At 42.3% G+C, this 72,089-nt stretch overlaps 2 protein-coding genes and 1 pseudogene across 2 annotated transcripts; all 3 read left to right on the top strand.

Annotated features, from left to right (window-relative positions):
• Window positions 1-23,763: 23,763 nt before the first annotated feature.
• Window positions 23,764-25,975, top strand: LOC134376435 (tubulin alpha chain-like; annotated as a pseudogene).
• Window positions 25,976-30,793: 4,818 nt separating this feature from the next.
• On the top strand, window positions 30,794-35,821 carry LOC134377330 (uncharacterized; the record flags this gene model as incomplete). The annotated part of the gene is given in 1 exon segment (XM_063095985.1): window positions 30,794-35,821. A coding segment is annotated over 1 exon segment (5,028 nt), but the record flags the coding sequence as incomplete, so codon positions are not given.
• Window positions 35,822-48,310: 12,489 nt separating this feature from the next.
• On the top strand, window positions 48,311-53,338 carry LOC134374604 (uncharacterized; the record flags this gene model as incomplete). Its single annotated transcript, XM_063092444.1, is given in 1 exon segment — window positions 48,311-53,338. A coding segment is annotated over 1 exon segment (5,028 nt), but the record flags the coding sequence as incomplete, so codon positions are not given.
• Window positions 53,339-72,089: the final 18,751 nt, after the last annotated feature.

Below are 72,089 nucleotides of genomic sequence, written 5' to 3'. Positions count from 1 at the left end.
TAGATATTCAAACCAGTGGAGTAGAATTGAGAACCCAGTAATCACCCCTCAGGCTTACAGCCATCTGATATTGGATAAAGGCAACAAAAATTTACATTGAGGAAAAGATTGCCTCTTCAACAAGTGGTGCTGGGAAAACTGGATATCCATATGCAGAAGAATGAAACTAGATAGGCACCTCTCACCATACACTAAAATCAACTCAAAATGGATTAAAGACTTAAGCATAAGGTCTGAAACTGTAAAATTACTAAGGGAAAATATAAGTGAAACACTTCAGCAACTAGGTCTGGGCACAGGTTTTATGAACATGAGCCCAAAAGCACAAACAGTAAAAGAAAAAATAAGCAAATGGGACTATATCAAACTAAAAAGCTTTTGCACAGCAAAGGAAACAACCAACAGAGTGAAACAATAGCCCACAGAGTGGGAGAAAATTTTTGCTAATGATGCATCTGACAAGGGATTAATATCCATAACATACAAGGAAGTCAAGCAATTATACAGTAAAAAAACCCAAATAACCCAATTAAAACATGGGCAAAGGAGCTGAACAGACATTTTTCAAAGGAAGACGTACAAATGGCTAACAGGTATATGAAAAAATGCTAAACATCACTAGTCATCAGGGAAATGCAAATTAAAACTACATTGAGATACCACCTCACCCCAGTTAGACTAGCTATAATCAAAAAGACAGTGAATACCAAATGCTGGCAAGGGTATAGAAAGAAGGGAACCCTCCTACACTGTTGGTGGGACTGTAATTTAGTACAACCACTATGGAAAACAGTATGGAGGTTTCTCAAACAACTACAGATAGATCTTCCATATGATCCAGCAATCCCTCTTCTAGGCATATATCCAGAGGAATGGAAATCATCATGTCGAAGGGATACCTGCCCTCCCATGTTCATCAGAGTTCTGTTTACAATATCCGAGACATGGTAACAACCTAAATGTCCATCAATGGATGATTTGATAAGGAAACTGTGGTATACATACACCGTGGAATACTACTCTGTCATAGAGAAGAATGAAATACTCCCCTTTGCATCAACATGGATGAATCTGGAGAAACTTACGTTGAGTGAAGTAAGCAAAGTCCAGAGGGATAAATACCACATGTACTCACCAACATGTGGGAGCTAAGAGAGAAAGAAAGAAGGAAAGAAAGACCACAGTACTGCATTGGACTTGCAGAGGGAGAAAACATTTCTTGGCTACAAAGTGGAGTGAGGGGGAAAGTGGGAGGGAGAGGGAGATTGGGGATAATTGGGTGAGGGACACTGGGTACAAATGCAATTTGTTGTACTGGGTATGATGCCAGTATGAACCTGGTCCTCACATCATGGGCAGAAGGGGTGACAATCAGCTTTGTATCTCATGAATATTCATAACCAATAAAATAAAAATAAAAAACAAACAAAAACCAAAAAAGATTTCTTGTAATCTACACTTATTCTTTACTGTTATCACCATAGCAACATAGCCCCATGATAAAACAATGACATTACAGTAAAGACCAATACTACATAAAGTAGACTGATAATCTCGCTTGAAAATGTGTGCAGGATTTCCAGCAACAGGGACATGATTTTTAAAGGAATGGGCCAGAAAAGAGAAGACAACTTATGGACAGTGGTTGTCGAGAAAGAGGGACAAGCTACAAATCCTAGTCCTTAAGGGACATGATACTTAGCTATAATGTTATACATTAACAGCACAACTATACTAATAAACAATATTTTTGAAACTCTTTTGCTCCTGTCTTCTTTGACAAGACACATCAGTTTGAGAAAATTAACAGGGACCAGTTCCCTTGCCAGAATCCTGAGTGTTTGAATCAAGATTCTAAGCGTTCCTCATTTAACAATTTCAAGTGTAGGGACAATTCTGCGTGTCTCAGTGGAAAAGTCCAAGGTGTGAGGTCAACAGGAAGCAGAACTTGAAACCGGATCTAAGCATCTCAAATATTAGTTCAGCACTAATGACCAATCTCAAATGTGTCTGGGGCCTGCTCAGGATTTCACCTGAATTACGGGTTACTTCTCTATAGCATATCTTCTTCCTGGCATGACCTACCTGATATACTCATGCGGTCTGGAGAGGCACTATTTTCAAAAGTGGCCCATGGAGTTCAGTGTTTTCCATGTTAAGGAAAACCATTTCACTGTAAGCTACTTTAAGTAGGTGGTGAAAATTGTTGAAATTGTTGGGTTGTCTTGTCAGACTCCAGATCAGTTAAGATATTGAAGAAATCTAATTTGATAACACAATTTTTCTCACTAAAGATTATGGGAAAATTTTCTCCACCCTATTTCTTCATAGCCTCCAAGAATCTCTATTTTGGACCTTTCGTTGTCTTCTGTGGATTGGATTATGTCCCCCAAACCCCATGTATTAGAAACTTAACCCCACTGTGACAGTGTTAAGAGGGTGGGAAATCCTATTATGGTAATTGAAAGGTGGGGCCTTGAAGAGGTAATTAGATTGTGATGCCCTATTAAATAGGTTAATAAATTGATGGTTTAATGGTGGTCATGGGCGTGGTTCTGAGGGCTTTAAAAGGAGAGCACTTGAGGAGGTTAGTCTCTCGCTCTCTCTGCCATTCTTGCCATGTGACATCCTACATTGCTGTAAAGCCACCACCAAAGAAGCCCCTCACCAGATGTGTTCCCTGGGACTTCAGGTTTCCCACCCTCTGAAACTATAAGCAATGAATATTGTTTCTTCACAAATTACCCAGTTTCAGGTATCTTGTTATAAGCAACAGAAGTGGACTATACATTGTCTTTCACCTGGGTCATTGCAATAGCCTCCTAAATGTCCTCCTGATTTTCTGACTCATCTCTATTATTTTTTCAGAACTGCAGCCAGATCAATCTTTCTGAAATGCATATCTAATCATGCTTAAAATACTTCAAGAATCTCCCATGCATATCTTTATATGCAGTTTGGACACTTTGGTGTGACATTCTATAGTAAACACTCTAGCTTCGTTTTTTGATATTTGACTGCTAACAAGTTTTAGGCTTCATCCCTCCCTCTTTCCCTCCTGCCCATATTTGGGAAAGGCCATAAGAAATCCTGGGTTCTCCCTCCTTTGGCATTGTGAGATTTAAACCATGTAAGCCCCTGTTCATGTGCAAGAATCCTCACCCGGCCTGACATACTAACCCCAATAAAAACCTCAAGCCAGTCTCCTCCCTTAGTCTCTCAAGACTTTCCTGTCCTGCCCCAAAAGTCCCATTATGTCATTAATGAATATTTTCATACACTCTTGATGTGTGTGGCATCATCATTTTTAACATTGACCAAATTGTGGTTGGAGGTCCATCATATTTATCAGTATGGCCTCAACATATCCCAGGCTTTTCTATCAAGTGCTTACATACTTCTACATTCTCGTTTAACCAGCAAATATTTGTTGACGACCTACTGTATGCCATGTGCTGTCTAAGCATTTGAGAAATGATGGTGAACAACATGGGGAAAGTACCTGTACTTACAGCTTATATTCTAGCACAGTGAAACAAAAAGGAAGTAAGAAAATTAATAAATAAATTCACATGGTAATAATTGTTTTAAAGAAAGAACAGTATGACATGGCATAATTTGGGCAGGTGGGATCAGAGTAGATTGTTAGAGAAGGGTTCATTAAGAAGGTGACACGTTACTTGAACACTAAGCAAAAAGTTCTCACTCATGCAAATATTTAGGATAAAGTCATTCTGGACAAGGAGAATTATAAGTATCAAGTTCCTATGGTGGGAAAGATGGGACTTACGTTTTAGAAATAGAATAAAGGTCATTAATGCTGAGCACAGGAAATAAGGGAGAGAAAAGTCAGAGGTAAGGATTGGAGGGGTAGACAGGTACTACATCACGGGACCTCGTCATTTTTAGAAATATAAATTTTATTCTAAGTAGTTCAGTGGAAAGCCAATGAAGGGTTTAAGCTTAATCTGATTTGCTTTATAAAAAAAATAATCCTGGCTGCTGGTAGAAAAGTGAACTGCAGTGAGCAGGAATGTAAGGAAGTACTATAATTAGTGGGCTAAGGAAAATAATTTAGGTGAGAAATCGTGGCAGCTTGGATGGCAGTAGTAACACTGGAGAAGAGAAGTGGATGAATTTTGAGTATATATTGGAAGTATGATAAAGATTTACTATTTGATAGACTGAAGGTGACATGCACCCTTTCTCTGTGTACATGGAACATTATACAGATCCTGAGGACTACTCTATGATTTACACTTGATGTGCCATATAAATGTAACTCTCCTCTGCCAAGAATCTTTCCTTGTCTGACCCTATGGTGTTGAGCTCACATAGAAACCTGTGAATACTTTTATCACAGCACTTATCAGAACATATTGTGACTGTTGTTTCTCTCCCTAAGTAGGAAGTTAACCCAGCAATGAACACAGTGCATGACACAGTGCTGGCATTTAATAAATCTCTGTCAAATGAATAAGTGAAAGTGTGCCTTAAGAGACACTGCAATGGAGGAGTATAAATAAAGACTTTGAGCTTTGCAGCAGTACTAGCATTCGACGAGGTGCTGCCAAAAGTCAGGGACCCATCCAGAGGACTCCTTTTAATTACTCCAGGAACTCACAAAGAGAATGATCAGAACACCTTAAATGGTAATGATCTGGAAAATAGAAAGGGACTTACAAATTGGAAAGTGAAAATAGTAACCTCAGATGCTACAAAATTAGCTTAAATGGCAAGCTAACTGGAGGGAGGGAAAACAAGTCATCCCTAGAGGAAAGATTAGATTCACCTGAATACAGGTCAAGTCCTATCACTTAATACATTAATCTCACAGGACATTTTTTCACTTCCAAAAATTACTTTTTAAGACCTGATTGATGTCCTATTTTTTCAAGGTATATTTCATACTATCAAAGCTGCATAGAAGAGAAAACCAAAAGATTTTTTTTTTTTTTGTCTTTTTCATGACTGGTACTCAGCCAGTGAGTGCAATGGCCATTCCTATATAGGATCCGAACCCGCGGTGGGAGCGTCGCTGCGCTCCCAGCGCTGCACTCTCCCTAGTGTGCCACAGGCTCGGCCCAAGATTTTTGAATAGTATAGTAGTGGAAAGTTGCATACACCTGGGATTTCTGATTCAGGTCTTGTCTTTCCCTTGCTCTGTTGAGTAAGTGGGTCTCTGGGTCTCAGTTTCCTCATACATTAAAAAAATAACATTATAAAAATAGTACTTTGCATTCTTTCCAACTCTAATATTCCATAAGTTCTATGACATTTACTGTTACAGAATTTGTCTTACTAGTTTAGTAATGATGTGATAAAGAACAGAGAAACATAATTGCACTTAAAATACACAAAATTTTGGTGTTAATATGTTAAATGTAGAGCTGTGGTAATTGGAATGCTGGTGAGAACATATGTATAGAGGTGCGTGCCATCTGAATAGTCACTGTGACTTGCATGAATAAATTTCCTTGAATTTATGGTTAACACTTTTATAGATTACAAAGTGCTTTCACATCCATCACATAATTACAGCATCAAACCCATTGGCTACTCTACAAGGTTGGTGCAGTCAGTTCCACTTTAAAAAGGAGTACATTGAGGCTAACAAATGTCATAACAGTAAAGCTACATAAATTGCATAAAGCATAACCAACGCCTGAACCTAGATCATCTGGCTCCTAGTCTAGAGCTCTTTTCCTACCTCTATAAAATCTCCATAGTTAAGATTTTACAACATAAAATCTCCAAGCAGTACTATGATGTAGGTGTTAATAGTTCTCATTGTCAATCGAAAAAACAAAAAATCTAAGAAATTAAGTAAAAGTGACTTGCTCAAGGTCTCAGGCATGTGGAGTGACTGATTTGAGATCCCATCTAAGACCTAATCCCAAAGACTGTCTTAAAAAACTATCTTCCCTATTGCTGTGGAAAATATGTGCCTCACTCCGTTAAGGAATTATATACAACACTAAGCAGAGTTGGCCAGGTAGAGACAGTGGAGTAAAACATCATAAGGTAAATTGTAAACTCACAATTATTCTTGAGATGATTTGGATGAGGCCATTTTGGGCATGCATTTGACATGGAATTCCATCTATTGATCTCTGCATGTCTATAGAGAACAGATGTATAAACCTAATTTAGTGATACATAAAGGTAATGGCTGTGACATAAGGATCCATAATATTTTATATTTAGAGAATGCATCATTTCTCCCAGGAAAAATCTGTAGGTATGTGTAATTATGAAATATATTGATGTTCCCCAGTCTAATGTCTTTTGTATCCTACTGTTTCATTGCTAATGGTCTATCATATTCTTATGCAGAGTCCATGAGCTATATCTCTCAACTCTGTAAGTATTGGTGTTATATCCTATTTCCCTCTTTTGCTATGTATCAAGATACCATATTAAAATTAATTGCTACTGATTCATTAAGCTCATTAAGTTCTGTAAAGTTCAGAATCATCTTTAGACCAAATGGCTTCTAAATTCTATACCATTTAGTTTTGATATTCCCAAGCCTACTCTTTATCAGTACTAGCATTTTTGTTTGAAGGTTTATAATTCCAAAATATCTGCACCATTATTCCTTTCCTTTTAAAAAGGCACTTTAAAAAAAAGAAAGACAGTTTAGAAACAGCTTTCATCTGCTGGCAATCCTTCCTTTTTGCTTGTGGCAAGAGACTCCTTTATCTTTTTATGTTTTAGTTCCTTCTTCTGTTCTTCCACTCATATTGCCTCTTTTTGCTGATTTCCTAGGTCTTTTGTCTTCCCTTTAGGCTCTAATGGATTCAGATTATAGAGCCACTTCCTGGTATACTTACTTGCCCTCTCTCATATCTCAAAATATTCTTGAACTAAAAGAAGGTATTGCATAGAGAGAAAAAGGATTTTCTACTTTTGCTTTTGGATTAGATATATACATCTGTTTTATTCCTGAAGCAATCGTTTAAAGAATAAACAACATTAATTAAGCAAATAGTATATACCCTGAACTTTAGATAATCAGAAGGATGCCAATGGGGTAGCTTTTATCCCCTTCCAAGAAAAAATAATAATAATCTAATGGAAAATATAGGTCCCATATATGGAATTCAGAAAAACATACCTCACCTATGGGATTTTAGGAAGATTATAGACTTTGGAGTCAAAGCTATCTGGATTCAAATCATGGGCTGATCAAATGATAGCTGTAATTTTGGACAAATTTCTTTTTTTGCAACTCAGTTTCCTCCTGACCTTGTCGATCACAAAGTGTTGCTATGATGATAACATGAAATATATATGAGAAAATTTCAACTAGCATAATTCTTATGAAGGACTTCTCAGGTTTTCTTCTTGACTGTTTAGCATATAATGCTAGGACTATTAGCTAACTGGTTTTCCTTCTGGAGAACTTTGTCTTAATGTGCTGCCTTGATAGGGAGGGGCACCCTATTGCCTGCTTCCTCCTCATAACTCATCGATGGAAATGAAGGGGAGCTTGATCTGTCCTCTACACATTCTACTGAGGAAATAAGCAGGGGACCTAAACTTGGCCAAAAAGACTTTTGCCTATAGGACATTAAAAACTGAGTTAGTGAAATCAATGGGGAAAATGTTTGGAGTTGAGATTGATAACAGAGGTAATACTGCTCTATAAAACTCTATGGCATAATGACAGTCGAATGTCTTGTTCTAAAAAAAAAAAAATCAATGTTATGAAAATATCTCAATAGATCAAAGTTAAATATCTTCCAATAGCTTGAATGAAAAAGTTTAATTTTTAATTTGCATAAAGGACCTGTAGAGCAAGGAGTGGTTCTAATAACTTGGCAAATCACTTTACTTCTATTTTCTCTTTAAAGGGGAAACTAATAATACACGTCATGTTGATGTGAAATTCAACTGAGAAAATGGGGATAAATGTGTTCTGTATAGGCCCACACAGAATACGACCCATGCTCATTTTGGTGATATGGAAATGAAGGTTTAAGAGTTGAAAGGAGTAATAGTTGTATCCTGTACAGTTGTCGTAGGCTTATTGACATGGCAGACCTAAGGATAGTCCCTGAAATAATAGCAAAGTGTAGTTGTTTTTTGTTTTGGGCTATGGGAAATGCATGAAGAAAGAGTGAAAGTACAATGTAATATTTCTCCAGATAAATATTAATAACGGACAATTAAGAAAAAAGTAGCTTTGGGGTTTTAATGACACAAAATAATATCATGTGGTTGGTATGATTAATTTCAACATTTATCCTTTCTTCCTAGATGAAATAACCACCTGTCTTTTTTCCAGTGCCTTAGCCCATTTCCCCAAGCCTACCTCATGCTTTGTTCCTAGTCGGATTTCCTTACTAGATGTATTTTTGCATACTGATTATGGCTATGATGAGTTTTCTCTCAGTATATTTGTTTACCAGTGAAATGCCACATTTGCACTAAACTAGAAATAAACAACAACAAAAATGGGTTTCCATCTGGTTTTCTTCCCAAGAACTAGGAGAGATGCTAATGAGGTATTTTTCAAGGGTAGCAATGGACTGATTAAAAAATCTGCTCTGTGTCTTTAGCTACCCATCTTGAGAAGAATGAGAAGATGTGTGTAGATATTGGGGTCTGAAATCACAAATGTTCAAAATTTGGGGGAAATTAGAAGCTTCTGAGCAGATTTTATTTTGCAATACCTAAATGTAAGCTGAATGGGAGATGGTGAATGGAACCTGTCAAGGTGGCAAAGGTGTATCATAGACCGTGGTGAGGTTAGCAACCTATACCTGTTTAACAAGTCACTTTCATCTCCACCATTAGATATATGTACAAAAATAAATTTATATTCCTATAGTAATCAGTGATGGCACTCACAAATACAACCTATTCTGGTGAATGTTTCTGCAAGATTAACTGCATGTGTGTTTTGTGTGAGCACACACTTATACACCTTATACATATACATTATGTATAGGAATATGCACTTTTTTCTTTGGTGAGCAGATTTATAGCCCCTGTTATGTTCTCAAAGGTGTGTCACCCATGTAAGTTAAGAGCTATTGCTCTTTCTTATTTTTCTCCCACTTAATAAAATATGCAAGAACTCAAGTAAATGGTAGTTGACATTTGAATGGGAAAATCTTGATAAATTCTAAGTATTTTAAAGATTCAGATGATGCTTTAACTATTCTTAATAAAATATCTCAAAATTGATTGTCAGTTACCAGTATGTAGCTACCAAGGTCTGGTAAACTACACAGAATCAGAGCAGCACAGACTTTCAGAGTTGGCTTTCACAGTTTGCTTGGAACAGTGATTCTCTAGTTTCTTTTTTGTATGAAGCACAATGCAAAACTTTTCTCAAACAAGATAACGTGCAAAAAATTCCAGTATACAAACCACACACAAAAGAAGCTGCTTTGATTAAAGTCGGGTGTGACTGTGACTTGTTCCTTTTCCTCCTCATGTCCCTCACACAACAGATATAGAGCCACCCGGTTTCATTCCACTTATCATCAGTTATTTTTCGCATCTTCTGTTGTGATTATTTCAGTGTTTTGTTAGCAGCTTATCAAAGTATAAATTATATCATGTAACTTATGAGAGAGTTAGAAACTAGAGGTCTTGGCTGACTGTCTCCTAAATTTTGCTCATGTTGATCTAAGAGCTTTCAGTATTGCTTTGGAGTCAGATTTGGGGTGAAATTGTAACTTTGTCATTTATTAGCTGTGTGATCTTAGGCAAGTCCAAGAACTACTTTATGCTTCAGTTTCCTTATTTGGGAATTAGGGTTAAAATTAAAGTAATTATGGTGATGATGGTAATGATACCAATGATGATGATGACCTATACATACCCACAGGGCTGCTGTGATGGTTAAAAGAGCTCTCCTGAAAGGTCATTTTCTTAATGACCTTAATTCATTCCTGATAATTTAACTGAAAAGCTATTAAATATAACTATAGTTCTATTAATTTTAATGAGAAAATCATGATGCTTTTGATCTCAATGTAAGGAAGACAATTTTCAAAGACAGAAAAAAATCAATTTCATAATGAAAACAAGTTTTTATTAGTAATAAACAGCTACTTTAATGTAAATTAATACAGCTTGTTTATAAAATTTAATGTAACAAAGGTTTACTTATTCACTGAAGGAGTAAGGGAAAGATGAATTAACATGAACGAGAGTGTAAAGAGGCATTCTTTAGAAGTGCATTATATTTAAACCATTTTCTTCGACAAGTTTTCAGCTTTATGAGGATTATGGTTATCTGGCTCTCAAACTAAACTAAATAAATTTATAGCACAGTAAAACTTTTACTTCTAAATAAAAGCTACAATAATAGTACTTAGAAACATGTTGAAACAGCACACATGCAAAGCAAACTGAAGAGCCTTGGACAGTGCTACCTTGTCATATCACTTGGCATCTATATGTAAAGCAAAACTACCTAAATCCATTCAAAATGTAACTCAGCTCCGTTTATTCCTTATGATATTCTGTAACTGGAAATTTTGGTGTCAAGTAAATCAGTGAATACATCTTTGCCCAAAACTATTATGTGAAAATGTTACTTTTTATATTATGTTTGTTTAATGTGTTTTGAGAAGAAAAAATCATCGTACTGAAAACAAGATAGTCATTGTCCAAAATGAAGTGTGAATTTTCAAGATGGGGCTTGTTTTTTTATTTAACAGTCATTATATGTGTGAGGTCTGTATGCAGTTTAGGAAATTAAAAAATCTAATTGCCTTTCTTCTTTTTAGCATCCTTTCTCTTTTTCTTCATACTTTCCTTTCATCTCCAGATACTACTTTAAAACTTAACTTCACAGAATACATCAAAAAGGTATTTCTACCAGCTACAATTTCTACCAGTTACAAAACAATGCCTCAAAACCAGGCAAAACAATGTCTCTACAGAAACTCAACTCACTTCAAATTTGCATCTCAGCTATGCAATTTTCTTGAGAAAACTGAAATATTTCATAGTCACGCTATGCTGTTTTTCAACATCCCTGTGAGGAGCAGTGATCAATACGTACTATTTTTCAGATGAAGAAACCCAGTGAGGCAAAACGAGCTGTTTGGATTTACAGAAGCTGGATGCCAACGATGTCATCACCTGTCCTGTGTTACTTTGTTTCCTCATGTATGCTTTTCTCAGAATCAGCACATTAAGTAGCAACAGCAGAAGTTGAAACAAACATATCTTTCTCCATTGGTATTTCCAATCTCAAAAAGTAAGTTAAGCTTACTAGAAGCACCAGTGTGATATTCCCCCATTAGAAACTCACAATTTATTGTTCATTTGACATTTTAGTCATTGCATTCACAGACATGTAAGCAAGTATCCAAAGCTAAGGGCCCCTCACTGGAATTTAAGGGCACACCTATTTCTCAGTGGCTCATTGCTGCTGTTGTGTTGGAGGTAGTGGACAGAGGATTCCTGAAGGGCTAGGGGCTTGCAGTTTGAAACATGTTGTAGCAGCCCTGAGCATATGTTTTACTGATTCTGACTTCAGGGAGCGTAATTGACCAAGGGCCCCCCAGCTGAGCACGCTGATATTCATCAATATGTTTAAGCCAAGAACATGCTTCCCATGCACTGCTCCCAAACAACGGTTTAGCACAGTGTAGATACTAAATCAGCCTTATTCCTGTGAGGCAAGGCCTCCTCTGATGGTAAACTTTGGCTTGACAGCCTCATCAAACCTTCCTTGGACTTTAGGGAAGTCTAGAATGCTTCTACTCATCCTTTTTCCCCTCTCTCTCATTCATTTTGGGGCAGACTTCTGTCCCAGTGAGATGGCTGTCCCAGTCTTAACTTGTGTCAAATAGGAAACAAATCCAGAGTTAGGTAAGGAGAGACTTTATTCAAAAAGACTATTGCAAGAAGAGGAAGGAAATTATTAAAACAGCGAGAATGCTCTGCCTTTGAGAGCTGCAAGGTCAGGCAGAAAAGGGCTTTTCTTTCATAGGGAGGAGTAAATAAGGCTGGGAAGGACCAGGTATGGGGAAGTTTGATACCTGAGTGTTAGGATTAGACAATTAAGAAGGAGTTGCTCTTCATTTCATGCTCAAGAGTGGGCCAAAGTTCAGGGACCTCAGGAAGTAGTGAAGCCTGACTGAAATTGGGTTAAGTGAGAGCATTTGATTTAGATTGACAGTGGTGACACATAGTTCAGCTAATAATTTATTAGACAAAGAATGGGAATTTACAGTCTTCATCTAGCTTTACTATAGATATGTCTTGTCTAAGTCAATGGGAAGGGTAGTTCTTTGCAATAAGTCATTTTTGAGAACACAAAAGGGGGTGGGGCTTGATCATCACTGTTTTATAGGAGCACAGGGGTTTCTATAAATTTTTTTGCGTACTTAATCCTTTTTTGCTGTCTGCTGTTTGGAGGACCTACACTAACACACAATTCTTATATGCTTTTCCTTGCTTTCCTCACTAGTATAGCTCTTTATGTTAACAGTTCTCATTTTATTACGCATAAAAATGATATGTAGAGCTTGCTACAATGCAGACCTCGGAGGACCAGAACAAAAAGATCTCATAGATTTGGGGTGAGCCAGGAATTAAGCATTCCAGGGGAGTTAGTTGTGGGAAATCTTCAAACTACACATTGAGTAACACTGCTGAAGTCAGTCTATGCAATATAAACTGATATAGATAGAAAAGTTCATATAATTGTATGAATATATAAGTTGATAAAGGTTTACATCACTTTATTTTATGGAATGTCCGTTTGATACAAAAATCCTCTGATTTTTCTTGTCTGTGGCTATTCTGGCTTTGCTACTATCAGAAGTATAACATAATGTTTTGAAGCTCAGACTCTGGATTTGAGTGTCTGAATCTGAATCCAGCTTCATCCTTTCTAAGTTTATAACCTTGGGGAAATTGCTTAACTTCTGTGTAAAACACCTACCTCAAGTAATTTCTGTGAAGATTAAATTAGTTACTCTATGTAAAAGTACTTATTATTATGTCTAGCACTGCAGTAAAGTCTCAATAAAAGTTTATCATATCTGCTACAAATTTCACTAGGTAGCAAAAATTTCACTTGGTAGTATTATTAACCACAAATTTCATTAGGTAGCATTTATTGAGTACTGTCTATCAGTCAGGCACTGTACCAAGTAATTTGCATGAATTGACTCCTTTAATTCTTTCTCTGCATCATAGCACAGAGTTATAGTCTTGGAATGAGGAGGATATTCAAGCAAATTTTTTTTCCTATCCCTAATAATACATGTTACCATGTATTATATTTATTTCTATATGTACCTATAGGACGAATTTATTGTCATATCCACAGATCATCCTATTTTAGTCCACCCAAAATTCTTTCATTTCAAACTGAAAAAAAAGAAAATTACAGTTTACTAAGAATGTTGACAGCTTAGAGAAATGTTTGACAGGAATATAACTTTTAGTCATCTCTCACCTGTCTCTCCAGTTCTCCAATACTTTTTGTGTACTCTTTGGAACTCACGGTCTTTCCTCAGCCTTAAAGTTATCCAAAACTTATTTCCAAGAACTAACGTTAATGGATATTTACCTAGTAATAATGGTTGTTTACCTAAAATGCTCACTCATTTCTCATTTCTTGATTGTAGATGTTTTACCCTGGATATCAAAGAGCTAGGAACTTAATTTTTTTTATTTAATAGTATATAGTATTATGTCTCAGTTTGCCTTAACAGATATGACTAGAAAAATAGCAACATAATTTTATTTTGAAAATATAGGCCTTGATTCAACATATACTCGTACATATGAGATTCCATCTTTGACATTTCTTCTCTCACCACTGCCAAAATAGAGTTTCTGTTTTATAGGACACTGCCCTTAACTTTGGATTTATATTATCGCCTTTTCCAAGAGAATATTAGAACTATGTGAAGCTCTATATTCTTTGTGGCACAGTGAGGAAAAAACTTCAGGAGAAAACCAACTACAGTTAGGAGTTTTCGACTTTTCCACTTTTATCAGTTAATGTTACATAAAAAGGAATAAATGGCACTTTAATTATGCTCTCAGATGATACTAAATTGGGAATGTTGCAAACTACAGGAACGAGAGAGGAATGACACTACTGGGACTGAAGAAATTTAGCTATGTGGGTGGGCAAAACCAGAGAACAAAAATCACCCCAGAAAAAGTTTCGAGTGATTTAAAACTGCCCTGTGCTTATAGAAATATGTACAAACGTGGGTTTCCATGTGTACCTGTTCTGTTACACTGTTTGTGTTTAAACACACATAATTTCATGAAAGGAAAGCAATCCCAGGGTTGACAATAATAATCTAGGGTATCTATTGCTTCCTCCATGCAGTGGTTTCGCCTTGAAAATTGCCAGTATCAAATAAGAATTTCTGTTTTCTTATTTATAAAATGAGAAGATTGCATAAAATGTATAAGGACCCTCCTGCCTTTAAAAGTACATGAATAAATATGTGAGTCATGGTTTTCAGAGCAATTAGAATGTGTAACCTGTAGCCATTTGAAAACAAGTAGAAAATTAAGTGAATTGTCTGCTGATATTCTTCAAGGGAGTGCCCCTATGACTTCTAAACATCATCCCATTTTTCACCAGGAATTAGCTTTGTCTAGGCTCAAGCCATACTGATGGCTTCAGTCAACAGGCTCACATGTATTTGGGATCATAAAATCTGTGGAATGAAGGACATTCTTGAGGATTATTTTGAAGAAATGTGTATCAAAGATGAAATCCACAAGTTGACCTAAGGTTGATCTATCCAATTATAGAAAATGTAGCAAAGCCCTGGGAAAATTGGATTATTATAAAAGTGCGAAGTAGGAAGTACCAGGAGGCCCATTAATTGAAAGTGTTGAGAGCCAAGTGCTTAGAAATAAATAGTTTCTAGGACACTAAGTTCACTGATCGACTGATTCACTTGCCCCAGGTGGGTGCCACCCACAACATACTCAATATTTCCCTCTCTCTCTGAGTCACAGTCTGATGAGGCTAGGAAAGATCAGGCAAGGAATCAGGAGACTAGAGTTCTGGCCCAAATCTGTAGTTACAAACTATAACTCCTTCCCATCACTCCCTTTCCCCTAAGTCTCACTCCACTTCTGGAGAAAAATAAATTAAAAAAGTAGTCTAGAGTAATGAGCTCTAGACTCTTGGGGCTCCTGGTTACAGAAAGGGACCCTTGAATTCATACATAGTATAGATTCTTGAGGTTTTGCCATTGGATGAGTAGGACATGGCAGTGCCTTTAACAGATATAGGGTAGTCAGGAGGAAGAATGAGTTTCTGAATTAATAGTGGCCTGTGTGGTAAAGGAAAGGATAATCAATAGGGAAAAAGTACTTTGGTTTTTATGCTTATTCAGTCATTTACTACCACTTATTAGCACTATGATTTACTTGGACCACTATTGTCTCAATTGCTTCATGAATATTTCACTATTAGTTTTGTAATAAAGTTGAGATTGAAAAAGAGCCATCAGATATCCAGGTACTATATTCCAGGCAGTTGGAAAGCAGGTTAGCAGAGTCCAGTAGTATTGGAAGTAAAGAAAGAAAATGAATAGGAAAAAGCCATTAGAGTGGGTGCTTAGAAGACTGCTGGTGACTGTCGAGTGTACAGCTTTTTTTCCATGCCTCGGAATCTCAGTTAGTTTTAGTTTTAAATTTATCTTTATCACTAATATACAGTGTTATGATGAAGGCATTATCTTTTCTTTTTTTTAATAGGTGTTTATTTTGAGCAACATTAGGTTTATAGAAAAAATGAGCCGAAAGTACTGATAGTTCCAATATAATCCCCTCCCAATTTCTGCTATTGCTAACATCTTGAATTGCACAGTTTTAATTATGTAACATAACTCAGATCTCAAGAAAGCGATCAGTGAGTGGGTATGAAGAGATGTAACGGACAAGAATAGACTACAATCAGAACAAAGAGGAAACAGGAGCCAAACAGAATAACAAGCCGAACAGGTTTCCTGCTGTTGTCTTTTTCTTTTTTCCTGTCTCTCTTTTTTTTTATTATACTTTTGTATTATGGGGTTTGTAAATCTGTTTAAAACTGAAGAGAAATAGCCAGGGCATAGGGCCAGAGCAAAGATGAAAGAGAAAATAAGAAAATGAGAATCAGTGTTGGAGAGATGAGAGGAGTGAATACTGGTGTTATGGGAGAAGAATTTTCCTTGGAGATAAACAGAAATACTTGGAACACTTCCTCTGAGATTGGAGGGAAGGAGGAGAAATGGAATAAAAGTGAAAAGCTGTACAGTCGGGGACAGAAAGATAAAGTGTTTACCTCTGTCAGCCTTGGTTTTGAGGTATTGTATGGCTGAGTCGGTGAGTCTGGGGAAGGGTGGATATGGTTAAGGAGGAAGTGTTTGCCTGAGTATAGAGACCACTTGAAGGGAATATGCTGGGTGGACTGTTGTACTCAAAGGAGGGGTGAGAGGTTCTGGGATACCAGAAAATGGGAGCCTCTAGACTAAGCTGTGTGTGCAAATGGGGCCTTGCCTGCCCATGGCTACCACAAGTCTTCTGTAAAGAAATAGTTTGGGCATTGGCCTTTCTCCTACTGAAGGAAGTGCTTTTTACAAGGGTATAGGGAAAATACAGCCAAAAAGTCAAGTTAAGAAACAAGGGGAACAGAGTCAAACAGGATATCTGTGGTTATGCACCTGGGCCCCGGCCCGAGGCAAAGGGCGGATAGTTCCCAGAAATAGACAAGTCAGTTAAAGTTTCAAGAGTGCCCCTCAGCTGTTTCAAGGACTCCCACTTGACCGAAGTTCACCCCTGGCTTGATTTAAACTAACCAATTAAACTTGCTTCTCGCTTCTGTACCCGCGCTTATTTGAACTGACCAATTAAACTCGCTTCTCGCTTCTGTACCCGCGCTTTTTGCTATAAAAAGGACCCAGGAGCTTCACTCGGCGCGCCAGTCTTCCAAAAGACTGTGTCGCCCGGGTACCCGTGTGTTCAAATAAACCTCTTGCTGTTTGCATCCGTCTTCGTGGTCTCGCTGTTCCTTGGGAGGGTCTCCCTGAACTGACTGACTACCCACTGCGGGAGTCTTTCATTTGGGGGCTCGTCCGGGATCGGAGACCCCCACCCAGGGACCACCGACCCACCAACGGGAGGTAAGCTGGCCAGCAGTCGTTCTGTGTCTCGTTTCTGTGTCTCGTCTCTGTGTCTGACTCAGTGATTTCGACTGTCTTTTCTGAGCGCGCGCATTTTGGTTTCAGTTTGTTCCGGGTTAGTCGCTCTGGGAGCGAAGTGCGGGTAGCGAACAGACGTGTTCGGGGGCTCGCCACCCGGCAATCCTGGGAGACGTCCCAGGATCAGGGGAGGACCAGGGACGCCTGGTGGACCCCTTGGCAGAGGATTATTGTGTTTTGGTCTCACCGCGTCTCGGGAGGCGCGCTCTGCCATCGGACTCTTTCTTCTATTTCTACGGCACTCGGTCTCGTCGCCGTTTCTGGTTTCTTTTTGTCTTAGTTGTGATAGGTCTTTGCGTCGTCGTTCCCCTATTGGAAATTTTCGAGATGGGGCAAAGTGCCCTTACGCCCCTCTCCCTTACTCTAGATCATTGGAAAGATGTCAAAGCCAGGGCTCACAATCTGTCCATGGAGATCAAAAAAGGAAAATGGCAGACTTTCTGTTCGTCTGAGTGGCCCACATTCGGCGTAGGTTGGCCGCCAGAGGGAACCTTTGATCTTACTGTCATTTTTGCAGTTAAAAAGATTGTTTTTCAGGAGACCGGAGGACACCCGGACCAGGTTGCCTGTGTCGTGGTATGGCAAGACCTCGCCCAGAATCCCCCTCCCTGGGTGCCACCCTCCAGCAAAGTCGCTGTTGTTTCGGGATCAGAAAATACTCAAAGGCCACCTACAAGGAAGCCTTCCGCCCCTCCCCAACCCCCCGTCCTCCCGACACCAGATGACCTATTTTCTCTCTCTGAAACCCCACCTTACCCGGCGGCTCCGCTGCCCCCTCTGGCCCCTCAGGGAAACAGATCGGCACCAGGCCGAGCGCCCGGTGATCCTAGCCCTGAGGGACCGGCTGCGGGGACTAGGAGCCGCCAACCTCGCAGTCCGAGAGACGGCTCCGGTCCTGACTCCACCGTAGCTTTGCCCCTCCGAGCCATAGGGCCCCCAGCTGAGCCTAATGGCTTGGTCCCTCTACAGTATTGGCCTTTTTCCTCAGCAGATCTTTACAATTGGAAGTCTAACCACCCGTCTTTTTCTGAAAAACCAGCAGGACTCACGGGACTTCTTGAGTCCCTTATGTTCTCTCACCAGCCCACTTGGGACGATTGCCAACAGCTACTCCAGATCCTCTTCACCACTGAAGAGCGAGAAAGGATTCTTCTGGAGGCCCGCAAGAACGTTCTCGGGGACAACGGGGCCCCTACACAACTCGAGAACCTCATTAATGAGGCCTTCCCCCTCAATCGACCTCAATGGGATTACAACACGGCCGAAGGTAGGGAGCGTCTTCTGGTCTACCGCCGGACTCTAGTGGCAGGTCTCAAAGGGGCAGCCCGGCGCCCCACCAATTTGGCTAAGGTAAGAGAGGTCTTGCAGGGACCGGTAGAACCCCCCTCGGTTTTCTTGGAACGCCTGATGGAGGCATATAGGAGATACACTCCGTTTGACCCCTCTTCTGAGGGACAGCAGGCGGCAGTTGCCATGGCCTTTATCGGCCAGTCAGCCCCAGATATCAAGAAAAAGTTACAAAGACTAGAGGGGCTCCAAGACTTTTCCTTACAAGACTTAGTAAAGGAGGCAGAAAAGGTGTACCACAAGAGAGAAACAGAAGAAGAAAGACAGGAAAGAGAAAAAAAAGAGACAGAAGAGAGAGAGAGGCGGCGTGATAAACGCCAAGAAAAAAATTTAACTAGGATTTTGGCCACAGTAGTAAGTGATAAAGGGTTTACAGATAAGCAGAAAGGGACCCTGAGCAACCGGGCAAGACCGACACCTAGGGACAAAAGGCCTCCTCTCGACAGGGACCAGTGCGCCTACTGCAAAGAGAAAGGCCACTGGGCAAGGGAATGCCCCCGAAAAAAGAAAAACGACAAAAAAGCTAGGGTTCTATCCCTAGACGACTAGGGGAGTCAAGGTTCGGACCCCCTCCCCGAACCTAGGGTAACATTGACAGTGGAGGGGACCCCCATCGAGTTTCTGGTCGATACCGGGGCTGAACATTCGGTACTGACCCAACCCATGGGGAAGGTAGGGTCCAGGCGGACAGTCGTAGTAGGAGCGACCGGCAGCAAAGTCTACCCCTGGACCACACAGAGACTTTTAAGGGTCGGACATAAGCAAGTGACCCATTCCTTTTTGGTCATACCTGAGTGCCCTACTCCTCTGTTGGGCCGGGACATCCTGACCAAACTAAAAGCTCAAATCCAGTTTTCTACAGAGGGCCCACAAGTAACATGGGGAGATCACTCTACCATGTGCCTGGTCCTAAACCTAGAAGAAGAATACCGGCTGTATGAAAAGCCGGCCTCTCCCTCCATCGACCCATCCTGGCTCCAACTTTTTCCCACCGTATGGGCAGAAAAGACAGGTATGGGACTGGCCAATAACGTCCCACCAGTAGTAGTAGAGCTGAAATCGGGTGCCTCACCGGTGGCCGTCCGACAGTATCCAATGACTAAAGAAGCCCGGGAAGGCATCAGACCCCACATCCAAAGGTTCTTAGACCTAGGGGTCTTAGTGCCCTGCCAGTCGCCCTGGAACACCCCTCTGCTACCAGTAAAAAAGCCAGGGACCAATGACTATCGGCCAGTCCAAGACTTGAGAGAAATTAACAAAAGGGTGCAAGACATTCATCCCTCAGTCCCAAACCCATACAGCCTCCTGAGTTCCCTTCCGCCTAGTCACACTTGGTACTCAGTCTTGGATCTCAAGGATGCCTTTTTTTGCCTCAGACTACACCCCAACAGCCAGCCACTGTTCGCGTTCGAGTGGAGAGACCCAGAAAAAGGTAACACAGGTCAGCTGACCTGGACACGGCTGCCACAGGGGTTCAAAAATTCTCCCACTCTCTTCGACGAGGCCCTCCACCGAGATTTAGCTCCTTTTAGGGCTCTCAACCCCCAGGTCATATTACTCCAATATGTGGACGACCTCCTAGTGGCAGCTCCCACATATGAAGGCTGCAAAAGAGGGACACAAAAGCTCTTGCAGGAACTGAGTAAGTTGGGGTACCGGGTATCAGCTAAAAAGGCCCAGTTATGCCAGAAAGAGGTCACCTATTTGGGGTACCTGCTCAAAGGGGGAAAAAGATGGCTGACCCCGGCCCGGAAAGCTACAGTTATGAAGATCCCTACTCCCACAACCCCCAGGCAGGTCCGCGAATTTCTGGGTACTGCCGGATTCTGCAGGCTCTGGATTCCTGGGTTTGCTTCCCTGGCTGCACCCTTGTACCCCCTGACAAGGGAAAACATTCCTTTTACCTGGACTGAGGAGCATCAAAAGGCTTTTGACCACATAAAAAAAGCCTTGCTGTCTGCCCCCGCCTTGGCTCTCCCAGACCTCACCAAATCATTTACTCTGTACGTAGATGAAAGAGCCGGTGTAGCCCGAGGAGTGCTTACTCAGACCCTAGGACCATGGCGACGGCCAGTAGCTTATCTATCAAAAAAACTGGATCCAGTGGCCAGTGGGTGGCCAACCTGCCTAAAAGCGGTTGCTGCAGTGGCACTCCTCCTCAAAGACGCTGATAAGTTAACCTTGGGGCAAAATGTGACTGTGATTGCTTCCCACAGCCTCGAAAGTATCGTGCGGCAGCCCCCCAATCGGTGGATGACCAATGCCAGAATGACTCATTACCAGAGTTTGCTGCTAAACGAAAGAATATCTTTCGCGCCCCCTGCTGTCCTGAACCCAGCTACCCTACTACCAGTCGAGTCAGAATCCACCCCAGTACACCAATGCTCAGAAATCCTTGCTGAAGAAGCTGGGACTCGACGGGACCTGAAGGACCAGCCATTGCCCGGAGTGCCTGCCTGGTATACAGACGGTAGCAGCTTCATTGCGGAAGGTAAGAAGAAAGCAGGGGCCGCCATCGTAGATGGCAAACGGACGGTATGGGCAAGCAGCCTGCCAGAAGGGACATCAGCCCAGAAGGCCGAGCTAATAGCCTTGACGCAGGCATTACGCCTAGCCGAAGGAAAAAACATCAACATCTATACGGACAGCAGGTATGCTTTTGCCACTGCTCACATTCATGGGGCAATATATAAACAGAGGGGACTGCTCACTTCTGCTGGAAAAGACATTAAAAATAAACAAGAAATTCTGGCTCTGCTAGAGGCCATTTACCTCCCTAAGCAGGTCGCCATTATCCACTGCCCGGGCCACCAGAGAGGAAATAACCCTGTGGCGGCCGGGAACCGGAGGGCCGACGAGGCTGCAAAACAAGCCGCCCTGTCGGTCAGGGTGCTAGCAGAAACTATAAAGCTTCAAGAGCCAATCGAGCCTGCTCAAGCTAGGACCAAGCCAAGAGAGCTCACTCCTGACCAGGGAAAAGAATTCATTTAGCGGTTACATCAGCTAACACACTTAGGACCAGAAAAGCTCCTTCAACTAACGAGCCGCACCAGCCTCTCCATCCCGAATCTCCGGTCCACCGTTCAAGAAGTCGCCAATCGGTGTCCGGCTTGTGCCATGACTAATGCGACTACCACCTACCGAGAGACCGGAAAAAGACAACGGGGAGATCGACCCGGCGTATACTGGGAAGTAGACTTTACAGAGGTAAAGCCTGGCCGGTATGGGAACAGGTATCTGCTAGTATTTGTAGATACTTTCTCTGGATGGGTAGAAGCTTTTCCTACCAAAACGGAAACGGCCCTGACTGTATGTAAAAAGATACTAGAAGAAATCCTGCCCCGTTTCGGGATCCCTAAGGTGATCGGGTCAGATAATGGCCCAGCCTTTGTTGCTCAGGTAAGCCAGGGACTGGCCACACAACTGGGAATAAATTGGAAATTACATTGTGCGTATAGGCCCCAGAGCTCAGGTCAAGTAGAGAGAATGAATAGAACCATCAAAGAGACCTTAACTAAATTGGCCTTAGAGACCGGTGGAAAAGACTGGGTGGCCCTCCTTCCCTTAGCGCTGTTCAGAGCCAGGAATACCCCTGGCCAGCTTGGTCTGACCCCTTATGAAATCCTCCACGGGGGACCCCCCCCCATACTTGAGTTGGGAGGAACACTGGGTCCCGATGATAACTTTCTTCCTGTCTTATTTACTCACTTAAAGGCTTTAGAAGTTGTAAAAACCCAGATCTGGGACCAGATCAAGGAGGTATACGAGCCAGGTGCCGTGGCCATCCCTCATCCGTTCCAGGTCGGAGACCAAGTGCTGGTCAGACGCCATCGACCCAGCAACCTTGAGCCTCGGTGGAAAGGCCCGTATCTGGTATTGCTGACCACCCCGACCGCAGTAAAAGTTGATGGCATTGCAGCCTGGGTACATGCTTCTCACCTCAAGCCTGCGCCACCCTCCGTACCAGATGAATCCTGGGAGCTGGAGAGGACTGATAATCCTCTTAAGTTGCGCATTCGGCGGCGGCGGAGCAAGCCTACCAAGTAATAACCCTAACCAGCCCAACACCCTCACCTGGCAGGTACTGTCCCAAACTGGAAAGGTTGTCTGGTTCAAGACAGAAGTCCACCCCCTTTGGACTTGGTGGCCCTCCCTTACCCCTGATATATGTGCCCTGGCGGCGGGTCTCGAGGCTTGGGATATTCCAGAAATTGATGCACCGGCCTCTAAAAGAGTCAGGCCTCCTGACTCAAACTATGAAAATGCTTATAACCAGATCAAATAACTCCCCTTGGTTGACCACCCTACTGTCAACCATCGCCGGGCCCCTATTACTCCTCCTTCTGTTGTTCACCCTTGGGCCCTACGTCATCAATAGACTAGTCCAATTCATCAATGATAGGGTAAGTGCAGTTAAGATTCTGGTCCTTAGGCAAAAATACCAAACCTTAAATGGCGAAGATAACTTTTAATTCCGCTCTAAGATTAGAGCGATCCACAAGAGAAATGGGGGAATGAAGGAAGTGCTTTTTACAAGGGTATAGGGAAAATACAGCCAAAAAGTCAAGTTAAGAAACAAGGGGAACAGAGTCAAACAGGATATCTGTGGTTATGCACCTGGGCCCCGGCCCGAGGCAAAGGGCGGATAGTTCCCAGAAATAGACAAGTCAGTTAAAGTTTCAAGAGTGCCCCTCAGCTGTTTCAAGGACTCCCACTTGACCGAAGTTCACCCCTGGCTTGATTTAAACTAACCAATTAAACTTGCTTCTCGCTTCTGTACCCGCGCTTATTTGAACTGACCAATTAAACTCGCTTCTCGCTTCTGTACCCGCGCTTTTTGCTATAAAAAGGACCCAGGAGCTTCACTCGGCGCGCCAGTCTTCCAAAAGACTGTGTCGCCCGGGTACCCGTGTGTTCAAATAAACCTCTTGCTGTTTGCATCCGTCTTCGTGGTCTCGCTGTTCCTTGGGAGGGTCTCCCTGAACTGACTGACTACCCACTTTGGGAGTCTTTCACTACTAAATGGTCTGGAGAAAAGCCTGCCCAAAAAGGGCTACCAATGGGCTGGCTGCTTATCTCAGCTGGTTAGAGCACAGCCTTTTAAGACCAAGGTCACTGGTCCCTGTACTGGCCAGTGGCAAAAAAAAAAAAAAAACCCAAAACAAAACAAAAACAAAAGGGGCTACCAATTTCTTCTTGGGCAAGGATGACAAGTGACTATTCCTGCCTCTTAGTGGCCAAAGGAACCTTGAATTCTGCCATTCAGAGCTGGCAGGGATCTTCAAGACTGAGAACTTTGCAGGGCTCCAAGCCTGGTGCTTTCTGTAGGTGGCATTTTGTATCTCTCACAGGCTAACAGTCAGAAAAAGGGAACGGATATAAGCAGACTTTGTGTTTTTAACCATTCTCACACAAGAAAGTTCTTGTTGTTGTTAACTCAGTGTGGGTTGAGTCTCTTGTCTCAGGAATTAGTGGCTGTTTTACCATCAGTCCCTCACAAACTGTCACCGGGGCAGCCCGTCTCAAAGTTTCAGCCTCCAAAATCTTTCCGGCATATGAGGCCCTTCTGTTCCTTTTCTTAACATGCCTCTGACTCCTGGTTTTCTGGGTCTGAGTCTACTTGCCTCTTTGTCCTCTCACCACTGTCTGCATGATCCTTTTTCTTTCATAGAACATTGCTATAGAAACTTCCATCTGTCTGTGACCAGGAGAGGAGAGTGAAGAAATATGCCTTTCTTGGCTTATTAATCTGTGACACTTTTCCAAAGCAGGTGTATGATAGGAGGATGTGGCAGTGGTGATGACAATATTGATGATGAATCATTTTTATTGGCTGCATGTTATATGTGAGGTGCATCCTCATTTCATTCCCACAACACCTCTCAATACTATGACGTAACACTATTTTTGTTTCCATTTTCCATATTAGAAAACCTTGGTTCACAGAAGTCAGCTAAATTTTACAAAGTCACATTTTCTTTTTTGCAAGTGATGTTCCCCATCTCAAATTGGCCTAAGCATATGGGAGTTTACTGGCTCGCATTACTGAAATGTCCGTTAGTGGTTCTGTCAACAGTCCAAAACAGATTCAGTGGCTTAAATAATGTAATCAGAATTCATTTTCCCTCCATTTCTTCGTCTGATTTTCTCTGTGTTGGCATCATTTTAAAGTTGACTACACTAATACATTGTCAGTGATGGCCAGTTTAGCTCTAAGCTTATACTGCCCTGTCATCATGCAACCACAAGAAAAAAAGAGAGCTCTTCAATTTCTGTAGCTTCAGAAAAGATCTGGAGAAGGGCTGTAATTGGCCAGGCTTTGGCCCCACATACAACACCCTCATTCATCTGATTGGGCAAATTGTGTCCTTTATCACAGCCTCTCTACAATTGCGTGGGGCCCTGAATGTTGACTTGAGGGAATTCCAGAGCAACCTGGTGCAGTACCTCTGACATTTTCCTCCCCCTGGTTACCTGTGCCCAGGTTATCTCAGCTGAGAAGGCCAACTACAAGCAGCTTTCTGTGGCCGAGATTACCAGTGCCTGCTTCGAGCTGGCCAATCTGATGGTCAAGTATGACTCTCACTGTAGTGGATTGAATTATGTCCCCCCAAAACTCATTTAAGCTTGAATTTTGTCTTTGAAGTTTTATGTATTAGAAACTTGGTCCCCGCTGTGGCTATTAAGAGGGTGGGAAATCCTACTATGATAATTGAAAGGGGGAGCCTTAAAGAGGTGATTAGATTGTAGGACCATGCTATAGTGAATGGATTAAAGATGGAGGTCAGGGGCGTGGTTCTGAGGGCTGTAAAATGAGAGTGAATGAAGAGGTTAGTCTCTCTCTGCTTCCATCATCTTGCAATGTGAGACCCCTGGGTCACTGTCACCACCACCAAATGGATTTTGGACTTTCCAACCTCAGAAACTCTAAGGAACAAATTTCATTTTCTTTATAGGTCACCCACTTTTGAGTATTTTGTTATAAGCAACAGAAACAGAATAATACATTTACCTTGGTGAGCATATGGCCTGCTGCATGTTGTACAGGGAGCCTGTGGTCCCGAGAGACATCAGTATAGCCATTGCCACCATCAAGATCAAGCACACCATCCAGTTTGTGGTTTGGTGCCCGACTGGATTTAAGGTGAATATTAACTACCAGCCCCTGACTGTGATCCAGCTGGGAGACCTGGCCAAGGTGCAGCAACACCACTGCCATCACTGATGCCTGGGACCACTTGGACTGTAAGTTTGATCTCATGTATGAGAAGTGGGCTTCTGTGCACTGGTATGTGGGAAAAGGCATGGAGGAAGGCAAGCTCTTGGAGGTCTGGGAAGATCTGCAGCTCTGAAGAGGTTATGAAGAGGCGGGTGTGGATTCCATGGAAGCAGAGGCTGAAGAAGAGGAAGAATGCTGAGCTGGAGGGGGCGGCTGGCTGGCATTCCTCTCTTCCGCTGTCCTGCCATTCCTCAGTCTGGCTGCTCTAAAGCTGTTTACAAGTAAAGTTTCTGTATAAAAGCAAAAGAAAACAAAAAAAGAAAAAAGGATCCACTCACTGGCATAGGTGGTACAGGGCTTTGATTTGATAGGTTTTATTTATGCACCTACTTGTGTTGTCCAACACTGGGGAGGAGTCACCTTCCCGTGAACTATATGAAATATGATCCCCACAAAAAAGGACTGTTTACAGAGGAAGAGATAGTGGAAGGGAATGCATGTGACTGTTGAGAAAATTATACATTTCAAAGTTTTCTACATCCAGCCAGATGGTATGAAATCTAAATAATCTGTCCTTCGATCCAGTGCTATTCTGTATAAGACTTGGGTTAGTTTGCAGAATTTATCTCATTTAATATTCATCATAATCCATGGGGACAAATATTATCAGGCTCATATAGGTAAGGAGCAAAAATGAAGCTAGATAAAGTGGCTTGCCTAACTCTACAGTGTTTCTACATGACAAAGTCAGGACATAAACTTCACAACTATTTGACTTTGTTTTTGGATTTTTTTCACCCAACCATGGATCTCATGAAGAGCATCATCTGAACGGTTTGGAATGTTGGCAGAAGATAGAGGATGTGGTATATATTAATCAATTTTTTTTTGTTTAATAAACAGCCACAGTATTTCGGTGGCTTATGAAACAAATAGTTATTTTCATCACTCCTGGTCTGCTGGGCAGCGGCGCAGCTCTGCTTTGGGCTAGGGGTAGAAATCAGGTCTGCTTTCCTGCTGCATTCTTGAACGAGGCTAGAGTAGTTGGAGCTATCCGAGGGAAGCTCTCTTCAAGGTGGATCACGGGAATGTCAGAAGGAAAGCCCAACAATGCAAGCATGTTTCAAGTCTCTGCTTGCCCCTGTCCATTAACATTCCGTGGGTTGAAGCAAGACATGTGGTCCAGCTCTCCATCAATGGGCTGGAGGAGGACTTACATACTGTTGTCTGGTATGGATATGATTATCACAATACTCTTTGGGGTATTTTGGGGGGTAATACAGTAAGTGTTGGGGCAATATTTTAAGCTAAAATTGAAAGAGAGAGGTAACTCTGGAGTGAAATATGGCTGTGACTATTTGACAGCTAGGAAACTAAATGCAACTGTTTGTGTGAAATGATATCTATCAAAGTCATTTTATTCTAGCAACAGTTCAAGACAATACAGCTTCATCAGTAAATTTTACTGGTTTTATTCATGACTGGTAGTTTGAATTCATTCAATTCTAAATTTCTCTCTACTATAGAGCACTACAATCTGGTTTCTGTGTCAGCAGTACTATATTTCCTATCCCACCCCAAAGCCATGCAAGCAAGTGGGGGTGATTCTGGCGTTAGTCGTATTCAAGAAAAGGCAATATTGTTCCTATAACTTAAACTGCAGACACTAGTATTAGGAGAAAAAGGATCAGAATTCTAAGTGGAATTGAAATTGGTGAGTTGGTTTCACTATTGAAAGTGAGAGATGTTGACTGCATTCAGTAGTTTGTTCAGAAAGAACTAAACATTTCAGTCTATGTACAGGGGAAGAGAGAAAATAGACAAAATGGAAATTATGATGGTGTCTAACCACAGTGAAGACAGAATATGACCAAAGCGGAAGAGACCTGGAGTAGGAATCAGAAATCCTGGATTTCACAATCAACTAGCTTTTGGACTTTGAAAGGACAATAAAACCTTTCTAGGATATAATTTCTTTGTCTTGAAAATAATACAGTTTATCTGTGTTTACTCAGTGGCAAACTCTGATTCTAAAGTCATAGAATATTAAGGAATTGGCTACTAACTGGAACAAAACATGTAAACACATCATACATTTAATAAGTATGTGTTGAGTGCCTACTATTTGTAATAGTTTTCGTTCTCAGTGCTGGGAATATACTTGCCAAGGAGGAAAAGCTCCTGGCCCTAAAGAGCTTACATTCTGGTGGGGAGACAGTAAAAAAAACAAGTATACAAATAATTATATGATTTAATTTCAGGTAATAATAAATGTCATGGAAAAATTAAAGACAGATTAAAGGGACAGAGAGTGACTGGATAGGAAAATTTACTTTAGATAAGATAATCAGAAAAGTTCTAACTGAGAAGATAACACTGGAGACCAGAATTAAATTACTGGCTTAATTTTGTAATGATTTGGAAAAATATATGCCTCTAGAAAATGCAGTCTGCCTGAGGTGGGAACGTTTGTGGTATATTTAAGGAACAGAAAAACAATAGTTTAATTTTATAGCAAAATCTATATATTACAGAATAAAATAGTGTAAACTGTATTCTGTAGCATGACATAAAGGTGCATTGAATTAATCAGAGGGGGTGAGCTGAGTAATTCCTGTAATTAGTCTTTGCTTCATTTCTCTTGTCTTGTTAATCACCAAGTTCTGGATATTTTATCTTCACTTCTTGTACCTACCCTTCATTTCAATTCCAACATTAGGTCTTAGGCCCACGTGCACAGTTGCATAGACCATTGGCTTTGAGCCATTCTTTGCCAAAAAGTAAAGCTGATAACATAATTGCATGTATATATGTGCACATGTATAATTTAAATACAGTATATATTAAATGTTACATATTTAAATATATATTAATATTATAATTATATATATATACACATACGTGTGTGTATATATATATGTGTGTGTGTGTTTGTATATACATATATATATATATATTAGATGCTTTCATATCAGCTTCAGAAAAAAGAAAATTCAAACTACTAAGTATAAAAGGACTTTTGTGACTTGGTCCTACTGATTTTATCAGCCCCTATATTTCCAGACTTCCCTCCTTACCTCATAAGTCTACGGCCACACCAAAGTACTTGCTATTTTCCAGAATGTCATGTTCCCCCGTATTTTCACCTATACCCTCTACACTTCTGTCTCACTTCCTTCTTGTGTTTCAGGAACCAGTTAGGGTGTGTCTCTGCCAGGGCTTTTCTCTTAATCTCACATTCTGTCTTCACCGCATTCAGCGTGCTGCAGTGTAGTTGTTTTTTGGATTACCTCTGTGCCCCACTAGATGGTGAGATCCCTGAGGATTGAGACTGTGTTATTAATCTCCATATTTATGACATCCAGTTTAATGCCTGGCACCAGGTTCAATTTGTGTTCCTAAAAATAATGAGTATGGCACATAGTATATGGATTATTTAATTTTAAGAGCCAGGCTGTATCTTTAAATTAGTCAATATGTTGCTCTATTTGTTTTTTTCCTCTCCATTCTGCTTTTCATATCAAACTTCATGTATATACAAAATCTAAGTGGCAATGAAAAACACTAATATTTCATGCTAAAGGGAGAGAACAACATATTGATGCCAGAGGATCTGGGGGTCCTGATAGCAGGCGTCAACCCACCCCATCCTCTTACCAGGTTTTTGACTCAACCACAGGAAAGAATTCAGGAACAAAGTCACAGTAGAGAGTGAGAACAGGTTTACCGTAACAGATAAGAAATGCAGACTTCACAGAGAAAGTGAGGTCTAGCTCCAGAGACTGAGCAGGGCCCACACCAAGTTTGGCACAAAAGTAAGAAATCCACACTTAAAATTTAGTACAGAGTGCAGGCTGGCTCTAGAGATAAGCAGCCACTAGCTAAAAGTGAAGAAAGAACTTTTTAAGCTAGCCGTAGTAACGCCATTTTGCAAGGCACAAAACATTACCCTGGTTAAAAGTCCCTAGCATAGGAAAAGTACAGCCTGAGGTTGAGACCAGATAACGAACAGGATATCTGTGGTTATGCACCTGGGCCCCGGCCCGAGGCAAAGGGCGGATAGTTCCCAGAAATAGACAAGTCAGTTAAAGTTTCAAGAGTGCCCCTCAGCTGTTTCAAGGACTCCCAACAGTTTCCAGGGTGCCCCTCAGCTGTTTCAAGGACTCCCAACAGTTTCCAGGGTGCCCCTCAGCTGTTTCAAGGACTCCCACCAGTTTCCAGGGTGCCCCTCAGCTGTTTCAAGGACTCCCACATAACCGAAGCTCACCCCAGGCCTTATTTGAACTGACCAATTAAACTCGCTTCTCGCTTCTGTACCCGCGCTTATTTGAACTGACCAATTAAACTCGCTTCTCGCTTCTGTACCCGCGCTTTTTGCTATAAAAAGGACCCAGGAGCTTCACTCGGCGCGCCAGTCTTCCAAAAGACTGTGTCGCCCGGGTACCCGTGTGTTCAAATAAACCTCTTGCTGTTTGCATCCGTCTTCGTGGTCTCGCTGTTCCTTGGGAGGGTCTCCCTGAACTGACTGACTACCCACTTTGGGAGTCTTTCATTTGGGGGCTCGTCCGGGATCGGAGACCCCCACCCAGGGACCACCGACCCACCAACGGGAGGTAAGCTGGCCAGCAGTCGTTCTGTGTCTCGTTTCTGTGTCTCGTTTCTGTGTCTAATCCTGTGACTCTGACTGTCTTTCTGAGTGCGCGCATTTTGGTTTCAGTTTGTTCCGGGTTAGTCGCTCTGGGAGCGAAGTGCGGGTAGCGAACAGACGTGTTCGGGGGCTCGCCACCCGGCAATCCTGGGAGACGTCCCAGGATCAGGGGAGGACCAGGGACGCCTGGTGGACCCCTTGGCAGAGGATTATTGTGTTTTGGTCTCACCGCGTCTCGGGAGGCGCGCTCTGCCATCGGACTCTTTCTTCTATTTCTACGGCACTCGGTCTCGTCGCCGTTTCTGGTTTCTTTTTGTCTTAGTTGTGATAGGTCTTTGCGTCGTCGTTCCCCTATTGGAAATTTTCGAGATGGGGCAAGGTGCCCTTACGCCTCTCTCCCTTACTCTAGATCATTGGAAAGATGTCAAAGCCAGGGCTCACAATCTGTCCATGGAGATCAAAAAAGGAAAATGGCAGACTTTCTGTTCGTCTGAGTGGCCCACATTCGGCGTAGGTTGGCCGCCAGAGGGAACCTTTGACCTTTCTGTCATTTTTGCAGTTAAAAAGATTGTTTTTCAGGAGACCGGAGGACACCCGGACCAGGTTGCCTATGTCGTGGTATGGCAAGACCTCGCCCAGAATCCCCCTCCCTGGGTGCCACCCTCCAGCAAAGTCGCTGTTGTTTCGGGATCAGAAAATACTCAAAGGCCACCTACAAGGAAGCCTTCCGCCCCTCCCCAACCCCCCGTCCTCCCGACACCAGATGACCTATTTTCTCTCTCTGAACCCCCACCTTACCCGGCGGCTCCGCTGCCCCCTCTGGCCCCTCAGGGAAACAGATCGGCACCAGGCCGAGCGCCCGGTGATCCTAGCCCTGAGGGACCGGCTGCGGGGACTAGGAGCCGCCAACCTCGCAGTCCGAGAGACGGCTCCGGTCCTGACTCCACCGTAGCTTTGCCCCTCCGAGCCATAGGGCCCCCAGCTGAGCCAAATGGCTTGGTCCCTTTGCAGTATTGGCCTTTTTCCTCAGCAGATCTTTACAATTGGAAGTCTAACCATCCTTCTTTTTCTGAAAAACCAGCAGGTCTCACGGGACTTCTTGAGTCCCTTATGTTCTCTCACCAGCCCACTTGGGACGATTGCCAACAGCTACTCCAGATCCTCTTCACCACTGAAGAGCGAGAAAGGATTCTTCTGGAGGCCCGCAAGAACGTTCTCGGGGATAACGGGGCCCCTACACAACTCGAGAACCTCATTAATGAGGCTTTCCCCCTCAATCGACCTCAATGGGATTACAACACGGCCGAAGGTAGGGAGCGTCTTCTGGTCTACCGCCGGACTCTAGTGGCAGGTCTCAAAGGGGCAGCCCGGCGCCCCACCAATTTGGCCAAGGTAAGAGAGGTCTTGCAGGGACCGGCAGAACCCCCTTCGGTTTTCTTAGAACGCCTAATGGAGGCCTATAGAAGGTACACTCCGTTTGAACCCTCTTCTGAGGGGCAGCAGGCTGCGGTCACAATGGCCTTCATCGGCCAGTCAGCCCCAGACATTAAAAAAAGGTTACAAAGACTAGAGGGGCTCCAAGACCTTTCCTTACAAGACTTAGTAAAGGAGGCAGAAAAGGTGTACCACAAGAGAGAAACAGAAGAAGAAAGACAGGAAAGAGAAAAAAAAGAGACAGAAGAGAGAGAGAGGCGGCGTGATAAACGCCAAGAAAAAAATTTAACTAGGATTTTGGCCGCAGTGGTAGGTGAAAGAGGGTCTAGAGATAGGCAGACAGGGAACCTGAGCAACCGGGCAAAGAAAACACCTAGGGATGGAAGACCCCCTCTAGACAAAGACCAATGCGCGTACTGTAAAGAGAAGGGTCACTGGGCAAGAGAATGTCCCCGGAAAAAGAACATCAGAGAAGCCAAGGTTCTATCCCTAGATGACTAGGGGAGTCGGGGTTCGGACCCCCTCCCCGAACCTAGGGTAACATTGACAGTGGAGGGGACCCCCATCGAGTTTCTGGTCGATACCGGGGCTGAACATTCGGTGCTGACCCAACCCATGGGGAAGGTAGGGTCCAGGCGGACAGTCGTAGTAGGAGCGACCGGCAGCAAAGTCTACCCCTGGACCACTCAGAGACTTTTAAGGGTCGGACATAGGCAAGTGACCCATTCCTTTTTGGTCATACCTGAGTGCCCTGCTCCTCTGTTGGGCCGGGACATCCTGACCAAACTAAAGGCTCAAATCCAGTTTTCCACAGAGGGCCCACAAGTAACATGGGGAGATCACTCTACCATGTGCCTGGTCCTAAACCTAGAAGAAGAATACCGGCTGTATGAAAAGCCGGCCTCTCCCTCCATCGACCCATCCTGGCTCCAACTTTTTCCCACCGTATGGGCAGAAAAGACAGGTATGGGACTGGCCAATAACGTCCCACCAGTAGTAGTAGAGCTGAAATCAGGTGCCTCACCGGTGGCCGTCCGACAGTATCCAATGACTAAAGAAGCCCGGGAAGGCATCAGACCCCACATCCAAAGGTTCTTAGACCTAGGGGTCTTAGTGCCCTGCCAATCGCCCTGGAACACCCCTCTGCTACCAGTAAAAAAGCCAGGGACCAATGACTATCGGCCAGTCCAAGACTTGAGAGAAATTAACAAAAGGGTGCAAGACATTCATCCCACGGTCCCAAATCCATACAGCCTCCTGAGTTCCCTTCCGCCTAGTCACACTTGGTACTCAGTCCTGGATCTCAAGGATGCCTTTTTTTGCCTCAGACTACACCCCAACAGCCAGCCACTGTTCGCGTTCGAGTGGAGAGACCCAGAAAAAGGTAACACAGGTCAGCTGACCTGGACACGGCTGCCACAGGGGTTCAAAAATTCTCCCACTCTCTTCGACGAGGCCCTCCACCGAGATTTAGCTCCTTTTAGGGCTCTCAACCCCCAGGTCATATTACTCCAATATGTGGACGACCTCCTAGTGGCAGCTCCCACATATGAAGGCTGCAAAAGAGGGACACAAAAGCTCTTGCAGGAACTGAGTAAGTTGGGGTACCGGGTATCAGCTAAAAAGGCCCAGTTATGCCAGAAAGAGGTCACCTATTTGGGGTACCTGCTCAAAGGGGGAAAAAGATGGCTGACCCCGGCCCGGAAAGCTACAGTTATGAAGATCCCTACTCCCACAACCCCCAGGCAGGTCCGCGAATTTCTGGGTACTGCCGGATTCTGCAGGCTCTGGATTCCTGGGTTTGCTTCCCTGGCTGCACCCTTGTACCCCCTGACAAGGGAAAACATTCCTTTTACCTGGACTGAGGAGCATCAAAAGGCTTTTGACCACATAAAAAAAGCCTTGCTGTCTGCCCCCGCCTTGGCTCTCCCAGACCTCACCAAATCATTTACTCTGTACGTAGATGAAAGAGCCGGTGTAGCCCGAGGAGTGCTTACTCAGACCCTAGGACCATGGCGACGGCCAGTAGCTTATCTATCAAAAAAACTGGATCCAGTGGCCAGTGGGTGGCCAACCTGCCTAAAAGCGGTTGCTGCAGTGGCACTCCTCCTCAAAGACGCTGATAAGTTAACCTTGGGGCAAAATGTGACTGTGATTGCTTCCCACAGCCTCGAAAGTATCGTGCGGCAGCCCCCCAATCGGTGGATGACCAATGCCAGAATGACTCATTACCAGAGTTTGCTGCTAAACGAAAGAATATCTTTCGCGCCCCCTGCTGTCCTGAACCCAGCTACCCTACTACCAGTCGAGTCAGAATCCACCCCAGTACACCAATGCTCAGAAATCCTTGCTGAAGAAGCTGGGACTCGACGGGACCTGAAGGACCAGCCATTGCCCGGAGTGCCTGCCTGGTATACAGACGGTAGCAGCTTCATTGCGGAAGGTAAGAAGAAAGCAGGGGCCGCCATCGTAGATGGCAAACGGACGGTATGGGCAAGCAGCCTGCCAGAAGGGACATCAGCCCAGAAGGCCGAGCTAATAGCCTTGACGCAGGCATTACGCCTAGCCGAAGGAAAAAACATCAACATCTACACGGACAGCAGGTATGCTTTTGCCACTGCTCACATTCATGGGGCAATATATAAACAGAGGGGACTGCTCACTTCTGCTGGAAAAGACATTAAAAATAAACAAGAAATTCTGGCTCTGCTAGAGGCCATTTACCTCCCTAAGCAGGTCGCCATTATCCACTGCCCAGGCCACCAGAGAGGAAATAACCCTGTGGCGGCCGGGAACCGGAGGGCCGACGAGGCTGCAAAACAAGCCGCCCTGTCGGTCAAGGTGCTAACAAAAACTACAAAGCTTCAAGAGCCAATCGAGCCTGCTCAAGCTAGGACCAAGCCAAGAGAGCTCACTCCTGACCAGGGAAAAGAATTCATTCAGCGGTTACATCAGCTAACACACTTAGGACCAGAAAAGCTCCTTCAACTGGCAAGCCGCACCAGCCTCTCCATCCCGAACCTCCGGTCCACTGTTCAAGAAGTCGCCAATCGGTGTCCAGCTTGCGCCATGACTAATGCGGCTACCACCTACCGAGAGACCGGAAAAAGACAACGGGGAGATCGACCCGGCGTATACTGGGAAGTAGACTTTACAGAGGTAAAGCCTGGCCGGTATAGAAACAAGTATCTGCTAGTATTTGTAGATACTTTCTCTGGATGGGTAGAAGCTTTTCCTACCAAAACGGAAACGGCCCTGACTGTATGTAAAAAGATACTAGAAGAAATCCTGCCCCGTTTCGGGATCCCTAAGGTGATCGGGTCAGATAATGGCCCAGCCTTTGTTGCTCAGGTAAGCCAGGGACTAGCCACACAACTGGGGATAAATTGGAAATTACATTGTGCGTATAGGCCCCAGAGCTCAGGTCAAGTAGAGAGAATGAATAGAACCATCAAAGAGACCTTAACTAAATTGGCCTTAGAGACCGGTGGAAAAGACTGGGTGGCCCTCCTTCCCTTAGCGCTGTTCAGAGCCAGGAATACCCCTGGCCAGTTCGGTCTAACTCCCTATGAAATCCTCTACGGGGGACCCCCCCCCATACTTGAGTTGGGAGAAACACTGGGTCCCGATGATAATTTTCTCCCTGTCTTATTTACCCACTTAAAGGCTCTAGAAGTTGTGAAGACCCAGATTTGGGACCAGATCAAAGAGACATATCAGCCCGGTACCATAGCTGTCCCCCACCCGTTCCAGGTCGGAGACCGAGTGCTGGTCAGACGCCATCGACCCAGCAACCTTGAGCCTCGGTGGAAAGGCCCGTATCTGGTATTGCTGACCACCCCGACCGCAGTAAAAGTTGATGGCATCGCTGCCTGGGTCCATGCTTCCCATCTCAAGCCTGCACCACCCCCGGCACCAAACGAGACCTGGGAGCTGGAAAGGACTGATCATCCTCTTAAGCTGCGTATTCGGCGGCGGAAAAATGAGTCCACCGGGTAAGAACCCCCACCGGCCTGTGATCCTCACCTGGAAGGTACTGTCCCAAACTGGAGAAGTTGTCTGGACCAAACAGGCTACCCAGCCGCCTTGGACTTGGTGGCCCGATCTTAAACCTGATGTATGTGCCCTGGCGGCGGGTATTGAGACCTGGGATATCCCGGGATACATAGCATCGGGCTAGGCCCAGATCAGACCCCCTGATTCAGACTACACAAAAGCTTATAATCAGATCACCTGGGGGGTCCCAGGGTGCAGCTATCCCCGAGCTAGAAACAGGCTTGCCGCTTCCCCCTTCTACGTGTGCCCCCGGGATGGCCGGACCCTTTCAGAAGCTAGAAGGTGCGGAGGGCTGGAATCCCTATATTGCAAAGAATGGGGTTGTGAAACCACGGGGACAGTCTACTGGGGACCTAGTTCCTCATGGGACCTCATAACTGTAGAACGTAACGATAGCAGTAAAAACTGTGACAACACCGGCTGGTGTAACCCCCTTAAAATAAAATTCACAGAGAAAGGAAAAAATTCCAGAGATTGGGCACAAGGAAGAACCTGGGGACTAAGGTTCTATTTGACGGGAAACGATCCAGGTGTACTGTTCACCATTCGCCTAGATATCACCAATATGCCAACTGTGGCAGTGGGCCCCGACCCCGTCCTTGCAGAACAGGGACCTCCTAGCAACAAGCTGTACCCAATGACTAGCAGGCAACCCCCCGCGGCACAAAGGAGCACTGCTACACAGAGCCTCCTATCACCAGGCACTCTACCCCCCACCACGGGTGACAGGCTCTTTGGTCTTGTACAGGGGGCCTTCCTAGCTCTAAATGCCACCAACCCGAACGCCACAGAGCATTGCTGGCTCTGTCTGGCCATAAGCCCCCCCTACTATGAAGGAATAGCCTTTTTGGGAGAGGCCAATTATACCAGCGCCGAGAGTTGCCGTTGGGGGACCCAGGGAAAGCTTACTCTCACAGAGGTCACAGGACAAGGGTTATGTATAGGAACAATACCTTCTACCCATCAACATCTTTGCAACCAGACCCTATCCATCAATTCCTCCGGGGACCATCAGTACCTTCTCCCCTCCAACCATAGCTGGTGGGCTTGCAGCACCGGTCTCACCCCTTGCGTTTCCCTCTCAGTTTTTAATCAGTCTAAGGATTTCTGTGTCCAGGTTCAGCTGATTCCTCGCATCTATTACCATCCTGAAGAAACTTTGTTGCAGGCCTATGACAACCCTCATCCCAGGTTTAAGAGAGAACCTCTCACACTTACCCTAGCTGTCCTACTGGGAATTGTGGCAGGTATAGGTACCGGCTCGGCTGCTCTGATTAAAGGACCTATAGACCTCCAGCGGGGCCTAACCGAGCTCCAGACTGCCATGGACACTGACCTCCGGGCCCTCCAGGATTCAGTCAGCAAGTTAGAGGACTCATTGACTTCTCTATCTGAGGTAGTACTCCAAAATAGGCGAGGCCTTGACTTACTGTTTTTAAGAGAGGGAGGCCTCTGCGCGGCCCTCAGAGAGGAGTGCTGTTTTTATGTAGACCATTCAGGTGTGATACGAGACACCATGGCCAAACTCAAACAAAGACTAGATAAAAGACAGTTAGAGCGCCAAAAAGATCAAAACTGGTTTGAAGGTTGGTTCAATAGCTCCCCTTGGTTCACTACCCTACTATCAACCATCGCCGGGCCCCTAGTACTCCTTCTTCTGTTGCTCATTCTGGGGCCCTGTGTCATCAACAGGTTAGTCCAATTCATCAATGATAGAATAAGTACAATTAAAGTCCTGGTTCTTAGACAAAAATATCAGACTATAGATAATGAAAATAACTTTTAACTCCGCTCTAAGATTAGAGCTATCCACAAAAGAAATGGGGGAATGAAGAAAGAACTTTTTAAGCTAGCCGTAGTAACGCCATTTTGCAAGGCACAAAACATTACCCTGGTTAAAAGTCCCTAGCATAGGAAAAGTACAGCCTGAGGTTGAGACCAGATAACGAACAGGATATCTGTGGTTATGCACCTGGGCCCCGGCCCGAGGCAAAGGGCGGATAGTTCCCAGAAATAGACAAGTCAGTTAAAGTTTCAAGAGTGCCCCTCAGCTGTTTCAAGGACTCCCAACAGTTTCCAGGGTGCCCCTCAGCTGTTTCAAGGACTCCCAACAGTTTCCAGGGTGCCCCTCAGCTGTTTCAAGGACTCCCACCAGTTTCCAGGGTGCCCCTCAGCTGTTTCAAGGACTCCCACATAACCGAAGCTCACCCCAGGCCTTATTTGAACTGACCAATTAAACTCGCTTCTCGCTTCTGTACCCGCGCTTATTTGAACTGACCAATTAAACTCGCTTCTCGCTTCTGTACCCGCGCTTTTTGCTATAAAAAGGACCCAGGAGCTTCACTCGGCGCGCCAGTCTTCCAAAAGACTGTGTCGCCCGGGTACCCGTGTGTTCAAATAAACCTCTTGCTGTTTGCATCCGTCTTCGTGGTCTCGCTGTTCCTTGGGAGGGTCTCCCTGAACTGACTGACTACCCACTTTGGGAGTCTTTCAAAAGTAAACTTAACACAAAAAGTAAAGCTTAGATACCTTAGCCAGTGAAGTGGGGGTTGGCCCCAGGAAAGTTAGCAACAACCTTGGCTTCTGCTGGGATTTGGCTTTTATAGTTTTGCTGTCTAATACATATTCATGCTATCTAATGAATATTCAGTTAAGGGGGTGGTTCCCTGTTATGTAACATAGTCTTGCACATGTTCATTTGATCTCTTTTTGGAGCATGTTCATTGGTCAAATCCTATCACAGGTACTGAACATATTCAAGAATATTCTGTGCTCTTTAGTACCTCTAGTGGAAGGCCATTCAAAGGATAAACTCCCTTCCACTGAGCTTGCTCAGTCACTGGTGTCACATAAGGTGGTATGAATTCCTTTTACTGAGAATGCTCAGCCACTGGATTTGCATAAGTCCACCTCTAGTGGTCTCAATCTCCCTGTGTTGTTGCCAAAAATAGGTCCAACAAGCAACAGTAACTCTCCTCTAGGGGAGGGCCTAGGGGAGGAGACTGAGATTCTGGGGAGTGGCTTGAAACCCAGAGGTACATCCTGAAACCTGAACCCAGGGAAACTGAACACCTCCTATCTCAGTACTATGTGAAAGAGAAATCTTTGTTAAAGACATATCCTTACATGGGTATTCCTTTGGTGCACATTATTATTGCACTAGCAGTTCTTTCAGTTATTAGCCCATTTGCTTCCAAGAACAGTGAACTCTTTGCTTTAGCATTTTCATTGTTAGTCTAGGTCTCATGAAATGTGTCAGAATTATTTTTCTCACTAAAATAAACAGCCATAGATTAAGTGAGATTAAGAAAAATCTCATCATTTATTGGTAGCCTCTTTAGATTTGTTTTTCCTCTCCTTTGATCATTGAGTATTTTTTTTTTTTTTCATTTCCCAAGAAGTGAAAAAGAAAGAAATTAATAGACAGGTTGTAGGCCTTTTCTACTGCACCTCGCAACTGATGAGGTGAACATTATTTTTGTTTTGTAAGTGACAAAAATGAGGTTCAAAATTAAGTGATTTTTATGGGAAGCCAATTATAGAAAGAGGTAGGATTGAACCCAAGTGTGATAGACACTAAAATAATATTCTTTTCACTCTACCATGTCCCCTTATTCAGGTATGAACTAAGAAAAAGATCTCTTGGTTCTGATGTACAGTATCACATGAAAATGATCACAAACACACACACACACACACACACACACACACACACACACACAAAATTAACTACATTTCCTAAATGGCAGAAATAGCTTATATATTTAGAAAACTTATTAAGTGATTAAGCCGTCTTCTCTGAGAAGTCCTCCTTGGACACCCCTATTTCCTCTGACCCACATATGAAATTATATTTACAACAGAAAGCAGATTTAGAAGCATGGTGTAAGCAATATGTACAGGAAGAATGGAATTGATAACTTGTTTTGAAATGCCTTTTCTGATTCTTTCCTCATAATAAGAAAATCACATGGCTACCCTTGTTCCTGGCTCATTAACAGTGGTCAGTGGCATTGTTTTGCCAACATTTCAATTCCTGAATATGAGGTTGTTAATGAATAGCAAATATTTATTGAGCTCTTACAATATTCCAGGCAATGCATTATATTCTTTATATTTACCATCATATTTAAAATTTAGTGTGTTCCTTTAAGATAGGTGCTCTTTTTATAGCTATTTTCTAAAATAACAGAGTTAATAAAAATTAAATAACTGCTTCAAGGTTCAACCTGTTGGAAAATGGCAAAGCAAGATTTGAATCCTCATTATCTGACTATGAAGCTTGTGCTCTAACGTGTCCATTATTTGTCAGGATTCTTGAGAATGCATTTGGCCTGGGAAATCTAGTCAGGGAATCGAGTTTTAGTCCCAGGTTTGGTGTTGACAAGGTCTGTGAGTTCAGGAAAGTCACTTTCTCTCTCTGAGCCTGTTTTCTCATTCGTTTAAGGGAATGGGGGATGAGAAGAATGATTTCTGAAGTATCTTGCAACTGAGAAAATAAATGATTGAAATGTCAGAAATGGAAGCTCATTAACTCACAGTGGGATATGATAATTTCCCAAGACTATCCTGGCATAATACTAGTACCTGCTGCACCACAATACTTTTCAAATTAAATTTTATTTTTGCTTAATATTTAGCCTATGCTTCTTACTATCATTTCCTACATAATTTTGTCGGAGTTCTGATCATGTTTTACTAACTCCAAATTAGGATGCACAGCATAGAGTGTGAAAATGTATTTTCACAGGCCAGGAAGTTTGAAATGAGGACTGTCTTTGTGTATAGCAGGCATTCTATTTAACATTTTGCTGATGAAGAAACCACATCTTCAAAGCTTAAAGGATGATGTATGAAATCTGCAGATGGATAATTTGACGACTTACATTGTTTCCTCAAGGCCTGGTCTTGCCATGTTCTGGGAAGAAGCATGTTTATTTTTCTGGAGCTCTGGATTCAGCAGCATCTTCCTTCGTGTCTTGGAGAGAGGTGATTATTATGTTGTTCGTTGCTAGTGATCATAATGGCTTGGCAGGTGCTGGAGCAGGATGATTTTTTCAAATATCACAATTCCTAGTACTGCTCTAGTTTCTTGAGCATTATTTTTCCTCAGCTCTGCTAAGGTACATTCATACTGTACTTCATTTGTTAGTTATGTTTCCAACTTGGATCAAAATAAATGAAAAACTGAAAAGGCAGTTCTGAAAGTATGGGTACAAATAATAATTTCTCCAGAAACATAGAGTTCACCTAAACATGCTTTTAGATGAACTGCAAAGTGCTCAGTATGTTTATCCTGTTTCTTTTCTTGTTCTTTCCAACCACCTTAAGTAAGGTCAGTAAGGATTGTTTGTACAAACCATAGGCTTTTACTAGTCTTTGTGGAGTTCCTCTATAGATATTATTTTATTAATTTTTCACCATAACACTAAAAGGTTAATATTATTTTTTTCATTTTAGGGATGAGAAAACTGATTGTGGAAGAGATTAAGGAATTTATCTATGAACACATAGCTAGCTAGCTACTAAAAGAGAGACCGAGTTCTTCTTGACTTATAAACTTAACGATCTTGCTATGATGCTGCATGATCTGGTGAACTGAAAACTTCTTACCAACATAAAAATCTTGCTCTCTTAGGTTACATCTTATTTCTTAGGAAATTCCCCTGATTGTGTGTCTGTAACGTATTTAATACATTTTTTATTGGAATAACTATCATCTATCATAATGTAGGTCCATATTACCTGTACAGCTCAATAAAATTTTTTAAAGTGAAGACATTGATTTAACTAACATTCACATCAATATATAGAAAATCACCAGCATCCCTCACAGCTATTCCCCTCTCCAGAGGAAATCACAGTCCTCACCTTTATCGCCAAAGTTTAGTGTTACCTGTTTTCAAACTTGAAATATATGGAAACGTGCAGTGTATATTCTTTTGTGCATGACTGCTTCGTTTCTTTCCTTAGATCCAAGTTTCCTTCTGTTATTATATTGCACCTCCTTAAATAACTCTCTTCAATATTTTCTTTTTGGAAGCACAGGAGTGTTAGGAGTCCCTAAGACCATCTTTAGGTTTAATGATTTGCTAGAAGGACTCACAGGACTCAGAAAAGCTGTTATACTCATAGTTATAGCTTATTACAGTGAAAGGATATATATTAAAATCAGCAAAGGTAGAAGAAGCATAACAGAATCCAGGAGAGAACAAATTTCCAATTGTCCCCTCCCAGTAGAATCATATGGACAGTACTAAATTTTCCCAGCAAGGATGTGAGAAAATATCTGCAGAGTATTGCCAACCAGTGAAGCTCACCTGAGCCTCGCTGGTCCAAGGTTGTTATTGGAGGTGTCAGTAGTTATGGAGTGCCCACGACCTTAGTCTTCAGCCAGGATTTCCAGAGCTCAGACTAATACAGAATGTCCCAAAGCCCTCACCGTAAATCACACTGTCAACATAAACTATCTGGCGTGGCTCGAGGCTCCAAACAGACTCTAATCAAGCAGCAAATTCCAAGGACTCAAAGGTTATTTTCCAGGAGCCAGTCAAGAGCCAGTCCTTTCTTCGGAATGTGAAAGATGTAAACACCCCAAGCCTGCTAAGTTAATCCTTTAGTGTACACCAGGACTCCTAGCAATGAATTTTTCATCTTTTGTTTACCTGAAAACGTCCTACTTTACCTTTATTTTTGAAAGATATTTTCACTGGATATAGAATTCTGGGCTAAAAGTGTTTTCCTTTCTGTACTCTAAAAATATCACCCCTTTACCTTCTGGCTCGTGTAGTTTGTAATGAAAAATCTATTGTGATTTTTATCATTGTCCCTCTGTAGTTAATGTTTCTTCTTCCTATGGATGTCTTTAAGATTTTTTAAAAAATCTTTAGTTCTTAGCCGTGTGACTATGATATATCTAGATGTGCATGTATGTGTTTGTGTGCTATTTATCCTGTTTGTAATTTTCTGAAATCCTTGAAGTAATATTTCCATCCTCAACCTCTCTTCATTCTTGGCTGCTCTTAAGATTTTCTCTTTGTTTTTGATTTTTTAATAATTTTACCCTTTTACTAGATGTATGTATGTCTGGATATGTCTAGATGTCTTTTGTTATGTATATATACTGCTTCTGGTTTACAATGTGTCTTGAGTCTTGTTTTACACTTTTTTTTCTTTTCTTTTTTTAGCAATTCGGTCATGTTATTTCTTATTTTCTTCTTAGTGCTTATCCAGATTGGAGTTTACTGAGCTTCTTGAAATGATAGCTCTGTAAGTTTTATTAAAGATTGAAAATATTGGTACATTAGATTTACAAATATGTTTCTAATCTTTCTCCTCTTTTTTCTCCCCTACCTCTTGGATTTTTCTATTTTAAATCTCTTTACATTGTCCCCAGGCCATTGAGACTCTTCATTTTATTAAGCCTTATATATCTTGTCCTTCAATTAAAATATAATTTCTATTGTCTTATTTTCACTGTTACCGATCTTTTCTTCTGTAGAGTCTAATCTTCCATTAAGCCCATCTAATTAATTTTTAATTTTATATATCATGTATTTTTAGCTTTGTGTGTTCCTTTTGGTTCTTTCGCAGAGTTTGCATTTTTCTGTTTGTTAGACTTCATTTTTACTTTAAATGCATGAACATATTTACAATAGCTGTTTTAAAGTCTTGTCTGCTACTTTAATAATTTTTATTAATTTTGAGACTGTTTTTATTAACAGTCTTTTCTTTTGTATATTGATCACATTTTTCTGATTCTTTGCATGTTTATCTTTTTTATTATTATTATTGAATGCTGGACATTGTGCACATAACATTATTGAAAGTTTGGTTATTTTTTTGGATTCCTTTACAGCTTGTGGGAGTTTGTTTTGCCAAGCAGCTGAATTTAATTGCAGCTCAGCTTTATACTTTCAAATGCTTCTTTTTTGCTCTCAATGCATATATAAAGACCTGCATAATGGCCTACAAGACTCTCACGATCCAGTTTGTAACTACTTCTTTTTTCTCATATCCTGTATTCATCTGCCTTTGCTCCATCTGCTTGAGGCACATTTGTCTTTTTGCTATTCTTAAAGCCTGCCAGTTTTGCTTCAGACTTGGGTCTTTATTCTTGCTTCTCTCTTTACCTAGAATACTCTTGTTCAATTTGCTCATAATACGTGCCCTTACTTTGGTTGTCACCCCTTCAAAGGATACTTCCCTGACTGCCATTTACAAAAGAGGTACTCTTAAATTTCCTCACCTAATCACACCTTCCTTATTCCACATTTCTTTTCTTCATAGCAAATGTTACTATCCGATATGATAAATTTATTTACCTGAAGCACCTGACTGTAATATGCAATCCTGCATTTTATCTTTTTCACAGGCATCCTAAGTGACTGACACATTCAAAAAATATTTGTTGGATGAGTTAATAAATGATTCATAGTTCCTTATGCATCAGATGGTTATGATACTACCTGCCCTAGCAATCTCAGGTTTATTTTTCCTGAGTGTTAACTGAAACATTATCTATTGTAATGTATCACACGTATTTGACATTTTTAAAAATGCTCTGACGATATTTGGGAAAAATTTTGATTTGTGAGTCTCAGTGGTGTAAAAGGACCTACTTACTTCTCTCGAAAGCAAAATGACCAAATATTCATTTTCCCAACCTCCTTAGATGGGGTGACCGCTGTTCAGATTTGATTGGAACTAAGGGGTTCCCTGTGTTGTGGAATTTTTAATGTTTAAGATAGGGATGATTCAGCTAAAACTGGGACAGTTTGTCACCCTGCTGGAAGTTAGGTGTAAACATGAGACAAAAAACTTTTGGTCAATCACGCTACCACCTAAGAATTTGGCTGTAGTGAGTGATGTAAAGAAATTAGTGAATTCATTCCAGCCACAGCAGGGTTATTCAAGGTCCAGGGGTATTGGTGGCATCAACAGTGGTGTTCTGACCAAATGTACCCTATTTCATACTCTGCTATAAACTAAGCTACCGGTTCCCTAATATTCTTCAAAAACCCTTCATTTTTGGTTAAATTAGTAGTCGAGTGTTTCTGTTGCTTAGAGGCAAGAATACTCTGATACATTCTTGATATCCTCTTGAAAAAATTTTGAAGAAGGTAAATTGTTAAAAAATATAAAAGCATTGAGAATCACTTTTTGTTGTTGTTGTTGCAGAGCAGGGCTCAGCTGAACATCTAGGTAGTCAGTGGGAAACACTTACAAGTGTAAAGGGTTTTGCCAAAGTGGGTATTGTATGTGTTTTTAAGAAGTTTGATTATAGCAAGTTTCAAGCTGTGTTGGAAAAATCACATTTTATTCTAGTTGTTATACCTGTTGGGTTGTATTCAAATATGTTTTCATGGTATAATAGGTGGAGATGAGTTTACTTTCCTTAAAACATGAAGGAAGTAGTAGCTTAAGCTGTTTCGTGCACTAATCTTTTGTGTACTCACAGCAGTGAGTAGCCTGTTGTAGCCTGCAATGTATTTTAAATGTCTTATGCTCATATGACATCATTGCTAAACTATGAAATAATACAATTTTATTCTTATCCTTATACACTGGTCATAGCTACTAAATTCCTGTGGTACCTACCATAATGATTCCTCTTTCCTAAAATTTCATGAGTGTACAAAAACTCATCAAGAGGGGATTTTCCAGACTGACTGCAGGGTTTTTGGACTTTCTAATGCCCACACCTAACTTTGATAGCTATTGATGTCAGAACATGATGACAGTTATACAACAATATGAATGTAGTTAACACCATGCAACTATACAGTTAAAAATAGTTCCAACTCTTGGCTATTGTAAGTAGAGCTGTAATAAACATGGTAGTGCAGGTATCCCTTCGACATGATGATTTTCATTTCTTTGGTTATATACCCAGCAGTGGGATTGCTGGGTCATGTGGCAGTTCTATCTGTAGTTCTATCTGTAGTATAGAGGAACCTCCATACTATTTTCCATAATGGCTGCACCAATTTACAGTTCTACCAACAGTGTAAGAAGGTTCCCTCTCTTTGCATCCTCTCCAGCTTTTGCTGTTCTCTGGCTTTTTGATAATAGCCAGTCTAACTGGGGTGAGATGATATCTCAGTGTGGTTTTGATTTGCATTTCCCTGATGCTGAGCGATGCTGAGCATTTTTTCATGTGTCTGTTGGCCATTTGTATGTTTTCCTTTGAGAAATGCCTATTCAGTTCCTTTGCTCATTTTTAATTGGATTATTTGCTTTTCTACTGTTAAGTTGTTTGAATTCCTTATGTATTCTGGATAGTAATCCTTTCTTGGATGCATATTTTACAAATATTTTCTCCCACTCCGTAGGTTGTTTTTTCTCTCTGTTAATGTTGGATGGATGACTGGATAAGGAAAATGTGCTATATTTCTACAATGGAATATTACTCTGCCATAGAAAAGAATGAAATACTGCCATTTGCAGCAATATGGAGAACTTACAGAAAATTATGTTAAGTCAAATAAGCCAGGCACGGAAAGAGAAATACCACGTCGCACTCTTAAGTGGGAGGTACAAAAATAAACAAATAAAAGAAAGAAAGAAAGATACAACAATCACAATAATATGTTGAAATTTCAAAAGGAGAGAAGAGAGCTGAGGTTACCAGAGGTGGAAAATGGGAAGAGGGAAAGGGGCAAGGGAAGAATTGGTAAAGGGCCATGAAAAACAATTACACTGTATAATGTTGAGGGTAATAATTATTGTGATTTGAGCATCACATATGCCACACAGGTATTGATATTCATTCAACTTTGCGTCCCACAGATACGTACAATCAACTATGTTTCAATAAAAAAAAAGTTCTAAAACGTGGTTAAGATGGTAAATTTTATGTAATGTGTATTTTACCACAATAAAATAAATGTTTTTGAAAAATTGGCACTTAAAAGGGACTTCAAAAAGATAGGAGAAATGCATTAACACCATGTTAGAAATGTGGCTCACTATAGACAATATGGAGTTCACCAAAATTGTATTTTTGTGTAAGACAGAAATAACATTGCTAACTTAAAAAACTGACCAAAATGGCAGAGGATTTATTCTGCAGAGCCCCGTGGGTATTAAAAGGGTATATATAAAAAGAGCTAAAAACCAACTACATTTATACTGATAAAATACTAAATCAATCAATAAATAAAATAAAAAGATGCCCATGAAAATCAGAAGCAATAACTGGGATTAGCTTAAGGATGAGCATGTTTCACATGGGTATTTAAAAGTAAAAAAAAAAAAAGAGGTTTTTATGAAATTGAAGAAAGAACTTTTTAAGCTAGCCGTAGTAACGCCATTTTGCAAGGCACAAAACATTACCCTGGTTAAAAGTCCCTAGCATAGGAAAAGTACAGCCTGAGGTTGAGACCAGATAACGAACAGGATATCTGTGGTTATGCACCTGGGCCCCGGCCCGAGGCAAAGGGCGGATAGTTCCCAGAAATAGACAAGTCAGTTAAAGTTTCAAGGGTGCCCCTCAGCTGTTTCAAGGACTCCCAACAGTTTCCAGGGTGCCCCTCAGCTGTTTCAAGGACTCCCAACAGTTTCCAGGGTGCCCCTCAGCTGTTTCAAGGACTCCCAACAGTTTCCAGGGTGCCCCTCAGCTGTTTCAAGGACTCCCACCAGTTTCCAGGGTGCCCCTCAGCTGTTTCAAGGACTCCCACATAACCGAAGCTCACCCGCGCTTATTTGAACTGACCAATTAAACTCGCTTCTCGCTTCTGTACCCGCGCTTTTTGCTATAAAAAGGACCCAGGAGCTTCACTCGGCGCGCCAGTCTTCCAAAAGACTGTGTCGCCCGGGTACCCGTGTGTTCAAATAAACCTCTTGCTGTTTGCATCCGTCTTCGTGGTCTCGCTGTTCCTTGGGAGGGTCTCCCTGAACTGACTGACTACCGACTTTGGGAGTCTTTCATTTGGGGGCTCGTCCGGGATCGGAGACCCCCACCCAGGGACCACCGACCCACCAACGGGAGGTAAGCTGGCCAGCAGTCGTTCTGTGTCTCGTTTCTGTGTCTCGTTTCTGTGTCTAATCCTGTGACTCTGACTGTCTTTCTGAGTGCGCGCATTTTGGTTTCAGTTTGTTCCGGGTTAGTCGCTCTGGGAGCGAAGTGCGGGTAGCGAACAGACGTGTTCGGGGGCTCGCCACCCGGCAATCCTGGGAGACGTCCCAGGATCAGGGGAGGACCAGGGACGCCTGGTGGACCCCTTGGCAGAGGATTATTGTGTTTTGGTCTCACCGCGTCTCGGGAGGCGCGCTCTGCCATCGGACTCTTTCTTCTATTTCTACGGCACTCGGTCTCGTCGCCGTTTCTGGTTTCTTTTTGTCTTAGTTGTGATAGGTCTTTGCGTCGTCGTTCCCCTATTGGAAATTTTCGAGATGGGGCAAGGTGCCCTTACGCCTCTCTCCCTTACTCTAGATCATTGGAAAGATGTCAAAGCCAGGGCTCACAATCTGTCCATGGAGATCAAAAAAGGAAAATGGCAGACTTTCTGTTCGTCTGAGTGGCCCACATTCGGCGTAGGTTGGCCGCCAGAGGGAACCTTTGACCTTTCTGTCATTTTTGCAGTTAAAAAGATTGTTTTTCAGGAGACCGGAGGACACCCGGACCAGGTTGCCTATGTCGTGGTATGGCAAGACCTCGCCCAGAATCCCCCTCCCTGGGTGCCACCCTCCAGCAAAGTCGCTGTTGTTTCGGGATCAGAAAATACTCAAAGGCCACCTACAAGGAAGCCTTCCGCCCCTCCCCAACCCCCCGTCCTCCCGACACCAGATGACCTATTTTCTCTCTCTGAACCCCCACCTTACCCGGCGGCTCCGCTGCCCCCTCTGGCCCCTCAGGGAAACAGATCGGCACCAGGCCGAGCGCCCGGTGATCCTAGCCCTGAGGGACCGGCTGCGGGGACTAGGAGCCGCCAACCTCGCAGTCCGAGAGACGGCTCCGGTCCTGACTCCACCGTAGCTTTGCCCCTCCGAGCCATAGGGCCCCCAGCTGAGCCAAATGGCTTGGTCCCTTTGCAGTATTGGCCTTTTTCCTCAGCAGATCTTTACAATTGGAAGTCTAACCATCCTTCTTTTTCTGAAAAACCAGCAGGTCTCACGGGACTTCTTGAGTCCCTTATGTTCTCTCACCAGCCCACTTGGGACGATTGCCAACAGCTACTCCAGATCCTCTTCACCACTGAAGAGCGAGAAAGGATTCTTCTGGAGGCCCGCAAGAACGTTCTCGGGGATAACGGGGCCCCTACACAACTCGAGAACCTCATTAATGAGGCTTTCCCCCTCAATCGACCTCAATGGGATTACAACACGGCCGAAGGTAGGGAGCGTCTTCTGGTCTACCGCCGGACTCTAGTGGCAGGTCTCAAAGGGGCAGCCCGGCGCCCCACCAATTTGGCCAAGGTAAGAGAGGTCTTGCAGGGACCGGCAGAACCCCCTTCGGTTTTCTTAGAACGCCTAATGGAGGCCTATAGAAGGTACACTCCGTTTGAACCCTCTTCTGAGGGGCAGCAGGCTGCGGTCACAATGGCCTTCATCGGCCAGTCAGCCCCAGACATTAAAAAAAGGTTACAAAGACTAGAGGGGCTCCAAGACCTTTCCTTACAAGACTTAGTAAAGGAGGCAGAAAAGGTGTACCACAAGAGAGAAACAGAAGAAGAAAGACAGGAAAGAGAAAAAAAAGAGACAGAAGAGAGAGAGAGGCGGCGTGATAAACGCCAAGAAAAAAATTTAACTAGGATTTTGGCCGCAGTGGTAGGTGAAAGAGGGTCTAGAGATAGGCAGACAGGGAACCTGAGCAACCGGGCAAAGAAAACACCTAGGGATGGAAGACCCCCTCTAGACAAAGACCAATGCGCGTACTGTAAAGAGAAGGGTCACTGGGCAAGAGAATGTCCCCGGAAAAAGAACATCAGAGAAGCCAAGGTTCTATCCCTAGATGACTAGGGGAGTCGGGGTTCGGACCCCCTCCCCGAACCTAGGGTAACATTGACAGTGGAGGGGACCCCCATCGAGTTTCTGGTCGATACCGGGGCTGAACATTCGGTGCTGACCCAACCCATGGGGAAGGTAGGGTCCAGGCGGACAGTCGTAGTAGGAGCGACCGGCAGCAAAGTCTACCCCTGGACCACTCAGAGACTTTTAAGGGTCGGACATAGGCAAGTGACCCATTCCTTTTTGGTCATACCTGAGTGCCCTGCTCCTCTGTTGGGCCGGGACATCCTGACCAAACTAAAGGCTCAAATCCAGTTTTCCACAGAGGGCCCACAAGTAACATGGGGAGATCACTCTACCATGTGCCTGGTCCTAAACCTAGAAGAAGAATACCGGCTGTATGAAAAGCCGGCCTCTCCCTCCATCGACCCATCCTGGCTCCAACTTTTTCCCACCGTATGGGCAGAAAAGACAGGTATGGGACTGGCCAATAACGTCCCACCAGTAGTAGTAGAGCTGAAATCAGGTGCCTCACCGGTGGCCGTCCGACAGTATCCAATGACTAAAGAAGCCCGGGAAGGCATCAGACCCCACATCCAAAGGTTCTTAGACCTAGGGGTCTTAGTGCCCTGCCAATCGCCCTGGAACACCCCTCTGCTACCAGTAAAAAAGCCAGGGACCAATGACTATCGGCCAGTCCAAGACTTGAGAGAAATTAACAAAAGGGTGCAAGACATTCATCCCACGGTCCCAAATCCATACAGCCTCCTGAGTTCCCTTCCGCCTAGTCACACTTGGTACTCAGTCCTGGATCTCAAGGATGCCTTTTTTTGCCTCAGACTACACCCCAACAGCCAGCCACTGTTCGCGTTCGAGTGGAGAGACCCAGAAAAAGGTAACACAGGTCAGCTGACCTGGACACGGCTGCCACAGGGGTTCAAAAATTCTCCCACTCTCTTCGACGAGGCCCTCCACCGAGATTTAGCTCCTTTTAGGGCTCTCAACCCCCAGGTCATATTACTCCAATATGTGGACGACCTCCTAGTGGCAGCTCCCACATATGAAGGCTGCAAAAGAGGGACACAAAAGCTCTTGCAGGAACTGAGTAAGTTGGGGTACCGGGTATCAGCTAAAAAGGCCCAGTTATGCCAGAAAGAGGTCACCTATTTGGGGTACCTGCTCAAAGGGGGAAAAAGATGGCTGACCCCGGCCCGGAAAGCTACAGTTATGAAGATCCCTACTCCCACAACCCCCAGGCAGGTCCGCGAATTTCTGGGTACTGCCGGATTCTGCAGGCTCTGGATTCCTGGGTTTGCTTCCCTGGCTGCACCCTTGTACCCCCTGACAAGGGAAAACATTCCTTTTACCTGGACTGAGGAGCATCAAAAGGCTTTTGACCACATAAAAAAAGCCTTGCTGTCTGCCCCCGCCTTGGCTCTCCCAGACCTCACCAAATCATTTACTCTGTACGTAGATGAAAGAGCCGGTGTAGCCCGAGGAGTGCTTACTCAGACCCTAGGACCATGGCGACGGCCAGTAGCTTATCTATCAAAAAAACTGGATCCAGTGGCCAGTGGGTGGCCAACCTGCCTAAAAGCGGTTGCTGCAGTGGCACTCCTCCTCAAAGACGCTGATAAGTTAACCTTGGGGCAAAATGTGACTGTGATTGCTTCCCACAGCCTCGAAAGTATCGTGCGGCAGCCCCCCAATCGGTGGATGACCAATGCCAGAATGACTCATTACCAGAGTTTGCTGCTAAACGAAAGAATATCTTTCGCGCCCCCTGCTGTCCTGAACCCAGCTACCCTACTACCAGTCGAGTCAGAATCCACCCCAGTACACCAATGCTCAGAAATCCTTGCTGAAGAAGCTGGGACTCGACGGGACCTGAAGGACCAGCCATTGCCCGGAGTGCCTGCCTGGTATACAGACGGTAGCAGCTTCATTGCGGAAGGTAAGAAGAAAGCAGGGGCCGCCATCGTAGATGGCAAACGGACGGTATGGGCAAGCAGCCTGCCAGAAGGGACATCAGCCCAGAAGGCCGAGCTAATAGCCTTGACGCAGGCATTACGCCTAGCCGAAGGAAAAAACATCAACATCTACACGGACAGCAGGTATGCTTTTGCCACTGCTCACATTCATGGGGCAATATATAAACAGAGGGGACTGCTCACTTCTGCTGGAAAAGACATTAAAAATAAACAAGAAATTCTGGCTCTGCTAGAGGCCATTTACCTCCCTAAGCAGGTCGCCATTATCCACTGCCCAGGCCACCAGAGAGGAAATAACCCTGTGGCGGCCGGGAACCGGAGGGCCGACGAGGCTGCAAAACAAGCCGCCCTGTCGGTCAAGGTGCTAACAAAAACTACAAAGCTTCAAGAGCCAATCGAGCCTGCTCAAGCTAGGACCAAGCCAAGAGAGCTCACTCCTGACCAGGGAAAAGAATTCATTCAGCGGTTACATCAGCTAACACACTTAGGACCAGAAAAGCTCCTTCAACTGGCAAGCCGCACCAGCCTCTCCATCCCGAACCTCCGGTCCACTGTTCAAGAAGTCGCCAATCGGTGTCCAGCTTGCGCCATGACTAATGCGGCTACCACCTACCGAGAGACCGGAAAAAGACAACGGGGAGATCGACCCGGCGTATACTGGGAAGTAGACTTTACAGAGGTAAAGCCTGGCCGGTATAGAAACAAGTATCTGCTAGTATTTGTAGATACTTTCTCTGGATGGGTAGAAGCTTTTCCTACCAAAACGGAAACGGCCCTGACTGTATGTAAAAAGATACTAGAAGAAATCCTGCCCCGTTTCGGGATCCCTAAGGTGATCGGGTCAGATAATGGCCCAGCCTTTGTTGCTCAGGTAAGCCAGGGACTAGCCACACAACTGGGGATAAATTGGAAATTACATTGTGCGTATAGGCCCCAGAGCTCAGGTCAAGTAGAGAGAATGAATAGAACCATCAAAGAGACCTTAACTAAATTGGCCTTAGAGACCGGTGGAAAAGACTGGGTGGCCCTCCTTCCCTTAGCGCTGTTCAGAGCCAGGAATACCCCTGGCCAGTTCGGTCTAACTCCCTATGAAATCCTCTACGGGGGACCCCCCCCCATACTTGAGTTGGGAGAAACACTGGGTCCCGATGATAATTTTCTCCCTGTCTTATTTACCCACTTAAAGGCTCTAGAAGTTGTGAAGACCCAGATTTGGGACCAGATCAAAGAGACATATCAGCCCGGTACCATAGCTGTCCCCCACCCGTTCCAGGTCGGAGACCGAGTGCTGGTCAGACGCCATCGACCCAGCAACCTTGAGCCTCGGTGGAAAGGCCCGTATCTGGTATTGCTGACCACCCCGACCGCAGTAAAAGTTGATGGCATCGCTGCCTGGGTCCATGCTTCCCATCTCAAGCCTGCACCACCCCCGGCACCAAACGAGACCTGGGAGCTGGAAAGGACTGATCATCCTCTTAAGCTGCGTATTCGGCGGCGGAAAAATGAGTCCACCGGGTAAGAACCCCCACCGGCCTGTGATCCTCACCTGGAAGGTACTGTCCCAAACTGGAGAAGTTGTCTGGACCAAACAGGCTACCCAGCCGCCTTGGACTTGGTGGCCCGATCTTAAACCTGATGTATGTGCCCTGGCGGCGGGTATTGAGACCTGGGATATCCCGGGATACATAGCATCGGGCTAGGCCCAGATCAGACCCCCTGATTCAGACTACACAAAAGCTTATAATCAGATCACCTGGGGGGTCCCAGGGTGCAGCTATCCCCGAGCTAGAAACAGGCTTGCCGCTTCCCCCTTCTACGTGTGCCCCCGGGATGGCCGGACCCTTTCAGAAGCTAGAAGGTGCGGAGGGCTGGAATCCCTATATTGCAAAGAATGGGGTTGTGAAACCACGGGGACAGTCTACTGGGGACCTAGTTCCTCATGGGACCTCATAACTGTAGAACGTAACGATAGCAGTAAAAACTGTGACAACACCGGCTGGTGTAACCCCCTTAAAATAAAATTCACAGAGAAAGGAAAAAATTCCAGAGATTGGGCACAAGGAAGAACCTGGGGACTAAGGTTCTATTTGACGGGAAACGATCCAGGTGTACTGTTCACCATTCGCCTAGATATCACCAATATGCCAACTGTGGCAGTGGGCCCCGACCCCGTCCTTGCAGAACAGGGACCTCCTAGCAACAAGCTGTACCCAATGACTAGCAGGCAACCCCCCGCGGCACAAAGGAGCACTGCTACACAGAGCCTCCTATCACCAGGCACTCTACCCCCCACCACGGGTGACAGGCTCTTTGGTCTTGTACAGGGGGCCTTCCTAGCTCTAAATGCCACCAACCCGAACGCCACAGAGCATTGCTGGCTCTGTCTGGCCATAAGCCCCCCCTACTATGAAGGAATAGCCTTTTTGGGAGAGGCCAATTATACCAGCGCCGAGAGTTGCCGTTGGGGGACCCAGGGAAAGCTTACTCTCACAGAGGTCACAGGACAAGGGTTATGTATAGGAACAATACCTTCTACCCATCAACATCTTTGCAACCAGACCCTATCCATCAATTCCTCCGGGGACCATCAGTACCTTCTCCCCTCCAACCATAGCTGGTGGGCTTGCAGCACCGGTCTCACCCCTTGCGTTTCCCTCTCAGTTTTTAATCAGTCTAAGGATTTCTGTGTCCAGGTTCAGCTGATTCCTCGCATCTATTACCATCCTGAAGAAACTTTGTTGCAGGCCTATGACAACCCTCATCCCAGGTTTAAGAGAGAACCTCTCACACTTACCCTAGCTGTCCTACTGGGAATTGTGGCAGGTATAGGTACCGGCTCGGCTGCTCTGATTAAAGGACCTATAGACCTCCAGCGGGGCCTAACCGAGCTCCAGACTGCCATGGACACTGACCTCCGGGCCCTCCAGGATTCAGTCAGCAAGTTAGAGGACTCATTGACTTCTCTATCTGAGGTAGTACTCCAAAATAGGCGAGGCCTTGACTTACTGTTTTTAAGAGAGGGAGGCCTCTGCGCGGCCCTCAGAGAGGAGTGCTGTTTTTATGTAGACCATTCAGGTGTGATACGAGACACCATGGCCAAACTCAAACAAAGACTAGATAAAAGACAGTTAGAGCGCCAAAAAGATCAAAACTGGTTTGAAGGTTGGTTCAATAGCTCCCCTTGGTTCACTACCCTACTATCAACCATCGCCGGGCCCCTAGTACTCCTTCTTCTGTTGCTCATTCTGGGGCCCTGTGTCATCAACAGGTTAGTCCAATTCATCAATGATAGAATAAGTACAATTAAAGTCCTGGTTCTTAGACAAAAATATCAGACTATAGATAATGAAAATAACTTTTAACTCCGCTCTAAGATTAGAGCTATCCACAAAAGAAATGGGGGAATGAAGAAAGAACTTTTTAAGCTAGCCGTAGTAACGCCATTTTGCAAGGCACAAAACATTACCCTGGTTAAAAGTCCCTAGCATAGGAAAAGTACAGCCTGAGGTTGAGACCAGATAACGAACAGGATATCTGTGGTTATGCACCTGGGCCCCGGCCCGAGGCAAAGGGCGGATAGTTCCCAGAAATAGACAAGTCAGTTAAAGTTTCAAGGGTGCCCCTCAGCTGTTTCAAGGACTCCCAACAGTTTCCAGGGTGCCCCTCAGCTGTTTCAAGGACTCCCAACAGTTTCCAGGGTGCCCCTCAGCTGTTTCAAGGACTCCCAACAGTTTCCAGGGTGCCCCTCAGCTGTTTCAAGGACTCCCACCAGTTTCCAGGGTGCCCCTCAGCTGTTTCAAGGACTCCCACATAACCGAAGCTCACCCGCGCTTATTTGAACTGACCAATTAAACTCGCTTCTCGCTTCTGTACCCGCGCTTTTTGCTATAAAAAGGACCCAGGAGCTTCACTCGGCGCGCCAGTCTTCCAAAAGACTGTGTCGCCCGGGTACCCGTGTGTTCAAATAAACCTCTTGCTGTTTGCATCCGTCTTCGTGGTCTCGCTGTTCCTTGGGAGGGTCTCCCTGAACTGACTGACTACCGACTTTGGGAGTCTTTCAAAATTATGAAAGCAATAAATGCATATTATAGAAAGTTTAGAAAATTCATCATATTTCTTCATGTTAATAATTCAGAACACTCAATATAAAATGGTTAACTCTGCTTACCAATCCATGCTGTTTACATGCATTATCTTTTTAATACAACAATCCTGTGACGTTGGTGCAATTAGTACTTGAAAGCATATGAAACTAAGATGCAAAATAATGAAGTCACCTGGCCAAATTCACAGTGAGAAAAAGTGAGAGGACTGGAATTCATACTAGGCAGCTGGGCTCCCTGTCTTACTCCCACACCCTCTTGCTTCTGTGATCCTTCCCATCAGGGACGGCAGGAAGTAGGTACCATCATCATCACTGAGACCTTGTCCAAAGGGAGAAATCAATGCAGAGGGGCAGGAGCTGCTCTGAACAAACGTGTTATTTAGAGTCAGGCAGACCTAGACTCCCACTGTGATTCTGTTACTGTCTAATTGCATTGACTTAAACACTTAATTTGTCTTGGCCTCAACTGCATATTCTATAAAATGTGCATAGTAGTCCTTATTTAGCACTATTTGGGGGAAAATTAAACAAGACATTGAACAAGATCACATAACTGAAAGTGATTTGTGTAATATAAAGACAAATGCAGGTTTGGTGAGGTTTAATAGATTGCCAATACATAGATTATGTAGGTCTCTACACTGTCCTTACCCAATATGGCGCGTTGAGGTAACGTGACTTGTTTTTCAGTGTTCATATCTATCCATGGTACTCACCAAATATGTGGCTGCCAATCCCCATTTGCTCTCTCTGACACTGAGCTCAGCCTTAACAGTTTTACACTATTTTCTACTTTTTGTGGAATTTCCACCTCCCGGTTTATGTTATGTTTCACTATCTTCTAATTATCATCTGGAGGCAAAAGGCAGGCAAGTGCTGGTATCTAGAAATGAGAAAATTAAGAAAATGTTTAAATCAGGGAAGTTTGATTCAGCAGCCTGGGAGAGAGGGCTTTGGTTGGGGTCAAAATGCAGCCTTGAAGATGGTGCTAGGCTGAAAGAACAGAAGGGCAGGCATGTGGGAGCTATGGACCGATGATGAGCAGTAACATGCAAGGTATCAGGGTTCTAGGCAGTGAAGGAGGTGAAGGCAACAACCTGGAGAGCCATATCCTCTTTTATCATGATGTCTGGTGGTGTGAGGATGGAAGGATTATGTTCAGGGTAGCTTTAAATGAACTTTGCCGGGACTGACTGGTACCTGACAGCAACTTTTAAAAGGGGCCAGTTGAATTTTGAGAGAAAACAAGCCCCAAGGTAACGCAATGAACTGTGAGGGTTTCTCTTCAGCAAGAGGAAGTACATGTCACTAGAGGCCTGTCTTCCCAACAACGCTGAAATTCCACCCAAGGGGGTTTGGCTGCTCCGCCTGTAGGTGCCAGCTCTTAGAGTTGCAGGGGCTCTCTGAAGTTCTGAGCAAACATCAGTGTGCCTGGATGCTCAAGCAGAAAATTGAAATCCCTTTGGGTCCAGTTAGAGCCTTTCCTACTTTTCAGCTGCCTTACTTTTGCTAAAACAAACTCAGGATCTTAGAGAGTTTGTCCATGTGCACAGCTCTATTCAGGCTAAATAGCTTTGAATCTCTCTCCAAAACAACCGGAATGCAAGAGCTGAGAACGTCCTGGAATGTGAACAGCTTCCTCACTTTTACTGTTTTCATGAGAAGGTTCTGTATGTCACTGGGGTATCCAAATAAGCTTTTAATGCTGAACTCTACTAAAAAAACCTAAAAAGGTGGGTGGAAGAGGAATGAAATGAAACCACAGAATTCCGGCCTGACATCTCCACATAGTCAATTACTTATAGATATCTGAAGAATGATCTATGTGGAATCAAAATGCAGCTGGGTGGGTATGGGGTGCAGTTAGGAGTACAAATGTGAAGTCAGAAAGATTTGGTTTGCACCCGTGTGCCCAATCTATGTAACTCTGGGGAAGTACTTAACTTTCTATAACTGTTTCTTTAGGTATAAAATGGGCATTATAACATCACAGCATTTTTGAGAGAATTAATTGTGCTAAATGTACATAAAGTATTTAGCACATTTTCTGTCACTTAATATGTGCATAATGCACGTTACTCATTATTGCTATTCCTGACTTCTGTTTTTTGTTTTTTTTTACTTTTATATTTTTCAAGTTTAAAATAATTCATTAACTTGATTCTCCCTCTTTTCTCCCCTCCTCTTTCCTACCCCCACCCCCACCGTAATCATACCAAATGCGAACTGGCTCCTTCTCCATCATGTGATATATTTCAGTACCGGGGGAACAAATCAGCATATTTTAGCATATCTATAAATGTTAATTAATTCCTCAGTCTGATTAAGACTCATTTTCTTGGACTATATGTTAGGACAGGAAGTCTGACCTACATCTGCAAAATGTGGATCATGGCTTTCAGCAGCGGAAGGAATTTGTATGAATTGTGCCAAGGAAGAGATTCTTCATCACCCAAACTGTGTGACTGGGAGATGATACACCTTCTTTTCTCAAGACATGTTCTTCTCTGAGAAATTAAGGCAAAAATAATTTGTTTGTTTTTTTTTTTACATTTTTTTCTTTCTTTTCAATAACAACTATATTTTCTGGTTATCATTATTTTAGTTTCACTCTTTGGTAACATGAGATTAAACTGTCAGAAAGATGAAGGTCAATTTAACATTTTTCAAGGTGCCACACAAAAGTCCTGAAAGATAATAGCCATTCAAAAATATCTGCCCATCCCTCTTTCTCTTCGGTGAGTCACTGTGGGATTCGTAGGGAGAGTGTCGGTCTTTAATGTTGGAGAGAACTAGATTCCAGTCTTAACACTTAGAAGTCATGTGGCCTTGACCAAATTGTGCAACGTTTTATGTTTAGTGCTCTCATCTGTAAACCCAAAATAGTAATAGCTGTGTCTGAGAGCTGAGCTGAGGAGGGACTGGAACAGAATAAACCAATAATTCTCAATCTTCCGTGAGCCCAAAATTTGCATTTTCTAAAAGCTCTATATGTGGTTCTGCTGTCCACCCACGATTGAGAACACGTGTGTTAATGTAAATAACATTAATTTTTTTTTTACTTTTCTTCCATGTAAACTAAAAAGGATCAAATGTTCTATTTTGTTCTATTTTACACTAAGGGCTAATTTATTTATATAGAATCATATTATTTCAGAATTAGAACATACCTTAAATGTCAGGGTTTCAACATCCTCCTTGATGTGTGATTTACTTTTACAACTTTCTGACAAGTGGTCATTCAACTTTTCTTTTTTTTTAATGTATTTTTTTTTAACATTGTAGTTGATTTTCATGCCCCTTTACCCATTTCTCTCCACACCCTTGCCCCCCCTACATTGTATCTGTTCACTTGACTTAAATAGTTCAAGGAATTTTTGTGATTATTCTGTCTTCTTCTCCCCCAACATCATTGATTTGTTTGTGTGTTTATTTATTTATTTATTTTTAGCTCCCAGAAATAAGTGAGAAAATGTGGTATTTCTCTTTCTGTGCCTGACTTGTTTCACTTAATATAATTTCCTCTAAGTCCATCCATGTTGTTGCAAATGGTAGTATTTAGTTCTTTTTTATAGCAAAGTAGAATTCCATTGTGCAGATATACCATACTTCCCTTATCCAGTCATGAGATGATGGACATTTGGGCTGGTTCCAACTCCTGGCTATTGTAAATAGTGCTGAAATAAACATTGGAGTACAGTTATCCCTTTAGCATGATGATTTCCATTCCTCTGGGTATATTCCCAACAGTGGGATTGCTGGGTCATATGGTAGTTCTATCTGTAATTGTTTGAGGAACCTCCATATCATTTTCCATAAAGGCTGCATCATTTTAGAGCCCCACCAACAGTGTATGAGAGTTCCTTTTTCTCTGCAACCTCTCCAGCACTTATCGTTCTCAGTCTTTTGGATATTAGCCATCCTAACTGGGGTGAGATGGTATCTCAAAGAGGTCTTGATTTGCATTTTCTGGATGCCAAGTGAGGTTGAGCATGTTTTCATGTGTCTGTTGGCCATTCGTATATCTTCCTTTGAGAAATGCCTGTTCAGCTCCTTTGCCCATTTTTTGATTGGGTTATTTGCTTTTTAGCTGTAAAGTTGTTTGAGTTCCTTATATATTCAGGATATTAATCCATACACCTACAGCCCTCTGATCTTTGACAAAGAGAGCAAATCTACATACTGGGGAAGAGACTGCCTTTTCAACAAGTGGTGCTGGGAAAATTGGATACTCATATGTAGGAGAATGAAACTAGACCCGTACCTTTCATTGTATACCAAAATAAACTCAAAATGGATTAAAGAATTAAATGAACTTCCTGAAACAATAAAACTCCTTAAAGAAAACATAGGAAAAACACTCCAGGAAGTAGGACTGGACACAGACTTCATGAATAGGATCCCCAAAGCACAGGCAATTATAGGAAAAATAAACAAATGGGATTATATCAAACTAAAAAGTTTCTGCACAGCAAAAGAAACAATTAACAGAGTAAAAAGACAACCAACAGAGTGGGAGAAAATATTTGCAAAATATGCATCTGACAAAGGATTAATATCAACTTTTCTTTAAATGCCTACCGTGATTAAAAATCTACTATTCTGTTAGATTTATTTTTACTTTTCTCTTTTTTGTAATTTGACCAGAACTCCCTTTTCAGTTACTTGGAAAAGTTGAATCTCATTTCTGCAGGTAAATTTTACATACTTGAAAATGGCTGTGAGACTCCTTTGAGTCATTTCTTATTCATGGTTAGTAACCCAAAAGTAATTTCCAAACTGGCTGAACATCAGACCTCTGAGAAACATTTAAAACATATAACTTTTTGTTTTTGTTGACCCAGAATCACCACAGTGGGTTCCTGGAGTCAGTACTTTTAAAGACTTTCTTCAGCTGATTCTGTGAGTATGGGAGTCTTTACTCTTGAGTGGCTCTCAACAGGGGGTGATTTTGCACCCCAGGGGGCATTTGGCAGTGTCTGGAGACATTTTTGGTATTACAGCTGGAGAGGGGGTGCTACTGGCATTTATTGAATGAAGGCCAAAGATGCTGCTAAACCTTCACAAACACACAGTCCCTACAACAACAACAACAAAAAATCCAGTCCAAAATGTCAGTGGTGCTAAGATCGAGAAGTCTTTATTTCATTTACTTAAAGCTGTGGTTTTGAGTCTCTCTACCATCTTTTCGACCTCTTACCCACTGTATAAATGCCCCTAAATATAATGTACAGAAAAGACTGAACACAATAAAGACCTGACATTTTTAAAAGAGGAGGTGAGGAAGCAACACATCCCATTACAGGATAATTCATTCATAATAGAATTTCAGGCATTCTTGGGGACAATATTGGGAACTGAAATTCCTGTAGGTGCCATTAAATATCATATGATTTCAGTTCAGCAAACAAGTTCATGACCCCAGGATGCCCATGGAAACTGGAAGAGCTCACTGAATCACCTTGGTACAAAGCTTCTTTGTTTTGTTTCGTTGGCTTCCCCCCAGGGAAGAAAGGACTTTTCACACTTGAGTATAAAGATTTTTTTGATCTAAGTAATTTGGCATTACTCCCTGATGTGAAGAGATCTTTTGGAATTTGAAACCCCTTTTCTCTCTTTGCAGAAATGAACACTCTGGAGACTATTGTCTGTCTATAGACTTACAAAGGAATTAATTTAAAAACAAAAATTGAGCAGTTTTTCATCGTTTCTGTCTATATTCATCTTCCCCCTGAAACGTTGAAACTCATTTTGAGATTTAGTATGGAAGATACAAGTAATTATTTACTTAAGAGAAATGAAAACTATAGGAGAGAGACTCAATATACAAATGGACAATGGACAGACCAAGTGTAAAAATAGACTCAGACCTACAGTCTGCAGCAACTAGCCCAGGAAATAAACCCATTACTACAGTAGCCAGCATAGAAAGACAGCCTGCTATAAGTCAGACTTGTAGGAAGTCAGTCAACCATCTCTAGCAGTAAACCCAGGAAATTAAATAATACACCTATAAAATTGGGGTTAAAATGATCAGTGCTTGGTTAACAACTGAAGGGTTCCCTTACTTTGTCCTCACTTCTAATTTAGGACCAGCTAGAGAAGGCAAAATATAAGCTTCTAACCAATCATACAGGAGGCTCCACTTATAGTTAGCCTGACTACAGCTTCCCCATGCCAACAGCCTCCAATGACAAAATACACTAAGTCATCCCTTTTCTCCACTACAACACTTTCCCATTCTTATGCCTGCCTTTGAGTCTCTGCTAAACACAATGGTGACTGACTCCCTTGTTGTAGCAAACTCTGAATAAAAAGCTTTTTCTTGTTCTCATTTGGTTTGTCTTCATCTATTTCATAAGAGTTTAATATTTTAAATAATTAATATTCTTCCCAATAAATACCCATTGTTTTATTTAGTCCTCATCACAACATTAGAGAAAGGTAACATTGAACCCAGTTAAAATATAAAGAAATGAAGGCTTATAGTATTTATAAAAATTACCCAAAGTCCTATATTTAGTCAATAGCTGTGCTTGGATTTGAATACAGGAAATATGACCTCCTAATTTCCTTCAATACATGTCACCCATACTTGATTCCTTGACCTCTAACTTATTATTTTGTGTAATGTTTGTGCCTCTTTATACTTATTCCTTAGATTTGAGGCTTGGCTTTACTTTCTCCTTAATGATCTTGGATTCTTTACCTTACTCAATTCCCCCCATGCCGTGGTCATGCTACAGCATAAGATTGCTTCTGGCAAAATTGGATAGCAACCATCTATATGCAGCTTGGTCTCTTAGGATGGGTAAGGCAGGTATGTGTTCTTTACAGGTTTGCCATCACCCCAGGGGAGAGATGGAACTTCTTAAATCTAAACAGCCATACACTGAAGCATTGGTCACACACACAGCTGTATGTGTGTGTGTGTGTGTGTGTGTGTGTTCATTCTTTGCATACTTGAGGCCATCTGGAAAAGGTGGCTTCTTCAGTAAAACTAGTGCCCTGCTGCCTGAAGTTAAGGTGTAAGCTGTGCAGAGTACATATTTCACAATTTCATTTCAATCACTATTCATCCACCACAGTTTTGTTGAGCTCTTTTTCCTGTCACATTAAAATTCCTCAATGAAATGTGCAGCTGGGAAGCTTAATACAGGACAGAGCAGAAATGAGCAGAATTGAGTGTCAGAAACCAAGGGTAGCAGCCAGCAATGAGAGTGAATCAAAGTGGAAATCAAAATTGAGGTGTCCTGGAATGTCAAAGAAACAGGCAATAGGGCCCAAAAAGATGAAAAAGACTATAAGAGAGTGACTCCAAGCTGTGGCTCTTTAGAAGAAATGTCCTTTTCATGCTCTGTAATGATATGGAAATGGAACTGTTTAGTGAGGTTCATGCTGAGGCAGAGAAGCAAAATGGGGATCATTCTAAAAGATCACAATTCCTTCAGCATATAGTCAGCCTGAAGGTGCTCCCCAAATTCATTACAATGCAGCAATCTTGCCCTTTAAGATTTTTTTCAGTGCTGATGGCTAAACTTGACATTTCATGTAAGCGTATGTGAAACAGCCAGGACTCTGCTGTTGTTGACTATAGGAATGGCAGAGATGGGATTAAAAAAAATAGATATGCCTTTAATCATTTTGCATTTTACAAGCTCACACAATGAAAACTGTTATCAATCTTCAGAGAAAGCATACCCTGGAAAGAAGGACTACATTATGGAGTAAATATCAATGGTTTTATTGGACTCCAACTCTCCTTACAGCCTGGTTCTAGAATCAGCCTCAAAGACAAGGCTTTGTTCAGTACCAATTAGAAGGGTCTGCAAAAGAAACTCAGCCACTCTGATAGGAATTCAGATACTGCATTGCTGTCTAGAGGAATGTTTTTTCTTTCATACCAGATCAGCAGAATTGGGAGGGATAGGCCGCCTCATAACATTTGAAAGAGTTCAAAGACATAGTGACTGCCTTGCTGTTACAGGTTTGCCCTCTCTGTTTTGACCCTAGCTCCATCTCTCTTATTATTTAGTGAATGTGTATGTCAAGGCTTACTTCCATTTATAGGAAAGCTATAATGTTGAGATCTCATCCAGAAGAGCATTTTGAGACTAGTGAATGATTTGAATACTACAAGTAACCATCTTGGAACACAAGACAAAGGAAAATAAACTTAGAAATAATTTCAACATAGAAAAAAATGGAAGTATCACATGCTATTCAGTATTAGTAATAGCTGTCATTTATTTAACACTCACTCTAGGACAGGTATTCAGCTAAACACTTTTACTCATTATTTCAATTGATTTTTTTTGTTCATTTTTCTAGTTAATCATTATCAAGGATCATGTGTCTACTTCTTTGAAATCTTAGGTCATGAGTAGGGACTAGTGAGCTTGCTGATATCAGCAAGAAAATAAGCTATATAAGCAGGAGAAGAGTGAAAAGTATATGAGTTTATTTTATCCTGCTATAACAATACCACAGACTAGTTAATTTATTAAGAACAGATATTTATTCTCTCATAGCTCTGGAGGCTGAAAAGTCCAAGGTCAAGACACCAGCACCTGATGAGAGCCTTCTTGCTGGGTCCTCACATGGCAGAAGGTGGATGGGCAAGAGGGAGCAAATCCACACCCTTGGCCCTTTTTATAGTGGGATTAATCCATTCTCTAGGGTGCTGCACTCATGACCTGAACACCTCCCATGAGACCTCGCCTCCCAACACTGTTGCATTGGGATTAAGTTCTCAACACGTGAATTTTAGGGCACACATTTAGACTATAGCAAAAATAATATAATTTCAAACTTGGAGATTTGAATTTTAAGCAGCTCCAAGTCTTCCACTAATCAAATTCTACTTTGTTCACTTGGTTTCCTTTAGAGAGATAAGGAGACAATCATAAGAATATGTGTATGTGAAAATGCTTTGAAAGCGTGAAAAACTAAAGAAATGTCTGGGTAGATATTAAGTAATTAGATATTTATTTATGACATTCTTTTCTCTTTGTATATTGATTACCGAGAGGTATGTATGTCTGACTCTGACTGTGGATTTGCTGTTTTCTTCTTGAATTTCTATCAGTTTTTGTTTGATATGTTTTGATATATATTTTGTTTGATATATTTTTCATAGATTTTAAAATTTATTTTTATTAGCATATTCATTATTACAAATTGTAATTATTCTTTATGCCCATTACCTGACCAATCACTCCCCACCCCCTTCCTCCTCCTCTCCCCTCCAGCTCTAGTATCCTTAAGTTTATTCTCTCCTTTTGAAAGTTCAACATATTATTATGGTTTCTTTCTTCCTTCCCAAAATTCTTACCCCCCAAATCGTGAGTTAAACAATTTTTTTTTAAGCTACTAAGCTCCGGGATAGTTTGTTATGTGACAAGAAGTAAACAAAATAGGCACCAACAGGTTAAGAAAACTATCTATGTTGGGCCGACCCCGTGGCGCACTCGGGAGAGTGTGGCTCTGGGAGCGCGGCAGTACTCCCGCCACGGGTTCGGATCCTATATAGGGATGGCCAGTTCGCTCGCTGGCTGAACGCAGTGCGGCCGGTCACGAAAAGACAAATAAATAAATAAATAAATAAAAATAATAAAAAATAATAAAATAAATTCCAGCTCCACTTCTTAAAAAAAGAAAAAGAAAAAGAAAACTATCTATGTGAAAAAAATTTTAATTGTTAATATCCAATTCCTAATTTTATTTATTTTTTAAGAAAGATCAGATGAAGTCTAGAAGAGCTCTTACAGAAATGTGTCATGATAGAATCTCATTTGGGAACTATTAGGTGTTCATTATTTTTAAAGTCTTTTATGTTTATGACTGAGCAGAAAAATTGGGGAAATTTTCCCAAGGGTATCCAATGACATAGAGTAATGAACAGCCAATAGCCTATGATTGATTAGATAATTGCCTTGAGAGAGAGAGCTTTTATGTTCATATGAGTAGAACAAGAATGGAAAGAAATTGGAGAAAAAAAAAATAGAGCAATTCAGTACTCTCTTGATATCCAAAAGCTGTTTCTTTCCTTTTTTAATGATGAATTTCTTCAGAGAGGTGAAACATAAACGGTACCTCTTAGATCTTATTAATGAAAGCTCCTCCTGGAATCTGAATGTAAAGAAATTCTTCTATGGAACTACAGCTACCATGAATCTACATTTGGCATGACAACATAGTTAAAAGTTAAAAGTTCCACTTTATTAGAAGTAAGTAGAAATTACCACTGCCCTTCAAAACGGGATAACAAACGCATTTGCTTCAAACTGCAGAAAATACAGGAGCTATAAACGTTCTTTTTATTAGGCTTTGCAAATGGAATATTTTGAAGAAAACAAACAGCAATTGTAAGATTGTAAAGAGAAATTACCATTTTGCTTGAAAGAAATGGCAATTAACAATGATGACAATGTGATTTATACTAATTGAGATTAAGTCAGACAAAATGGCAACATTAGTAATCATTTGAAGTGCTGTATCACTCATTATACTGTGCTTTGTAAACATCTCTCTTGAAATTAAAAAGTAATTAGTAGCATTTTAGTCATTTAATTCAGTCTAATTAGGATTTTCAAAAATCGACAGACCTGCTGTTGAAAGCCTTTCTCATTCTGAATTGAGAAAACACATTCCTTTTATTAAAATCAACTTACAGTGCTTTCTTTCTTGATTCCTAGTCTCCATTAAAAAAAAAAAAAGAATAGTATAATTAGAAGCAATACGTAGAAATTTACTTGAATTGGGCTAAATTAAAAAATTCATCCATCGTTAATTCAAGGAAGATGTGCTTTAATCTAATTTTTTCTTTTATTTTTTTTGGCATGAAAGTAGAAAGCATGTTTTGTTAGTTACTAAAAGGAAGGTCATACTTTTTTTTTTTTATATTGGTCTAAAAATAAAAAAAGCTCTAGCTGGTGTTGTTATTTGGATGGCATTTTGGAATACAGAAAATTAACTTTATTACCAGGGCTTTATGACGGCTGATAAAATTTGCTCTTATGAACTTGATGAAAGGAAGTACTCAAACCACAAAATGTTGCCCTCCATTCTACCAAATGCTGTAGCAGGACTGCACACTTTTAGGCTGGATTTTCTTTTGTATTTTGATGATAATGCTAATAATAAAGGTGTTTTTAAAAAAATTATGGTAGGCACATTAGTTTCTTATTGCACTATTAAAAATAAGTACCAATTTGGTGGTATAAAAAAACACAAATTTATTATCTTAAAACTCTGTTGGTGTTCTAAATGGGTCTTACTGGGTTAAAATCGAAGTATGTTTTTTTATGAAGAGTCTAGTGAAGAATCCATTTTCTTTTCTTTTCTGACTTGTAGAGGTTTATCACAGTCCTCGGCTTCAGGCCTCTTTTCTTCTTCAAAGCAAGCAATTACATCACTCTGATCTCTACTTCTATTGTCATATCTCCTTTTCTGATTCCGGCTATCCTTTCCTCCTTCATTTATAAGGACTCTTATAATACCATGGGCTCACCTGGATAGTCTCTGACCTCAGGATGACTGTCAACCTTAATTCCATCTGCAACCTTAATTTCCTCTTGCCATGTATCATAACATACTCACAGGTTTCAAGGATTTGGATGTGAACAGCTTTGGAAGGGGCATTGTTCTGCCTACAACAGTAGGACATGAGAACTATTAGATAGCATTGAGGCTAAGGAAAGAAAGAATTCCTAGATTCTGCTCAAATCTAAGCCCATACATCTCAGACTTTTCCAAGGATGCTGCATATATGCTTTAAGAAAATGACAAATGAAAAACAATAAACAATTTTAATAGATGGACTTAAACTTCAACAACCAACATTGCAATAAGGTGGGCTGAGTCACAGGGACACATTCCCTTTACCTTGGCTAACTAGTCCAAAGTAGCTTCAAATTAAAGCATTCCTCTAGGTCTTCAATTATCTGCCACCTAATCTGTGTCTAAACATACATCCAGTATTACCACACCCATGTATTCATTCATTTCTTCCACAAATACTCATTGAGCTGCTGTTATGTATCAGGCACTGCTCGAGATCCTGTAGTGGTGAATAAAATACACAAAATAGATCTTGTTCTTGAAAGCTTTTATTCTAGTGTGTACATAAGGATGACAGAAGATACAGAATAAACAAATGGATAATGTAAATGTAAAATTTGTAGGATGGCAGTAAATGCTACGGAGATAAAAGAATTAGAAAATAGGCTAAAATCTACAGAGAGAGGGTGTTTACAATTTTCAATGATGTGTTCAGGAAAGTCCTCACTGAGAAGCTGACTTGTGAGTGAAAACCACAAGGCAGTGCTAGAGTTGGTCATGTTGATACACAGGGAAGGAACAGTCTGGCAGAGAGAAGAGCAAATGAAAGGACTCTAAGAATGTCTCTTCATGGAATACCCAATAGAGAAGCTAGCATGGATTGAGTAGAGTGAGCCAGGGGGAAACTTAGAGAAGATGAGGTCAAAGAGGTGTCTAGATCATGTCAGACATTGTAAAGACTTTGACTTTGACTCCAAGTGCAATGGGAATCAGAAGGTCGAGGAGTAAAACATCACTTTTCCTAGGTTTCAAAAGTCTCACTCTGGCTGGTGTGTGGAGAAAAGGCTGTGGGATATGAGAACAAAAGCACAGACATAAGTTAGAGACATGGTGACTGTGACCAGTTGGAGAGAAGAGGAGGTGGCGAGAAGTGATCATAAAGGAAGCACCAGACACAAAAGCGCCCATGGTGAGGGCTGCCACATGGGCTGAAAAGAAAGGACTGAGCCGGAGTGTACTTACTCATCCACTTGAAGAAGATGCCAGACAAATCAATGCTCTGGGATCTGACCAATTTTGATCAGTACTTTTCTTCATCCCTGAAGGTTGATTAAAAGAAAAGAAGAGGAGCACAGCATGAGGAAGGAAGACTAACATGAAATAAATTTTCATTACAAGTTTGTAAAATTTACTTGGATGTTTTCCCAGTGCAACCTGCTTGCCCTCAGTTGCATCCCTGCAGGGCCAAACCTTCAGATGTACTTGCCAGTGAATGTACAAGATTAATTGACATTATTTACAAATAAGAGGAAGGTCTGATAGATCATGAAAAGAACTTTAAAAATTAAAAGCTGTGTATCCTTATTCTGGGATAGTCATTTATATATATATATATATATATATATATATATATATATATATATATATATATATTTAGTTGCAACCATATCTGGAAAATACAGGATTCCACATAGAAAAAGATGGGATTTGCCAGAAATTTTATATATATGTGTGTGTATGTATATATGTATGTATGTATATATATGTGTATATATGTATGTGTATATATGTATGTATGTATATATTTTATTTTTGGTAAGAAAAATTGGTAACATTTGGCAAATCTTATCTTTCTCTTCGTGGAATCTTGTATTTTCCAGAGATGGGTTGCAACAACACCTGCCATGCTCATGCTTTTCTGAAGCCTTGTTTCTCCTCCATCAAGAGGTGAAGTCTAATTTCCCTCTCCTTGAATATGGGCAGTCTTGTGACTCGCTGCAGCTACCAGAATGTGGCTGAAATGATGCTATGTGACTTTCAACGGTAGGTCATAAAAGGTGACACAGCTTCCACTTGGATCCCTGGATCTCTGAATTGCCATGTGAGAAGTCCCATTGTCTTGAAGCTGCCATCCTGTGGAAGAAACCCAGGTCACATAAAGAGGACACATGTAGGTATTCCAGACCATAGCCCAGCTCAAGTTCTTGCTGACAGCCAGCATCAACCAACAGACATGCTAATGAACATGCCACCAGATGATTCCAGCCTCCAACCTTCAAGTCATTCTCAGCCTTCGAGTCTTCTCAATTGAAGCTCTAGAAAATGTGTGGCACGGACAAGATTTACTTTCTGTACTCTGTCCAGAACCCTGATTCTAACAATCTGTAAGCGTAATAAAATTACTGTTTTATGTCACTACTTTTTGGGATGGTTAATGCAGAAATAGTAACTGGCATATTCAATTCTCTCACATAAAAAATGAGGATTTTACTCACTTTCTAATTGTCGATTAAAGGTTATATGAATATGTTAGATTACTTTATGCTAGTAAAGTTGAAAAAAAGGAAAATTTAAGGCTTATTGAGTGCTCATAAGGAACACATTACAAACACTTTAAAGCCTTTTGCATGTATTAACTCTTTTCATACTCACCACAGTCCTGTGAGAGAGGTACTGTTATTAAGCCTATTTTACAGATGAATAAACTGAGACATAAATAAAATAAGTAACTTGCTTGAGATCTTACACTTATTAAGTAGGTATACATGGATTTGAACCCAGGCAATGTGGCCCCAGTGTCTGCACCCTTAAGATCTGAGGTATTAGAGGTTAAAAATGTTTTTAATAGCAGTAGATTGAGTTATAGTTCTGCCCATGCTCTTAGCATTTTGCCTACAGTCACTACACTTCTCAGAGTCTTAGTTTCTACATTCGTTGAGTTGGGAATATGATGTCTGAATCTCAGATCTCACTGGGTATTGGTAAGAATCAAACAAAGCAAGGCATGTGACACTTCTCCAAAACATGTGTAACTATAAGGTGGTGCTCTTCTTGTCACTACTGTTAGAGAACCTGATATATGATGTACCTGGAAACAGGACTCAAAACTTTGAAATGCAGCTTTCAATCTTTAACAATGTTATCCTCTGCTATGGTTTGAATGTCCCCTCCAAAACTGATGTGAAAACCTAACTGCTTTTGTAACAAATGTTAGGAGGTGGAACCTTTAAGAAGTGATTAATGCCATTATCATGGGAGTGGGCTCCTGATAAAAGGATAAATTCAACCCCTATCTTCTCTCTGTCTCTTGTGTGTTCAGTCATTGTGTGATGTTTTCCACTACAGGACAACCCTCGCCAGATGCTGGCACAATGATCTTGAACTTCCTAGCCTCCAGAACTGTGAGCCAAATAAACTTCTGTTCTTTGTACATTTTTCCCAGTCAGTGGTATTCTGTTATAGCAGCAGAAAACAAAGGCATCCTTCCTGCTCTTCTGATGAATAAACCATGTCTTGATGAAAATCCAGGATCTCACAGTTTTTTTGTACCAGTGATGACTTCAGTAACTTACCCTCCTGGATGTGGAGGGAAGAAGTGGACCTCTTCTAATTTCTGCCTGCAGTTAAGATGGTGTAGCCTAATCTTGCCAACAACACCAATTGTAGAGCTAGGGCTAGGGTCTGGTGCTCATAGACCCCTCGAGCCTGTTCACAAACCCTTCACACGCAGGTCTATGAGCTAGGTAACTGGCAAAAAGGTCCTTGGAGCCTTGGCTGAAGTGGGAATAGTCTTTATTCAGGACACACAACACTATAAGCCAAGCAGTCCACAAAGAAACTCAGAAACTCAACTGCTACTGGCAAAGTCCAAAGACAAACTGAAACTGAGCAGCTGCCAGCAGAGTAAACATGCTCTATTGTTAGAGGCAAGCTCTCTGCTGCCATCTTGCTTCGCAAACTGCAGAACATACAATAGCAATAACTAGAAAGATACATGGGTGCACATGCACACTAACTCCACCCATACAACTTCTTTACAAGAAATGTGCTACTCAGTCCCTCAGCTGGACCTGAGCAGAGGGAGCCTGACTAAATTATCCAATTTTCCCCACAGGTGGGTCTCTGTTTCTCAGAACTTATGCTTTTAACAGAAGGCAAGACACCCATTAAAACTTAGATTGTGAGACAGAGACCTGAGCCAGCCACACGAGCCTGCTCACAGCACAAGCTCTGATTCTTCTCAACTACTTCTCACTTTTTGCCCCATGCATTCTGCTTGACTCTTGTATTTCTCTCCCTTTTGTTCTCCAGTGCCACCACTTTTACAGGGGTTGTTCCTCCATTGTTTCTTGATACTGAAAATATCCCCAGTTTCTCTGGTTTTATCCCAAGTACTCTTTTTAAAAATATTATCTTTTTTTTAAATTTAGTATTTTTAATTCAAAATATTTTAACATTTACTTGTACATATTTGTGTACATACTCTTCTTTTAGCACAATATAAGCGTTTTAGCCATTCAGTGAAGCTCTATGTATCTTTTTTGTCCATTCGAGCCCACCTGAAAAC

Source organism: Cynocephalus volans, chromosome 4 (assembly GCF_027409185.1).
Source record: "Cynocephalus volans isolate mCynVol1 chromosome 4, mCynVol1.pri, whole genome shotgun sequence".
NCBI lineage: Eukaryota > Metazoa > Chordata > Mammalia > Dermoptera > Cynocephalidae > Cynocephalus > Cynocephalus volans.
The sequence above is the reverse complement of the archived record's forward strand: the minus strand, read 5'-3'. Positions and strand labels throughout refer to the sequence as shown.